Here is a 72,089-nt window from a genome sequence, read left to right on the forward strand (position 1 = left end):
CTAAAGTTAGGGGTGTCCTTTGCCAAGGGAAAGGGGACAGGCATAAAGTCATGCTATAAATGAGCTTTATTAAAAGTGACGGGAAGATTTGAGGTCTGTGATTTGGCGCCTCTGCTTCATAACTTGAACAAGTTTTCTCAGAAACGGTAGTCCCTCTTCCCAGAGTTATAAGAAAGCACACTTCACTGTTTTTAAGACAAATGCTTCCTTCTTTAGTTTATGAAGAGTATTATCAGCAGGGATACCATGAGCCCCATGTGATCACAAAGATAATTCTGCGATTTTTATTGTAGAGAAGGAGCCAGAAGCCCTTTCAGGAATCTGGTCCACAGGTTATGGAGATGTTACTGGATCTCAGCAGAACCAAGCTCTTTATTTTAAAAACTCTCTTGGCCAAATGTGCAAACTCAAGTTCAAAACAGTTGATGCCACAAAAACACCTGTTGGCCACGGGTCATCAGTGTTGATTACAACTGCTTCCACAGGACAGTAGGACAGAGGGCTTGTTCTTGCTCCTCGTAGCTAGGAAAGAGCTACAGTGAATGTTGCAGCCACTGCATCACGGGACTTTCATGCACCATGACTCCCCTGACCAGTATTTGACACTGATGGGGAAGGACCCAAGTGAGGAAAGGGGATCTAGTTCACCTTTTATTTAGAGCAGACAGCCTGCTGTGAGCATTATAATACCATCCAGAACATTAAGAAGCAGGAAGAACAATCCGCTTAATTTGATCAAAACCAAAACAAACAGAAGTGTTACTTTGTCTCGGCTTTGTTAAAGAGCATATACATTTCTAGGTAAAAGCCATGAAAAAAGCGGGGAGGGCATCGTGGGGGAGGGTTCAGTAAATTACCAAAACTGGTAAAGCCGAGATAACTGGACTCAAGTCTCACTAAATTGTAATTTTTTTTCATTCTGCTCTCTCCCTTTGCTTCTCCCCTCCTGCTATAGAACATCAGTGAAACACATTTGTTGCTGTTGTTACAATGAAGAGCATTCAGTGATTCTCAAAGAAAAGCAGGCATATCTTGGTTTTTTTCTCAGGCTTTATTCTTTTTCCTTGAAAGATTTAAAAAAGAAAAAAAAAAAGCAACAAGAAGAGACTGTTAGGTGCTGCCAGGTTCCCCATCATGCGATGCTGATGTAACAGGCTGGAGGCGCCCTGACTGGCTGCCTGCGAACTGGTCATGCTCTCTTCACACATGGAGCGGCAGTCAGCTTACAACTAAATCACCTCTGAGCCCAAGCTGTCCCCACAAAGGCCACCAAAGAGGCAGCATTCAAAGGCTGACAAAGCATCCCTAAAGTATGAAAGAAGGAGACCCAGAGGCTTGCAGGAGGGAGAGGTTTTCACCATTAATCCCCACTCCACTGGGCACTGTGCAAACACCAGAGGGAGCATGACTGATGGAGTAGCATCTGAAGTTCACACTTGGAAAAAGCTGCAAGTTCAATATCAGGAGTGAGGGAAGGTGCCAAGATATAAAATAACCAAATAAATGAGGGGGGTAGAATAAGAAGGGGGTGCAGTGTTGTGTGGTAACACCCAGAACTGATGCTGGTTGTGGCATCTTAAGCTTCTAGTGAACGCTATTAATTATTTATGAGCAGAAATTTTGTGAATTGTGTACACTTTGCATGTCATTTTCTTTTCTTTTCTTTTTTGTCTTTTTTTTTTTTTTTTTTTTTGCCATTTCTTGGGCCACTCCTGTGGCACATGGAGGTTCCCAGGCTAAGGGTCGAATCGGAGCTGTAGCCACTGGCCTACACTAGAGCCACAGCAATGTGGGATCTAAGCCGTGTCTGCAACCTACACCACAGCTCACGGCAACGCCGGATCCTTAGCAAGGCCAGGGATTGAACCAGAGTCCTCATGGATGCTAGTTGGGTTCGTTAACCACTGAGCCAGGATGGGATCTCCGAAATTGTTTGCTTTCATTGAGACCAATTTAAATCACTTTAAAAGCCTGTGGTTATTATTGAAATCCAAAAAAAAAATAACAACCATCTTAATGGTGTTATTACTGAGACAAAGGATTGAATCTTGATAGTGATCAACTCTGTTTCAGAGAGTTGTACCAACAGTACCGCAGTCAGCTGAAAGGGTTAAAATTGAATTTTCAGTGCATTTGAGGAATGGAGGGTGGGGGAAGGGGTGACAGGATTTTAATCGTATCACACAATCAAATAGAGTCACCAAGTATAGCCTTTCCTCTAGTTTGTGTATGAAACTGAGATGGAGAGACACTTTGCAAAACATATTTTATAATCCAGAGTAGTCTTGCCTCTTTGTTTTTTAGAAGTTACTACTCATTTAAAAAAAGTTTATTCAGGAGTTCCCTTCATGGTGCAGCAGAAACAGACCCAACTAGGAACCATGAGGTTGCAGGTTCAATCCCTGGCCTTGCTCAGTGGGTTAAGGGTTCAGCACTGCCGTGAGCTGTGGTGTAGGTGGCAGACCCGGCTCGGATCCAGCGTGGCTGTGGCTGTGGCTGGCAGCCATAGTTTCAATTCGACCCCTAGCCTGGGAACCTCCATATGCTGCGGGTACAGCCCTACAAAGCAAAAAAAAAAAAAAAAAAAAAAAAGTTTATTCAAAAAAATGTGAAGTAATTCATCACTAATCACATGATTGAAAGTCTTTTTTTTTAAAGTTTAATAATCATTGGTAAAATGTGTATTCTATGCTTTGCTAGTGAGACGTAAATTGGAATACACACTCTTATATGAAGAAAAACTGGCATCAACAGCCTTAAAATTTTTCAAATCATTTGATCCAGTAAATATCTTTCTAGAAATTAACACTAAGATAATAAAAAAATCTACTAGAAGATTAGTATGTAAGAATATCCCTCACAGCATTGCTGTGACAAAGCACTGGAAACACTCTAGATTTCTAATATTGTGTGAATGGTTACAGTATTGACTATATTATTCATTTTAACTCCAGAGTCAGTTATTACTCATGTTTCAGAGGACATTCACCACCACCCTCCCTCAAGAGATTGTCATTCTGCCCCAACTCCATGCTGAGTAGGCTGGACTCAGCTTTGTGATCTGGCTTCATCATCTATGCCATCTCCCAGGTTCCTGCCTCGTTGCTTTCCTTTCCAGTTTTCTACAGTGACTCAGATCTGCATCTCTCTCCTCAAAACATCACACTTCAGGGAGTTTCCTTGTGGCACAGTGGGTTAAGGATCCCATGCTGTCACCGCAGCAGCTTGGGTCACCACTGTGGTGTGGGTTCCACTCCTGGCCCAGGAGTTTCCACATGCCACACACCCATAGCCAGAAAGAAAGGAAGGAAGGAAGGAAGGAAGCAAGGAAGGAAGAGAAGGAGGGAGGGAGGGAGGGAGGGAGGAAGGAAGGAAGGAAGGAAGAAAGAAGGAAAGAAAGAAAGAAAGAAAGAAAGAAAGAAAGAAAGAAAGAAAGAAAGAAAGGAAGAAGGAAGAAGGAAGGAAGGAAGGAAGGAAGGAAGGAAGGAAGAAAGAAAGAAGAAAAGAAAAGAAAAGAAAAGAAAAGAAAAGAAAAGAAAAAAGAAAAGAAAGTGAAAAAAATTTCACACTGCAAAATCTGGTTCCCATCTTTAATCCCTCAACTGTCCTCCCTTCCTCCACACTCTTCAGGGAGCAAGGTTGCACATTTCTCCCTCAAGAATCTGAAAGTTATTGGTATCTAGGGACTCAGTTAAGTAAGAGCATGTGCTTAGGAATTCATGCAATAATTTAGCTAAGCCAGAGCCAGACATACAACAGGATGTCACTTCCTTGGGAAATCTGTCTGTCTGGGCCAGAACCCTCATCAAGGAGATGAGGAAGGAGGCTGGGTCCAGAGCAATGGGAAATAACTGCTTGGAGCTATTTGATCAAGGTCTAGGTCTTGTGGTTCTACCGAAGATAGGGACAAAAGATTAGGGAGAAGCAGGCACCAGTTAGTAACATACATCATCCTCATATCTGGAGAGTGTCTCTGAAGGCAATGCAAGATCTGCTTCCTTGGGCTGGCTTTTTTGGTTGGTCAGAAAGTTCCCCATCTGCACCCGCACCTGCAGCTAGCACTCCACTTTCAGGAATGTTTCCATCAGATCCCAACTAGTTTCTCTCTCCTTAACAATTTCTGTAAAGGAAACCCATCTCAGGGTTCTTCAAACATTTTTACATACACACTTTCTAAAGAAATTTATAAATCTATGTGCTCTCCCACACCTTTTTATGTGCACATGGAAAACCACTCATCCTAAATTTAACTAATGGCAAAGAATATAAATCCTGATTATTCCAATTTTGACACTTTAAAATAAATCTGTTAAAAGCTCTTTGAAAAGTATCTAAAGTGTGATGGGTCCAAATATGTCGACTAGGCTAGGATGCACTCTTTTCCCCAGAATTCCCCTCCTAATGTGTTTCTGTTAGGAGTGAGGCACAGGAAAATATTTTGCAGGAAATTTGGGCAACAGTGGCAAAGTGGAAGCTACTTTGTGGCTCATGCATCCTTGTTTCCCTGCTGATTCGCATTGTTGCCAGGTATCATCACCCTGATGGGCAACTGTTTCCCATGCTCCTTCAGCTCCTCTAGCTCCTGGGACAAGCCTGTGTTCAGCTCTGTGGTCAAGGCACCACCCTCTCTTACAGGCCACCCTCGTCCAGCATGAAGTTTTGAGGACTGACTCAGATCCCAGTCTGTTCTTGCTCGAGCTCACGCTGAAGGGGTCCTGCTCATACTTGCTCTTCCCAACTTTTCCTCTATTTCCCCTTCCCAACTGTCTGCCTTGTTGACTTTAAGCTCTGTGCCAGATACAAAGGCTACCACTTCACAGGAACTGTTTACCCGGTTCCCCAAATTGTATCAAATCAAATCCTTGTGGAAAATCTCTTATTCTACAAAAATAGATAAATCCATATAAAGAGATAGGTTAGTAGATGGACAGACCCCCCCAAGAGGTTCTGATTGAACCCTAATGCACAAAACACCATAGTAATTTGATTCCCCATCATTATTCATTAAAAGAAAACACATGATCCATCTCTTCCTGGATGGTCAGAAAGTTTCATGCATTTTATTTCTTGAATTCACATTTGCATTCCATTTTAACTCAAATGTTGTAATTTTACATTTTACCCAAATATTGATCCTTGATCAGACTTCTCTTCAACTAAAATAAATGCATAAATTATTTTTTTTAATTCCCTGTGGCATAATGCTTAAAGTACTAAAACAGGTCTTATAGATTTTATTTCATTATTAACAGAAATTGATCAATATTACACAAGTACATTATTATTTATTAAATATTTATTTTGGTTAGCAATTGCTGCTGGCACCCCAAAACTCAGTGATTAAGTCAATTTATTTTTCTAGCTCATGTGTCTGTAGCTGGGTGTCTACTTTATTCTAAGTTGGTATTGGTTGGGACAGATTATCTGGAATAATTCTCCTAAGTGTTCCTCTCATGCCCTCCATGGGCAAGTTCCCTGGCCAGGCCACTTCTTTCCCATGGCCATAACGTAAACATAAAAAAGAAAGTTGAAACATGTAGATCTGTTGAAACCTAGTCTCAGAACTAAAATACCATCTCTTCCACTAGTCCTATTGGCTAAAGCAAGTCACAAGGTCAAACCAGAGGCAAGGGATTGGGAAATATACTCTACGCCTTTTGTGGGGGTAACTGCAAGATTTCAAGGCAAAGAGAAGAAAGAATAAAGATTTGGGGCCAATAATGTAGTTTACCATGGCATCTGTTAAGGATATGGAAGGTACTTTTTTTCCTGTTAATTTATATATTGTTGATACATCATATGTTTGGATAAAACAAAATGAGCATTTATTTTGTACTTTTTTTTTTTTTTTTGGCTTTTTTGGTGCTGCATCTGCAGCACAGGGAAGTTCCCGGGCTAGGGGTCCAGTCAGAGCTGCAGGTGCCCGCCTACACCACCGCCACAGCAACACCAGTTTCCCCATCCGCTGACTGAGGCCAGGGCTAAAATAGCATCCTCATAGATACTAGTCAGGTTCGTTAACCACTGAGCTATATTGGTGACTGCTGAACATTTTTTTGTGAATTTATATTGCATACTGAGAAACATTATTTACATAAATAGTAGGGGAACAATTTCAAAATAGAAATATCATCTATTCCTTGAATCCCTTGAATTCAATGAAATCCCACATAAAAAATTATAAAAAATTCATCATAAAAAATTATTTTAATAATCTATCAGTATATCTCAACTTAGAAATTAGAAAGAATTATAAACCAACTGACTTGCAAAAAAAAAAATTGTCCAATCATTAAGGATATACACTTTCTTGACACTGTCATATTTTTAAGTGTCCCTTTATTTGATATCCAGTAAATTTTTACATGGGGGAGTCATGACCCACAGAAAGATCCTGGATGGAGGAGAAGAATGCTTTTCTTTATAAAGTGGGAGAAACATGATTATGACTGGGACAGAGGAAGAGAATTTGATGCTTTTATTTCATGTGCTTCCTTAGGTAGTTAAATTTTGGGCAGAGTGCATCAGGGAATGCCTTAGCATTATTTGCGCATGTAAGCATACTGTCTTCAAGGCTTAAAGTTGTTATGGTCATAGAATTCTAGAAGTAGAATACATATGAGGAATTTCCATTCCATCAAGCTCTTCCATCTATATTTAGACAAACAAAAATAATGCTAATGCACGTGCGCACACACACACACACACACACACACACGCCAATTCTTGAACTTTTTGGACAAGGCCCCAACTTCTTATTACAAATCACAGAGGAATTCTTTTCACAATTACCTGCATACCAAAGAGCTTCTTCATTTGCAACAAAAGACGGATTTTCAAGCTTTTCCTTGGCCAAATAAAACCACTATTTAAATATAAATTCAAATCATTTCTGGAGTTCTCTTGTGGTGCAGTAGGTTAAGGATCTGGCATTGTCACTGCAGTGGCTTGGGTTACTGCTGTGGCTCAGGTTCAGATCCCCGGCTCAGGAACTTAAACATGCCATAGGCACAGCCAAACTTCACCCCCAGAACAAATTAAAAAAAAAAAAAATGCTTCAAAGAGAAATGCAGCAAAGGGAAAATGCTTGTAGTGTATTTAATAGTAAAAGAGACACAGATGACTGATTAAATCTGCCTGAAAACTCTCCATCAGAAACCAAGTGTGTCAAAAATTTCCTGTTGCTAAAGAGAGCATTTCTTTCAGACAAAGTGATGTCATAGCAACAAGAAGCACCAGGAAATGATGAAAATAATCCGGGTCACTGATAACATGAACATACTGTTTACAGTGGTCCTGAGTAAATTCCTTCATTATAAATTGCCAGTTTACTCAATAAAAACACTAAAATTTAAATATATATATATATATATATTAGTGCATTTGATTGATTTTTGTGTAAGGCATTTGGTAATCACAACCACACACACAAAAGAAAGCTTTTTGTTTTCTTTTTCCTCTAAGCTCCAAAGGAAAATGTGAGAGAAGTAGTCTTTTCTTCCCAGGAAAATGTAACTTGTAGTCATATCGCTTCTAGCTACTCATTGCTGCATTAACACATGAAAGAAAGAAATATTTTCTTTATGATCATTTAAATAGAGGAATGAGAATCCCTTAAGAGAGATGTTGAAAATGGCAAGAAGCCATGCTAAGAGGAGTCGTCTGTTTTAAAGGCTCAGAAAGAAACTGAAAAACAGTTGTGAGAAAGTAAGAATGATTCATATAGCCTTGAACTTGGCCTTTAGGGAGAGCAGATATATTCTACCCTGTGTTTATAGCATCTAATCCCTATCCCCTCCACAAGAAAGCCTGTAATGAAAGCCAATTACCTCACAACATGCTGCTAGAAAGAATGATCCATCTATTTTCCATTGTTTACTGAGTTACAAGGGGTTACCATGGTTCAGGCAGCCTCATGACAGGCAATGCTAAACATGCAGTGTGAATGGAGATTACATAAAGGCACCAGGGATGGAGTGGTATGAGATCAAAAGGTTCCCTGTATTACAGCAACAAAACAGTCTGCCTAAATGGTGAGTATAGCAAGAGAGTGAAAAAAGCTCAAGATGACATAACTAAGTCACGTTGTGTGTAAAATTTTATAAGCTACCTAAAACAATTAAGAAATAGCTGATGTCACTGAAGCAAAAAATGGACATTTTAGATAGTAAGAAGGGCATAAATAAAACAACCTCCAAAATGTTGCCCCTGATCTTTAGACTTGATTTAAGCATGCCAGTATTTTTTTAAGACAGACTGAAGAAAAAAACAACAGTTGTGGCTTTAATAACTTTCACTTTCTTTTGCTTCATTTTGTTTTGGTTTTCAGCTTGGAAGTTTTCCTTGAATTAACTTTTTCACATTTTATTTTACTTTTCAACATTTTATTTTATGTGTATATATCTGTATATGTATACAGACATAGGTATGCATGTTGGTGTGTGTGAGTGCTAGTTTTTTACCTAAACTGTTTGTTAGTTGCGAACATCATACCTTTTACCTCCTAAATATCACAGCATTTATTCCAAGAACAAAGGCATTTTCTTACATAACCACATACAATTATCAAATTTATGAGGTTTTACGTAATGCAATATTATAAAATATACAGCTTATTTTCATTATTCACCAATTATCCATGTAATATTCGTTATGGAAATTTTTGTCCCAGTCCAGGACTTTGCATTCCATTTACTTGCCGAGTCTCTTTAGTCTCCTTTAATCTGAAATGATTCCTCAATCTTTCTTTTTCTTACATGACATTGACCTTTTTGAAGATTACTATCCAGTTGTCTTGTAGAATGTCCCTCATTGTGTATTTGTCTGATGTTTCCTTATGTGTATGTTTATTTTATGTCATTCAGGCAGAAGTATATATCATTAGTTGATCACAATAGGAAGCTCACTTATTTATCAGTGACATGTGACTATGAGTACTTGGTTGAGATAGCATCTGCCAGGTTTCTGGACTATGAAGCTACTATTTTAACTTTGATAATCAATTTGTAATCTGTAGCAATACGATGATGCAATATATTGTTCCTCTTCAAACTTTCATCCAAGTTTCAGCATCCATTGTTGTACTTGCTTGGAATAATTATTATGTGATGGTTAAAAAATCACTTCAATATCTTTTGAAAAAGTTATATTAGTAGAAAATATAAAAGGTTTGGATGCTGTCATTTCTCATTTTTGAGTGAAAATTCTTTCCTCTCATGACAGTACCTTACTATGTGTGTGTAGGTGCATGTGGGTGAATTGACTGAACTTAGTTAAATATATAATGAACTCTAAAAAGGAAAAGATAGGAGGTCCCATTGTGGCACAGAGGGTTAAGGATCTTGGGTGCCTCTGCGGTGGCTCAGGCCACTGCTGAGGTGCTGGTTTGATCCCTGGCCCAGTGAAGTGGGTTAAGGATCCAGCGTTGCGACAGCTGTGGTATAAGCCACAGCTGCAACTCGGATTTGATTCCTGGCCTTGGACCTTCCATATGCCACGCGTTTAGCCCCAAAAGAAAAAAAAAAAAGACAAAAAAAGATTTCAAGCAACATATTGAAAGCAATGATTCATTTAGCATATAAAAAATCAATTGAAAAAAAAAACTCTTATACTTGAAAAGTTAATAGAAAAAGGATAAACTCTTACATGATTTCTATATCTTGGTCAGGAGAAAAAGGAAATCAAAATATAAAACAGAAGTTTTAGTTTAATGAAGCAGGTCAAGACTACATCAGGAAGCCTTGGTTGTATTTTCAACTCATCAGCAACCAAGTGAGTGTTTCCTCATAAAAAGGCATGTAGCCTCAGAAGAATGTTGATTCTGAGATCTAGAACAGGAAAGTGGCAAGAGGTTACTGAATAAATGTATTTTGAAATACTGACAGTCTTGGAAAAAATCTACTGTCTAACTCAATTGTGAAACAACTGAAATTGTTTTAGTAGAAGAATTTGTTATCTGTTGCCCTGTGAACATAATGAATTATACATCAACGTGGAAAGTGCTGGAAACTGCAAATTTGACTAGTATAATGGAAATAGTACTAAACTTGGAGTCAGAAGGTGTGGGTTGAGTTTCAGCTTCTTTACTTACTTGGGCATATCCCTTGAGCAGCTTCCTTAATCTTTCTGAGTCAACTCTGTGCATAAATAATGTGTAGGTGGGCTAAAATCCTTTTTTAACATTAAAGACCTAAAGAATTATTATTTTGAAAGTTGTACAGTATTATTTAAGAACTTTAATTTCCTTAATGATCAACTTATAGATATTAAAATATATTGAACTGATAAAGCTTTAAAATTTTAAGTTCATTCTATATGCCTTCTGTGTCTTAGGTTGAACTTCAGTGTCAAATAACATCTGTCTAACAGCTCACCATATTGCCACTGGTACTTTCCCCTGTACCTAAAACAGCAACTAAGATGTAGGAGGAATTCCATAAATATTTCATGAAGAATAATTAACCAAGACTAGGAGTCATCCTGTTGTCAGAATTGGAAAGAATTTGAACTGCTAAATTGATAGAAAGAACAATTACTGATTTCTGCACAATATACAATCAAGCAATGTAAACCTGCTGCTTTGCAAGAAAAAAAAAAGAAATCTTTGCCTTAACCCCATGTCTGCCACTGGCTCAGAAGCACAAGACATTCACCAACTAGAAATCATGGCAGGTACCTCTCTCCAGCCTGAGGGCAGCAACCTGAGAATCAGTTTCCCTCATCCTTAGTCATCACATCTCACTCTATAAAAATTAGACTAAAACCTCCAGAAAATAAATAGGCAAAAAATGAGGAGAAATGTTTGTAGAACTCTGGGAGATATAATCCTCAGAGATAAAATTTTCTGTAAGAATGAAGGTAGCGTGAGCCCCAACACTACTGCCTGTGGAAGAGTGTGGGTTTTGCCACAATCTGTTGTTTTAGCATCTCAGACAACCAAAGAATAGAGATAAAGCGAGGTATCAGCTCAAGTCAAGCAGAGCCCCATTTACTATGTGTCTGGTGTATATTTAACATTAGCCTAGGAGATAAACAGCAATGTGCTGTCCAACCTGATATCTAAGATCATATTGACCAAAACTCAGTGTTTCACTGTTGGTGACTTAAAAATATCCCATCAGAGATACTATGTTGTGTATGTGCAAGATACTGTAAGCTTCAGCTTCCAGAGCCGTTCATTGTAATACAGGAAAGTTCATGTGCTGAGGTGGTCAACTCACTTGCTACCAAGAAGCAAGAAGGAAAGGCCCTAGAGTAGTCAGTGCCAAATTCTAATCAGGAAGCTGTTACTCTTTCTATTTAGCATACTGGATTTCAGAATTTGTTTGTTTTTTAATCTAGCCAGTGTTGTTTTTTTTAAATTGAAGTATAGTCGATTTACAAGGTTGTGTTAGTTCAGGTTATAACTAAGTGCTTCAGTTATATACATATATGTATATATATATTCCTTGATTTTTTTTTTAGGAAGTTCCCAGACTAGAGGTCCAATTGGAGCTGCAGGGGCTGGCCTGCACTAGAGCCACAGCAATGCAGGATCCTTAAACCACTGAGTGAGGCCAAGGATCCAACAAACATCTTCATGGATACTAGTTGGGTTCATTACCTGCTGAGCCACAATGGGAAGTCTTGTGTGTGTGTATATATACATATGTGTGTGTGTGTGTGGTGTGTTCTTATTCAGATGTTCTTTCTTCTGTAACAAACATAGCCATTAAAACTATGATAATGAATAGAGCGACTTTCTTATTTTCAAAGGATTTGAATATCCATGTATATTAAAACCAGTGCTAATAACCCTTGCAAAACAAGTAACAGATTATAAGAAACTACATATATTTCAGCTAAAGAGTCCAGATAGATTTTAAGGGAATTCATGATGAATGAATTTTCAGGTGAATAGAAACTGCCTTAGGCTGCAGCTATGGTGCTTTGATACTACTCAGCAGTAATTTGCAGGCTTAACAGGAAAGAAGACAAATGAAGACAAGAGCAAAATGTTCCATGTCACTCCAGTCCTTGTTCCCAGCACAATTCTATTGCTGTCTGAGTGATCTGAGAATAAATGCTTCCAAGACACACACATTAAAAGGGATACTGTAAGTTGTATCCAGCAAGAACCTCAGTATTAATCTGCAAAATAATAAAATCTGCCTGACAGACTAATCAGAACATAGGGTTCTCTTCTATGTTGTGCAGCCATTTCCATGTTTTTGCAATTACGTGGTTTTAGACAAAGCAATCATGTTAGCAACTTTTCGTGATTCTTCCCAAATATTGAAGGCTTAAGTGGACATCTTTGTAATGTAGTTGTATTTCTGACACTTTTATTTTGTGACTTGAATAAAGTCCATTGTAATGAAAGTGATCCTGTTAAAACTATTTTAATATTAAATCAGTTTTAATTCTGCACAATGTGGTTCAAAGGCAATCAGTGTTCCCAGTAAACTGTACTTACATGCACACACACACACACACACACCCATCACACTAACACACATGCTAGAATGAGCTCCATAGGGGAAGGAATCTTTGCCTTTGCTTTGATTTGCTCTATACCTGGAATTAGAACAGTGTCTAGAACATTATAGAAACCCGATATATATTTGTAGAGAGATTTGGGCAATACAAAACACAATGGTTATGGTTTTATTTGTGTATAAAGAGAATGTTTCCCAGAGCAACATTTAAAAATATGAGATTCTGTTTTCCTTAACTTCATCTTCCATCTTCTATATTTCCAAGCCCCTATCAAATCTACTTTGTTCATACTGGGCATTTAATAATGCCAAAAATCATATCAGTATTTATAACACTTACATAATTCTTACAATGTCCAGAAACTGAGCTCTGTACTTTCCATTTTCATGTAATACCTGCAACAATGTTATAAATCAGGTGATCTTAATAGATGAGATAAATTGAATTACAGAGAGGTAAATACCTTGACTACACTTGAAATGTGTGGAGGAGCTGGGACCAGACTGAAAATACTTCAGACTAGAGTCCCTGGCCTCATTAATTTATCATATCACCTCCCAGTGACCTCCTCAGTCACTAAGCCCTCCTCACTACCACAATGTAAGAGGACACGCTACCCTTCATTTCTTATGTCTCAAAATTCCCACTTCCCTTCTCAGTTGCCTTTCCCCAACCAGCCAATGCCAATGCTGGAATCCATCTTCTCTGTCTCAACTGGAATGAGGATGCTCTCAGTCATGTGGAGGGTTGACTAATCAACTCATTTCCCTTTAGTGTAATTAAGTTTCCATCAATGAGTTGCCTAAGCCAAACATTTCCATCATAAACCTTTAATCTCTGCGGTTTAATGATAATAGCAGATGTTTTTATCTATTCATTAAGGGATTTGGACATCAGCAAGAAACTGAGAAAAACATCCCCCAATTAGATACAATTTCATTCATTTGATACAGTTTATTATAAAGCTTACTTACCTATGTGTCAAGCACTGTGTTAGGTGATGGGAATACAAAGTTAAGTAAAGCAGAGCCCTGTCTTCTCAGAACTAAAGGAAGAAAGGGAACAGAGAAAAGAAGGCATGGTGGTGGCATTGATGATTTTAAATAAGATACAGTGAGGTCCCCATGGGAAAAAAAGATTAATTCTGCCTGAAAAGTTTAGGTAAATTTTCACAATGCCAATTTTTGTTTTTTTTTAAATTAGAGAAAGAAATGGGGTTTAAATAGGAGAAAGAAAGAATGTGAGCAAAGGTAAAGGAATGGGTAATCCCAGAATGGACCTAGAGTGCATTGTGCTAAGTGAAACAAGTCAGACCGAGAAAGACAAACACTGTATGATTTTACCTATATGTGGAAACTAAAAAACAGCAATAGAAAAACAAACAAACAAACAAACATTAACTAGCATAACTCAACAGAAACAGAGTTATAGATACTGAGAACAAACAGGTGGTTGCCAGATGGGAGGCAGATGGGGGTATGGATGAAATAGTTGAGGGAGATTAAGATGTACAACCTTCCAATTAAAAAATGAGTCATAGAAATGAAATGTATAACATAAGGAATATAGTCAATTATATTGTAATATCTGTGTATGGTGACACGTGGTAACTAGACTTTTCATCACGAACATTTCGTAATGTATAGAAATATCCAATCACTATGTTATGCACCAGGATCTAACATAATGTTGAATTATTAAAAATATATATATATGTAGGCACTGGGAGTAAATGCATCAAAATTCTAATGGTCATTAAGGTCATTAGTCTCTGTGTGGAGTTTATTGGTGATTGTTATTTTTTATTTTATCCTTTTATTCATTTCTAATTGTCTGAAAAGAATATGTATCACTTTTAAAACTAGAAAGTAAATGATAAATGTCAGCAAAAATGAAAAATACATAAATAAATCCTAACCTTATAATAAAATTAGGAAATTGAAATATATGCTACCTCTAAAGCTAGTAAAAGAATAGAAATCAATCCAATAAAGTGTGCCACTTTAAAAAGTGTGAAAAAAAATCAATATATGAGATTTCTACTTCTGTGTCTTTATCAGATCTCAATATTGTCAATTTTTGAAAAAACAATTCTAATAGGTGTATAGTAGTAATTTTTTTGCTTTTATTTAAAATTTTTTTAATTTTAAATTGAAATTTCTTTAATGACTAATGTTGTGTATCTTCTTACATAGTTATTTGCCATTCACATTTCTTCATTGGTGAAGCATTGAATGTTTTAAGATTTTATTTATTTATTTATTTGTCTTTTTGTCTTTTTAGGGCCGCACCTGCAGCATATGGAGGTTCCCAGGCTAGGGATCGAATCCGAGTTTCAGCCGCTGGCCTACACCACAGCCATAGCAACACTGGATCCAAGCTGCATCTGTGACCCATGCCACAGCTCACCATGGCAACACTGAATCCTTAACCCACTGAGCAAGGCCAGGGACCAAACCTCAGTCCTCATGGATGCTAGTCAGGCCCATTAACCACTGAGCCACGATGGGAACTCCTCTATGACATTTTAAAAAATTAGATTTTTTCTTACTGCTGGGCTTCAAGTTACATATTTCGAATACAAGTGATTTATTAAGTATGCATATTGAAAATCTTTTAAAATGGGTAATTACATGAGTATTTAGAAACTGATAGTCTATTTTTTTTCTTTTTTTTTTAGCTGTACCCATGGCCAGAGGTCAACAAATCTGAGCTGCAGCTGAAACTGCCAGATTCTTAACCCAAGGCATGGGGCTGGCATAAAATCTGTGCCACCACTAGAAAAAATGCCAGATCATTAACCTACTGCTCCACAGCAGGAACTCCATAACAATTTATTTTAATTAGAATATGAGGTGGTATGGGAGGTAGGGTCTGCACTGAGGCAGGAACAAAGGCCATAGAAACCAACAGAACCACTTGGCCCCTGGTCCTGTATGAAAAGCAGTCCTCCAGGGCTTCAAGCTAATGGTCAGGGACATTCACAGCCATCTTCCTAAGTCACCAGTTTGGGGACATATAACCTTCAAAAGGGAATATACTATGTATAGTATAGAATGTGAAGGACCTGAATTTTTACATTAGAAGAGAAAGGAATTTTAGATTGATTTATTTAAAAGCAAAGACAAGACTGTAGAAAGAAATTTATTTTATTAAAAGGTAAGGGAGTTCCTGTCGTGGCGCAGTGGTTAACGAATCGGACTAGGAACCATGAGGTTGCGGGCTCGGTCCCTGCCCTTGCTCAGTGGGTTAAGGATCTGGCGTTGCCATGAGCTGTGGTGTATGTAGGTTGCAGACGCGGCTCGGATGCCGCGTTGCTGTGGCTCTGGCATAGGCCGGTGGCTACGGCTCCGATTAGACCCCTAGCCTGGGAACCTCCATATGCCGCGGGAGCGGCCCAAAGAAATAGCAAAAAGACAAAAAATAAATAAATAAATAAATAAAATAAAATAAAATAAACAAAAGGTAAGGATGAGGAGGAGTTCCTGTCATGGCTCAGTGGTAACGAACCTGACTAGTATCCATGAGGATGTGGGTTCCATCTCTGGCCTTGCTCAATGGGTTAAGGATCCAGCATTGCTGTGAGCATGGTGTAGGTTACAGATGCAGCGAGCCAGATCCCACCTTGCTGTGGCTGTGGTGTAGGCTGGCAGCTACAGCTCTGATTTGATCCTTAACATGGGAACTTCCATATGCCACAGGTGCAGCACTAAACAGCAAAAAAAAAAAAGGTAAGGATGATGAATCACCCTAAAGTTTAATGAGAATCTTGTGAAACAAGAACTTCAGATATGTTTTGAAAAACTAATTCTAAAATAGATATGATCCTTATATTGTTCTTTCAATGTTCATGGAATGGTTGCCTATATTATGTATGCTTCCGCACATAATTTCTCCAAGGGGAAGTAACCCAAATAGGGGATGCTTGAGCTTGAGGAAATCCTTTCTCCACTAAAAGAATAGATAGCTCATCAGTAATTGAATTCCTGGAGTTCCTGTCATGGCTCAGTGGTTAATGAATCCGACTAGGAACCATGAGGTTGCAGGTTCGATCCCTGGCCTTGCTCAGTGGGTTGGGGATATGGCGTTGCAGTGAACTGTGGTGTAGGTCACAGACAAGGCTTGGATCCCGGATCCCACGTTACTGTAGCTCTGGCATAGGCCAGTGGCTACAGCTCCGATTGGACCCCCTAGCCTGGGAACCTCCACATGCCACAGGTGCAGCCCTGAAAATGACGTAAAGACAAAATAAATAAATAAATAATTTTAAAAAGAATAAAAAGTAACCCTAAAGTTCTCAATTCAGAGATGGTTAGAATAGCAAAATGCTTAATGACCTAGAGGAACTCTTGGGTGGTCTGTATTAGCTTCAACACACAATAATAGTCTGAAGCTGTTGCTCTGTCTCCCCACACACACACTCCCACCAGCCCTGTCCTCTTCAAGAAATCTCAACTCTCTCGTGATGTAACCATCTACCAGTTTCTCCAGTCAAAAATTTAGGAATCATCCTTTATTTCTCTCTGTACTCTATCCCTTACATCCACACCATCGACAAATCCTCCTGCTTCGACTTTTTAAAAAAAATCTATCACAAAGTAGGCTTCTTCTCTCCACTGACATCACCTCAGCCCATCTACAATTCCCTCTCTCCTGGGATGCTTCACACCTTCCACCTGTCTCCAAGCTTTCACAATGAGTCATGCTCCATAATAGAGCCAAAGCAATCAATTTTAAAGCCTGTATCACTATCTCCCCTTACAAAAACTGCCTAATATTGTATTTAATATATTTAAAAATATATAAAGAAAAATAGGGCAAACATCAACATGGTCACTGATTGCATTAGGAAATAAAACTTCACCAGCACATTTAAACCCCCTTCTATATTTCTCCCAATCAACTTACCTACTCTTTAACCTCTAATATTCCTGTATTTGATGTTTATTTCACCAACACTCCTCTTTGGTGGGGGTGGGGTGTCTATTACATATATCTCTAAGCAATGTATATGTATTTATGCATTTTAAGGTTTGGTAAAATATTTCATTTATCCATTTTCTATTGATGTATGTATAAGTGATTTTCAGTTTGCTATTATTACTACAAATCATGTTGCCATAGATATTTTTATACTTTTGCTCTATATTTTTGAGAGTTTACTCTTAGGTACACTTCTAGGACTAAATTGCTAAACAACAGAGCATTTCATCTTCAACTTTATGTTGTAGAACTGACCCAATGTAGTTATTTACAGTGATCCAGCTCTTTTGGAAGATACAACTAGCTCCATTTTTAAAAAATATTGATGCAATAGTTTAATATATATTCAATATATTCATATATGTTCAATTTTTCATATTTGTCCTGAAAATATTCTTTATAGCTTTGGGGGAGAGGGATTCAGAATCCAATCAAAGGTCATACATTGCATTTACTTGTCATACCTCCTTAGACTCCTTGTATCTACAACGGCTCTTCTTCCTTTTTTAGAATTGTTTTTCACGACATACACATTTTTTAGATGATTTCCTACCTTTACTGTAATGTTTGCCTTTACCATTGAGCTTCCCATTCATAATTTTCTTGTTTATAGCTATGTCCTTTTCTTTTCTGTCTAGTGAAGTTCCTTAAGCATTTTGTTGTAAAGCTGGTTTGATGGTTCTGAGTTCTCTCAGCTTTTTCTTGTCTGTAAGGCTTTTTTTTTGGCGGGGGAGGGGGGCTGCACCCACGGTATATGAAGCTTCCCAGGCTAGGGGTCTAATCAGAGCTATGCCTGCTGGCCTGTGCCACAGCCACAGCAACACAGGATCTGAGCCGCATCTGCAACCTCCACCACAGCTCAGGGCAATGCCAGATCCTTAACCCACTGAGCAAAGTCATGGGTCGAATCTGCATCCTCCTGGATTAAAACTAGCTCCATTTTTTAGAGGCTCCACTAGCCTTCTTCCTAAACAGCTTTGTTATATTAACAATGAAAGCAAGATTTTATTTAGAAATCAGGTTCAGAAATGGTCACATTACCTGTACTTTTACCCCAATTAAATTCCAGCTTTCTCCTTTTGGCATAAAGCACATTGCATAAAAAAGTCGCTCATGGAAGTTGTAACAGTATTTGAGAGGTGGGATTCAGCTCACATTTCAAGAATCTAGAGTAACAGAATTCTTTCAGGAGTGTGAACACATGAGGGGATGGTGTCCTGGGACTAGGCACCACCAGGACAGATGCTGAATTCACTAAGCAGATTCTTCTCCTGCATTCATGATGGGAGATACCTGTTCAATTTAGCCAGCCCATCCATAATATGTGAGAGTGTAGCTATTATAAATGGAAAAAATTCATTGGAATGGATACTTCCTAGTATATATAAGCAGGTATGTTTTGCCCCTAAATCTCTCTACCCACCTAACTCAATGGTTCTTATCAAAGACTCTCTCCCATTCACCTAACCTTTCACTCCCCTCCCCCCCCAGTCAATGTGTGGTGAAGCATTGTAAAAAAACAAACAAACAAAAAAAAAAAACTGGTTTCAAAGTAGCAATTTAAAAACATCTAAATAGGATGCTTATGAATTTGCAAAAGCACTATCTAATAAACAGATGCAAATCAAGACAAGTTTTACTGTGGGCATAATAAAATTTATTACATTTTTGAACATGATCTGAAATAAACCACAATAAATAATTGTAACATGTTCTGATTTTAGAATGGAAAATTTATTAACTATATACTGATAACATTGCTAAATGTTACTCAAACTTTAAGATTATTTATTTCTATTTTAAGGTAAAAGCAAACAGCATACAAAAGGTAACATTAAATTTTTTAAACTGTAGGAGTTCCTGTTGTGACTTGGTGGGTTAAGAACCCGACTACTATCCATGAGGATAAGGGTTCAATCCCTGGCCTCACTCAGTGGGTTAAAGATCTGGCATTGCTAAAAGCCATGGTGTAGATGCCGCTCAGATCCCTTGTTGCTGCGGCTGTGGCAAGAGCTGCTGGCTGCAGCTCCAATTCAACACCTATCCTGGGAACCTTCATATACCATGGGTGTGGGCCTAAAAAAAAAAAGACGAAAAAAAAATTAAACTGTAGAATCATGTGGGAAGGACTCTAAATGTTCACTGCCTCAAATCCCCAGCAGAAGCAAGAATATCCTCCACAATTATCTCACAAACCCAGACTTGTTTCCTTCCCATTCTGGGACTCACTGAATCAGCTCATGTCACCTTTGGTTGCACTATTTTAAAATGTTCCTTACATGCGCAAACCTATTTTCTTAAAACTTCTGTCCATACATATAAGAATATATAAATGCATGATGTAATAATTTGACAATACCAACTTTAAATATAAAGGCAGGTAGGACAAGTTCTAAACAATGTGATTATTATTTTATAAGAATAAATTTTTGCTGTGTTTCACTTTTAAAACTTGCTAATTTATTTTTGAACCTAATTTTTTTTTAAAGTTTACCTAACGAATATTGATAGTTGCTTAGATGTAATGTTTTTATTTCGTAATATTCACATTCTCTGTCCTCTGGAAATTAGGCTTCTTTGGTTTCATTAAGATGAGAACTTATAGCTATAATCATTTTTTTGCGCATAAAGTTAGATGAGTCCCATGGATAATGAGTTGCACTCTCCTCTTTGGCTGGCCTCAGTAAGGCTGCTGACTGTGTGTCTTCTACAGCAAGCCAGAGTATGGGGGTGTAAAATCTCTTCCCCCAGACCTCTCTACCTCCTTCTCTTCTCTTCTACTTTAATTCTCCCACTTAGGCTGGAAGCAAAAAACATCTTGAGAGAAGCTCAAGAGAAGCAAGCAACCATGGGAGAACTCTAAAAATCGTTCCATGAAATAAAAGCTCATTTTCATCCTCTCCTGGAATAGCATGGCAAAGAAAATGCCACCTCTGCACCCTAGCTTATTTCTTTGAGAAATATTCCTATCTGTGAATTCACTTCAGCAAGTATTTACTAAGTACCAGACACTGGGTTAGGACCTAGGCCTTGTGCTAGTATTGCAGTTGCATTAAGTGCAACTTATGATACTCTCTTCCTTGACACTTAGTGATACTAAAGAGGACTCCCCTTCAACTCACAGAATGAAGACAGCAAGTGAGAACATGTCCCATGATGTTTCATAGACTCCAAGACAACCCTAATGCAACCTTGGTGTTTTCCCAAGGGTATAGATAGTGCATGAACAGTGTTAACGTCATGGTACTTAAATAGTTTGAACCTCAATTTCCACATGAAGTTTCCACAAGAATGAATTAAAAGACTGAACACTCCCATATTAAAAATAATTCATCATACTTAGGGAAAAGTAATTTGTTTTATTGTATAAATGACAATTTCAACAAGAGTATAAATTAGATATAATTATATAAACCGGAAGATTAGATATTTACATCCAAAAATCATTCGCGTAATGGGAAATTTAAATATATTCAATATAATGAAAAATTTAGAATGTTAAAAATTTCTATATTTGGGCATTATAAAAAACCAAAGACAGTAATTCTTCTCACATTCAGTAACTCACAGAGATTTGCATAACAATTCCCACAAAGTGATCTCAGAAATAGAGCAATGTCAAATTTTCTGAGTATAAACTGTGAACTACTATGGATTGCGTTTTATGTAATGTTTGAGGCAGTCTGTATAAGAAATAACATCAAGATACATAATTGCACAAATCTGAAAGGCCTTACATGTCTCATCACAAGTTACACTGGTATCATAACTCACAAAGAAGTAACTGTAGTATTTTATAAACTGTTTACTGTCTAGGATTGCAAATTGTTTAGCTAATCCATACAAATTTTTTGGCTGCAAATCTTCAATGTCATAGGTCTGGGTCAGGTTATACTCCAGCTTCCAATTGGATTCTCCCTTTAGATTAGCATCAGTCAGGTTCAAGTAGTACTGCAGCATATTCTATAGTTAAAACAAGTAATAAAGTCTGGATTATTTTTGGCATGTAAAGTACCACAGAGCAAGAAGATCTTTATAGAATTTATGTGACATTCTTAATTTAAAGTATAATCATTCTTTTAAAAGAATTGCTCTTAAAGCAAAAAAAAAAAGCATCAATAGAAAAATCTATATTGTTTTTTTCACTTAAAAATAATGAAAGAGTATAACAGAAAATAGTCTAAACTGTGAAGGGAGATGTACAAATGAAAAGCCTTCAATTCACACACCTCAGAAGTAACCACTGCTAATAGTTCTGTATAAATCAGTCATATGTTGGCAGTGGCCCACAGTGCTAGCTGTCAAATTTTCAGGTGTCTTGTGAGTGAGTTGATAACTCTTTGGCAGCTTGAAACTGGCCATGATGGGAATATTTATATCATGGAAATTGGAAGACACTACAAATAAAAGCACTTCCCCCCAATAGTGAACAGTTGTTAAACATTTACCAGCACTCTAGTGTATGTGTGCTATTCTAGACTTTATGTACAAAACAAATATAAATATTTAGAATATATTTCTGTATCTACATTGTTGGCTTTTTCAAAAAATGAAATCAAACTATACAAACTGTTTTGCACTTTAAAAATTACATGGTACTATATCAGTGTGTATATACATATATCAGTGTGTAGATGTATATACACATATACATTTACTTATATATGCACATGTGTGCCCATGTATGTGTGTGTATCAGAGATTCAGATCCAAAAATAAACAATTTGAGAGGATGGAAGAAAATATTCCATGCAAATGGGAATTAAAAGAAAGCTGGAATAGCAATACTCATATCAGACAAAATAGACCTTAAAATGAAGACTATTTTAAGAGACAGGAAGGACATTACATAATGATCAAAAGATCAATCCAAGAAGAAGATTTGACAATTTTAAATATTTATGCACTCAGCATAGGATCACCACAATATATGAGGCAACTACTAACAACCTTAAAAGGAGAAATCAACAATAACACAACCATAATGGGGGACTTTAACACCCCACTAACAGCAATGGACAGATCAACCAGACAAAAAATCAATAAGGAAACACAGGCCCTGAATGAAGCATTAGACCAGATGGACTTAATACATATTTACAGGACATTTCATCCAAAAGCAACAGAATACACATTCTTCTCAAGTGCACACAGAACATTCTCTAAGATTGATCCTGGTCTACAAATCAAGCCTCGGTAACTTTAAGAAAATTGAAATCATATCAAGCATCTTTTCCGACCACAACGCTATACAACTGGAAATCAACAACAAGAAAAAAACTTCAAAAAACACAAACACTTGGAGACTAAATAGCATGCTACAAAACAACCAATGGATCACTGAGGAAATCAAAGAGGAAATTAAAAAATACCTGGAAGCAAATGACAACAAAGATAAAACACTCCAAAACCTATGGGATGCAGTAAAAGCAGTTCTATGAGGGAAGATTATAGCAATACAAGCCTACCTCAGGAGACAAGAAAAAGCTCAAATAAACAAGTGAACTTTACATCTAAAGCAGCTAGAGAGAGAATAACAGACAAGACCTAAAGTTAGCAGAAGGAAAGAAATCAGAAAGATCAGAGCAGAAATCAATGAAATAGAAACAAAGAATACCACAGAAAAGATCAATGAAACGAAAAACTGGTTCTTTGAAAAGGTCAAAAAATTGATAAACCTTTAGCCAGACTTATCAAGAAAAAAAAAAAGAGAGGACTCAATAAAATTAGAAATGAAGGAGAAGTTACAACGGACATCACAGAAATACAAAGGATCATAGGAGACTACTACATGCAACTACATGTCAATAAAATGGAAAACCTAGACGAAATGGATGAATTCTTAGAAAAGTACAATCTTCCAAGACTAAACCAAGATGAAATAGAAAAGATGAACAGACCTATCACAAGTGCTGAAACTGAAACTGTGACCAAAAATAAGCAACTAATAGTTGCAAGGAAAATTCCTTTGGGCTATTTTATCAGTCAGTTGTCTTATTTCCCATTTAATCTAATGTTTATGGATTAAACTAGATTTCTCCTGCCTTGCCTTTTTTGTAAAAACATGCTCTAGGAAATAACAGAGCTATCTCCTATTAAATTCATCTAAGAGAAAAACATACTTATATCAATAGAGTCTTTAACTGGGAAATTCTTTTCACACTCTGTTTGTTAAAAGGGGCAGTACCCATAAGCTAAATGTCCAGCCCTTTGATGCTGAACTGATATAAAGCACAGAGTCATGTACCAGCTCCAGAGAACTTTGGTCTCAAAGGTCCAGTTCAATTTATTTTCTTTACAAAAACCTTTTGCCAACATTTATTGAGTGCTTACTATGAGCCAAGCATTTTTTAAAGTGCTTTACAAACGTTTGTTCATGTAATCCTCTCAGCAACTCAGCAAGGTCAGTAATATTTTAATCCTTGTTTTACAAATGAATAGACCAGGACATGGAGAAGTTAGGTTAAGATCATTCTTTAGAGAGTATGGTTTCAGAGCCTATTTTCTTCTTCAAAGCTATGTTATGGCAAATAGTAATTATAACAAATATGACATAGTGAAACATTTTCTATGCCTACAAGTCCACAAACAAAGCACTGTCCAATGAGACCCTTATCTAAATAAATGTGAAGTCCTTAGGAGGACCCAAGGAGCTTCCCAAAGGCTAACCTCATAATGCCCTACTTAGAAAGTGCTGCATTCCCAATACAAAAAGAAGAAAGACATCCTGAGATTTCAACACGAAGTACAACTCACGATAGCTCTGCTGAAAATATTCAACTAAACTAATAAAACCACAAAGATATGTATGTATAACTATGGGGTCAATTCTAAAATCGCGCCAACTTACCACTAATTTATAATCACGAGGATCATACTGAAATAGTCTGATGCCAGGATTGTTGGTCAGTTTTTCTAAAACATTCTTCACTGGGGTAACAGCAGGTGCCACAAACAAAGAATTTATTGGATTTCCTAGATACAACATATGCACATAAACATATTTTTAATAATTGAGCTTATATTAAAAATAGGAGCAAGTTCTAGATTAAGAGGTTAACAGTTCATAACAGCCAAATCATGTGGGATCCTGATGGATCCTGATTTGAAACAACAGTAAAGAGACACTTTTGAGAAGACAGGGAAAGTTTTATTACAGAGAGATTAAAAGAATTATTTATTGATTTTGTTAGATAAGTTAATGGTATTATGATTATATAAGTTATCTATATATTTTAGCAAAGAATACAGAAGCATATACAGATGAAATACATTCAATGTTTGAGATTTACTTTTAAATATTTCAGAAAAAAAGAATAAAAATGGATAGGTAAAATAAATGTGGCAGAATCTTATAGATAGGGAGATGAATCTAAGTGATGGTATATAGGGGTTTGCTTTATCATTCTCTCTGCCTTCATATATATTCAAAATGTTTCATAATAAAATAGCCAACTTATGATAAGTATACACATGTAAAAAATACAAAGCTAGGTTTCTGTACCCTATCTATAATAATATTCCCATAATCATAAAATAAGAATTTGATTAAAGTGTCACTGTGTTTCATACATATCTATTACAGAACTAAATTTCTTTCTGAGTTAAAAAAAAGACATCAAATGCTGAAAAAGCCCACTTCTTATAGATGAAAAAGGTAAAGCATTTCAAAATTGTTCCCCAGTTATTGAAAAGAAATAACATATTGATTTATCTCCTGGCTGACTAGTAAGAAATCAAGACTCTTATCTTGTTAACTCAGTTCTCTGACTTCATGCAGAAGTGATATTTAAAAATAATCATTGTCTTATTTAAAGCTAGAGCTTTTTCTATTTTTTTCTTTTAATGCTCAGTAGATGATAATGTCAAAAAGCAGTTAAAAGAGCTTAATATATTTTATTTTAAACTAACAGTAAATTGTGCTTTGCCCTTTAAATTCTGAGAGATAAAACTAGTCATAGCGAAAGAAACTTGAGTCTTGCTGGTAAATAAAAAGCAATGGTTCTCTAAACTTGAGAATCTAAAAGAACTTTGAGTGAGCTGAGGATTTCAGAGGCTTTTGTACTGACAGCAATGAAATGATGATGGCCTGGTGGAACTAATAGGAAGAAACCCAGTTGCAGGACTAAATGTGATTTGGACAGTCGCCATACACTCATAGAGGGTAACTGAGAAAAGGCTGGCAGGTAGATCTAATAAAACTTTTAATTTACTGATCAGTAGAAATTAATGGATATTCATTGCTTTGCTCTAGCATTTTAGATTGGAGTGATGCAAATAGAACACTATAATACCTTTTTTGTCTGAAAGCACCATGATGCTATCTCTGTGAGTGTGTCCATAAAATTGTCCTGCAATGATGTCACTATATTTTCTAAAAATATCTATCAGTTTTTCATTATAGTATTCTCTCATTGCCGTGGTGCTCTTTGAATAAGGCAGATACCCCACTGGAACATGAGCTATGATGTACACCTGGAGGAAGAGACACAAAGAGGACTGATGAGAATCTGCACATTTCACATTTATTATAACCACTGACATTTAGATACTCAAGATAGAAAGCATGTTAATTACATTTTAGAAAGTGAATACCATATTTCCTATTTATTATCGAAAAAAGATGAAAATTATGAAACTATTAATGGCCCTATATTTGTACTTGTCTCAAACTACATGGTTTGTGATATAAGGTAACTGTGACCTTGCTCAAAAAAAATTTTAATATCGACAGATGTCAATCAATCCTCAAAGCATTACAAACAAAACAAAATAAAATGATCAACAACAGAGGCAAATCTTAGTGTTTCATGTAAGAAATCTTTAAATTTTATTAATATTATATTAATATTATATTATATATTAATTATTATATAATATATAAATAATATATAATTATATATATTAATATTAATACTTTTATTAATACCTGACCCCCCAACTCTAATAAATACACAAGTTTGACCCTCTGTTTATCCCCTGATAATGTTGGTCTATGATATCTACCTTCTCCTTCTTTTGCTGAGAGATGTTCAGTGTATTTTCTAGCCATTCAAACTGATTCGCTGGGTCAGTCTTATTTAGGGTCACGACATTTGGGCTGTAGTACAAATTTGTGTTGAGACTGATGATCCTAAGGTTCAGATTAGTCGAAACTTTCTGTGAATAAAAGCCACCTATAAAAACAAATGTTTAAATACATTCTAGAAAAATAGACAGGCAGATACATAGATACTGTGAAAGCAAATTCTTAATTATGGTTACAAGCCATTTAGGAAGGTTACACTTATTGCCCATTGTTTAGTTTGTACTTACCTAGGCTGTCAAACGATAAGAATCAGATTTAACAAACACTTATGAAAATCTATGCAGGAGTTCCCATTGTGGCTCAGAGAGTTATGAATCCAACTAGTATCAATGAGGATATGGGTTCAATCCCTGGCCTCATGCAGTGGGTTAAAGATCTGGCATTGCCGTGACCTGTGGTATAGGTTGCAGATCTGGTGTTGCTGTGGCATAAGCCAGCAGCTGAAGCTCTGATTTGACTCCTAGCCTGAAAACTTCCGTTTACTGCAGGTATGGCCATAAAAAGAAAGAAAAGAAAGAAACAAACTCTACTATGTGCCAGGTCCAATGCTGCCAGTGCCACATATTGAAGTAACAGCATTTGTATCCAACTTCACATGAAAAGATAACTAAATGTCTTGGCACTAGGCAATAAGTACTGAATTTTATAAAAGATTAATACATCAACTCCTACTTTTGTATGTTTGGGGATAGTGTGAAATCTAAAATCCAAAGAATGGGAATACACAAGAATCTTGCCAGAGAATACTGAGGAAGAAATGGCAGGGCCTCCAGAAAAACTGGGCACAGAGGCTCTTCAGAACTAGTACGCCCAAGCAAACATTAAAGATCTAAGTCTAAACATGAACTGAATTAAAAATAGAGACAAAATGGGGATAAGCAAATCTTTCACTTACCTTTCCTTAAAGTACTTATAGCTTCCTCATCCAGCCATGGTTTCCAGAGGTTTGCTACTGCATTGTACACCTCACTGGTGACTATAGGCAGTTGATCCTGGCCACAAACAATATAATCCACCATTGAAACTCTAAAGATATATGGATTAATTAATTTAAATATTACTTGAGTGATTATTACTATGTTAGGCATCTGGAGATGCAAGAATACTAGAGAGATTTTTCAAGGAATTTATAACTTAGTTGGGAAGGACAAAATGTAACCAGTCATCTCTAAGCCAGTGTGCTAGGTACCACCACAAGGTTCTGGGAGTGGAGAAGCAAGAACAGTCAAGTCTGGCCCAAGAGTCAGTAGGGAGAGTGAAAACAGCATTCGAACCAAACTTTGAAAATGATTTCATCAAGTTGAAAGAAAGTGAATCCAAGCAAAACCAATGGCACAGATACCAGCATGGTGCCATATACAGAAGAAAGCATTTGTTTTGGCCTGGCTGGATAGAAAGGATGTGGACGTGTGCTCATTAAAGACACACTGAAGACAGGTTTAAACCTGAACATGAAAGGCCTGGAAGTGGAGAAAATGTCATGATTTTAGAATTAAAGTCCTCTGAGCACTAGCATAAAGCTTCTTAACTTCTTGAATGAAGACTTGCAACCATATGTCTTTATGTCAGCCTACATTTTATCAACATTTTGATTTTTTAATAGCATATGTATAATAGATTATAAAGTATCTTTTTATCACCCTATTTTATTATATTATAATAAAGCATCTTTATGGTAAGCTCTAGGGGAGAAAAAAATTTTTTTTGAGAAAGTAGATACTGAATTAAAACACAGAAATCATTTGTGAAATTGGGTAATCATTTGTACTTTTTTCCCAAAAAAGTATACTAAAAAATTGAATCCATTTTCTTCACTCTGCTCACTTCTTCTGTACATTGGTGACACAGATCTATTTCTTAAAGACACTGAAGAAGAATGTCATCATTAATTAAAACACTGATTTCCTTTCAAGATGACACCCAAGTCACATTAGTTCCTAATACATATGCCTAATAATGCATGATGAAAACATAAATACATTCAGGGCAAGAAATAAACAAATGACTTCTTTTAACTGAAACTAATTATCCAAAGTATATTTTCAATTTGTGGCAGAGATCAGAATCATCTGTCTGAAAACTACACAGTGGCTTAAGCTAATCTAAATTCTGATTAAAAATTGGTAATCAGCATCCTCGAAAACTTGAAATCTTAGCCATTTGTTTACTTTGGGATGGATGCCAAGATACTGGCATATATAGAATCTTTTATAGAAACATTACTCTAGACTTTCTTCTCTATTTTAAAGGTGGGAAATATGAGCACTAGTGAAATTAGGTGATTAATCCAAGGGCAGCTGGGCTGAATCTCAAGTCTTTCTTCCATCACTCTTAGATCCAATTATTTTTGTACCATGCTATAATCTCAATCCTTTTTGGCTGTGACATGATCGCTGCTGAGAAATTGCTGAGAAATAATGGGAACTGACCACAACCCCAGTTTGGTGGCCTCACCAGAGCAGGAGTACAAGAGGTCTCCAGCCCAGAACACTTTCTTGAGCAGCAATGGGAAGAAATTCCTGGGCTATCCACACAAATATCTCCTTCTGATGTAACAGGTAGGGTCTTGTGTCTGTATTTGTATGTTTATGCAGCTTTGTTTAGGTACATGTTTATGGTGTTTTAATGGAGACATGACACACCCAATTTATTTGTTACTATACGTTCACCAGAATTCAATCTCAGATATGAGTCTCTAGGAGAATTTGTTGTGGGACTTTCAAATTACAGTTGACATTTGTAGTAACTGAGGTGGAAGGATGGCAGGAGAATAAGAGAAAGAAGATTTTCAGATATAAGAGCATAAGCTAGAAAGAGAAAAAATTAACTGTTTAAGGAATACAGGCTGCCCAATTCATCCTAGCTGTACCTATAATAGGATATATTTTAGAAGTTATAGTGCATCTATATCTTTGGCTTTGAAAAAATAGCAGAGATAAAAATAAAATGAAACAAACAAACAAAAACAACGGGAGTTCCTATTGTGGCAAAGTAGAAACGAATCTGACTAGGAACCATGAGGTCGTGGGTTCGATGCCTGGCCTCTCTCACTGGGTTAAGGATTTGGTGCTGCTGTGAGCTATGGTGGAGGTTGCAGACTCAGGTGGATCCCACGTTTCTGTGGCTGTAGGGTAAGCTGGCAGCTGTAGCTCTGACTCAACCTCTAGCCTGGGAACCTCCATATGCCGTGGGTGTGGCCCTAAGAAAGCAAAAAAAAAAAAGAAAGAAAGAAAGAAAGAAAGAAATCCTAAATGGTGTTGGGAAACACAGATCCCATGTCATTGCTTAATGCTACAATAACCACCTCTCCACTTACTGAGGGCTTATCATGTGCAAGTAGCAAACTATGCCCTTTCCTTATAGTATCACTAACTTTCCCTAAGGCTTTTCAAGTTTACAAATGATCAGGGTTGGTTACGTGAATTACTGTCCAAGTTGCTCAAGCTATTAGAAGCAGGGTAGGACAGGTTTTTTTAGTTCTAGTAAATGTGACTCTAAACCCCACATGTTTTTCCATTATGCCAGTCTGCCTGGCACCTAAAGCATATGAAAACATTGTGCTCAACTTCCACATTGTGCACAACTTCCACATTGTGTGTAACTTCCAGCTCCTGGAGACTGTCGGTTCCCGAAACCTCTGCCCTGTGTGGGCTGACATCTCAGTTGTAACAAAAACTGACCACCAGTTGAGAGGCTGACTCACAAAGACTCCCATACTGTTCATCTCAAGACTAGAGGCCCAGGGCCAAGAAGTCAGTTGAAACTTGAGCTTGTCCTAGAATACAACTTTTCAAAGTCACTGTATTCAGGTTAGATTAACCAATATAATCAAAACCCTCATGGAGTTCCCGCTATGGTAAAATGGGATCATATGGTACAATCAGCATCATCTCTGCAGGCCCTGGTCACAGGTTCAATCCCTGGCCTGCCCCAGCAATGGGTTAAGGATCCCGTGTAGCTACAGCTGTGGCTCAGATCTGATCCCTGGCCCGGGAACTCCATGTGCCTCAGGATGGCCAAAAAAAAGGGGAAAAAAAAAAAACCCTCATTAAGCATCCTTTTGATGTGAGATGGAAAAGATATTCTAAACAAAAAGAAAAACATAGGCAACGACAAGCATGAAAGTAAATACCATGTTCAGGAAACATTAATAGGTCAGTCTGGCAAGAGCAAAGGATGTGTGTGAGAGGAAATTTGTTTAGCTGAACCCAAAAGACCCAGGATGTGGGCTCTGCCACTAAATAAGTGACCATGAGCACTTGAACTAGCAACTTCATATTTCTGGGCTTCAGTTTTCTCATTTGTAAAATGATGAGTTGATCTAGATTAGGGAATCAGAAAACTTTTTCTATAAAAGATCAAATAAACACTTCAGGCTTTGGGGCCATACAGTCACTGTGGCAACCATCCTATTCTGCCATTACAGTGCAAAAGCAGCCACAGGCAAAGCAGAAAGAATAGCCACAGCTGTGTCCCAATAAAACTTTATTTACAAAAACAAGTGTCAGGGCACATTTGGACTACAGGCCATGGTTTGCCAAGCCCTGCACAAAACAATAGTCTCTAAGATTTCCTGAATACGTACAAATCTAAGATTCTACACTACGATAGCAGATTCCTGAAACCAGGGCTGGTATCCAACTGTTTGTAATACACAGTCTGCTTAATAAACAGCTGTTCTAGTAGGGTGAAGCCTGGGTTCTCTCAAGCCTTAAATATTCTGAACGCAATCTCTACCTTGAATTACATCTTGAACATTGGTTCTTATGATAATTTGCTATGCTTTTGTTTTTAATCACAATCTAGCTTAGATCAGAGTATGGGTAGCATAGTATACCCAATAGAAATTCTGACAAATTGTAAACACTTGTTAACATTAACCTTTTTTACTAACCTGAACATGGAAATTCAAATGAACAAAATTATTCAAAAGAAAGGAGAAACTGAGGAAGAATATAAAGGAAATCCAGAATTAATAAACCACAAACTGGATAACTGGCTTCCGAAAACTCACTAGGGACCTAACTTTGTATCAACTATTAACAGTCACTTTCAAGTCCCCAAAGCACATGTCTTTCCTTCCTCAATGGTCAGCAGTAAGAGCATACTCTGCCTCCGTGAGGCCCCTCCCTGACCCTGTTATCAGCTAGTTATAAGCATAATTTTAAGTCTACTGATGGGCAAAATCTTTTAAGCATTTCTGTAAGTTGTGGTCAAATTTACCTGTGGCCAGTAGTCATGATTACCCAGTGCAGGGAAAACCTGGAGATCTGGAAAGAGCCTCTGGACAGTGGTTGTCATATTAGCAATCACATTTATGACTCTGTCTGTTGAGAGTTCATGCACTGGAACATGAGGTGGGCTATCCCTAAAAAGGAGACAGAATCAGAGAGAACAAGATCAGTTTCTATAAAAAGTCACTTGAGGACTTACCACTATGGCACAGTGGGTTAAGCATCCTGCATTGCCACAGCTGTGGCTCGGATTTGATCCCATGTCCAGGAACTTCTTGGATGGAACTAGAAGATGATGTTTACAAAATTGCTATCACAGATCAACTCCCATTGTTGCCTTTTGGATTTGGATTATTTAATCAAGACCTATTATCACATTAATAAACACTTCAAGAGACTGGCACAAATATGCTGTTTATGGATTCACCTCTTATGGATTCACCTCAAATTTCTCAGGCCTGTGTTCTAAAAAAAAGAAACAAACCAAAAAAACCACTGAGACTGTTAAAGTTTTTCTTGCCCCTAAGAAAGGTGATTAATTTGACCTAGTGTTTTTTCAATCCAAACGATTCTTAAAATGTAATTAATGTTCTTATGACATTCAGCATTCTAATGAAGCTTAGGACACTGTAGATACATACTGAGTAATTAATGGTATTTATATAGTCACTTACCCTGTCCATATCATGAAAGATGCTTCTTGTCCTGACTTTTTAATAAAATCAAATGCTGACAAAATGAGGTGATAAGGAGAATCACACAGAACATCTCCAAAAGGGCCAGGATTGGAGGCGTTTGCCCCTTTGGATGAAGCACACACTTTTGTGTGGTCATCTGTGATGTGGTAAGTAGGGTCTAAGTGCAAGTCAGTCACATGCCAAAACTGTCCTGTTGAGGGGGAAAGAAATGGTGTTAAATCTACTTCTCTTTTGAACTTCCCATACAAATATTTACAATAAGACTAGAGATAGTTGCTCCACCCTGTGACAGAAGAAAGCCCTACTAATTTAAATATGCATATGCCCTGAGGTTATATGCAATCTTGCCCTCTCAGAAATAAGGATTCTAAGGACAGTAGCAAGACTTTACCAGAACTATTTACCCCTATCAGAACTGATGAGGTCAGTGGCAGCATGACTAGTTGACAAAGACTATATAAAAAACTATATAAAAAAACATTGTGTAGCCCTATTTATGGAGACATCCTTCTGGGAAGTCAATAATAATCCCATATTGTTTCTTAAAAGCATGTCTCCTTTGCAGAATTTAAGGTTTTAGAATTGATTTATATTCTTCTTGTAGAAAAATGTATAAGCTAAGTCTTAAATAAGCATTATTAATAATAGCAACTAATATTTCTTGAAACAATTACATTCACTAGAGTCTACAAAAGCAGAGATTTTCCCTGTTTAATTTTATACCTCTAGCATTGAAAATTGTGTAGCACATAATAGGCAATCAATAAATATTTGTTGACTGAATGTATCAGATACTATAATAATGAAATCATAAGACAGCCTTATGAGGAAATTATTATAATTGTTATTCTAATTTCAGAGGTGAAAAAACTGAGGATTTTTTTTTTTTTAAATCCTTTAAAATTAAGCAATTCGTTTCAAGTCATGGAGGGTATAGTTGATAAAACCAGGAGAGTGTTGGAGTTCCCTTCGTGGCTCAGTGGTTAATAAATCCAACTAGGAACCATAAGGTTGCGGGTTTGATCCCTGGCCTTGCTCAGTGGGTTGGGGATTCGGCGTTGCCATGAGCTGTGGTGTAGGTTGCAGATGCGGCTCAGATCCCGAGTTCCTGTGGCTCTGGTGTAGGCCGGCGGCTACAGCTCCAATTAGACCCCTAGCCTGGAAACCTCCATATGCTGTGGGAGGGGCCCTAGAAATGGCAAAAAAAAAAAAAAAAAAAAAAAGAAACAAAACAGAAGACTGTATAAACAGGGCAGGCAGTTCTAGAGTCTGTGCTGTAGACAAGTGCAGGTTTGTGAGATGATCACCAAATGCCATGTCTGACTTATGCAGAAGGACAGACTTAAAAATAAGGCCATATCTTGAAGGTTCTTGCATTTCTTCCAAGGAAATGTGGGATTTTACATCTAAGGCAATGGGAAGTCGTATTAAAAATTATAAGCGAGGAGTCCCTGTCATGGTTCAGTGGAAAAAATCCATGAGGACGCAGGTTTGATCCCTGGCCTCACTTGGGTTAAGGGTTAAGGATCTGGTGTTGCCAAGAGCTATGGTGTACATCACAGATGCGGCTTGGATCCTGTGTTGCTGTGGCTGTGGCCTAGACAGTGGCTACAGCTCCAATTCCACCCCTAGCCTGGGAACCTCCATATGCCATAGGTGCAGCCCTAAAAAGCCTAAATAATAATAATTATAAGCAAGAGGATGAAATGGTGATATCTTAACCAAAAAAAGATCAGTCTCACAGCATTATCAACATTCCCTGGAGGGGCAAAAGTCAGGCGACAAGCAGTTAAGAGTTTCTTACAATAAATACACCAAAGATCATGAAAAAGGAAAAAAAGAAAAAAAAAAGAAAAATGGACAAAGAAACATGATGTGGTTTGTTAAGGCTCCACAGTGAATAGACTGCAGAACCAGTAACCACATCTCACCCCTAATTTCTTGTAAAACCTTGTCTCTCAACCCTAATGGAAACAGAATCTTTAATCCAGCTTTCAGCAAAAACTAGCAATAGCCAGAGGTTCTTAAAAGCCATTTAATAGAGGAACATCTTCTATCATATTAAGGGAAGCATTTGCTAAAGGAGGTACTTCCTTTGGGTTTTCAGGGAGAAGCCTGGGACCCATCTGATAGCACCCTGCTTGGAAATCATTTTGAGAAAGATTCTCCCATTGATGGAAACACTAATAATCACAGCACTATCTCTCTTTGTTATTTACTACGTGCCAGGCATCGTGACAAGCAATTTAACACACTATGTCATTTCATTCTCAAACTACTCTTTGAAGTTGGAATCATTGTTCTCATTTTAGAGTTGAGAAATTATTGCTGGATCAATTAGAAAATTTTCTCTAGTGTCTCTAGAGTATATATAGCTTAATAAATGGCAGAGTCAAAATCCAAACCTCCATGTTGAAGGGCTCTCAAGTTTGCTTATATTTAATTTGCATATTTCATCAACAATTTTTCTGCCTTCTCATATGCAGCCAATACACTGCTTTAATATTGAGATTTTTTTCACACTGAATTTTACACTCACTCATATTATGACTAATTTACAATCAGAAACACATCAGAAGTAACACAGTAGCATCAGAAGCACAAAGCAAACAAGTAGAATGCAAAGTTTCAGCTACACAAGTAATAAAAGTTAAGTATGAATAAAACCCATAGATAATAAAGAAGAAATCTGAAAGCAATTAATTTAAAGTGGAAAAGGCATATTATATTTGGGACATTGTTTCTTCACAGTGTTTCTATAATTTTATAACACATTTAAGATCACAGCTAAAAGGTGGTAAACAAAAGGTCCAGAACAAAGTAGACATAAAATAGCATTTATGGTCAATTACTTGGTATTCAGTCCCTGTTTGGAAACAGTGGTCAAGAGTAACTTATTTTATTCCATAATGTAGAAAATACTCCAACATTTTTTTCCAGCTTGGACATACTTTACCCAGCATATAAAGTGGATTGGCAGATAGCTTCAGAATCACCCTGGAGGCTGCCCTTACTTGGGATATAAATATACAATGCATCTCAGTTTATGTAAATACGTATATTATTACTCATAGAATGTTAAGGTATGTAGTAAACTATACAGAAAACGTATAGTGTTAAGCTTAAGAATGGGGGCTTCAGAGTTCCTGTTGTGATGCAGGGAAAACGAATCTGACTAATATCCATGAGGATGTTAGTTCAATCCCAGCCTCCCTCAGTGGGTTGGGGATCCAGTATTGCCATGAGCTGTGGTGTAGGTCGCAGACGTGGCTTGGATCCTGCATTGCTGTGGCTGTGGCGTAGGCTGGCAGCTGCAGCTCTGATTCAACCCCTAGCCTGGGAACTTCCATATGTGATGGGTGTGGCCCTTAAAAAGACAAAAAAAAAAAAAAAAAAAAAAAAAAAAAAAGTCAGACTGCCTGGCTTGGAATCCAAGCTCTAATTCCTAATCTAGGCGTGTGATCTTGGCCTGTTTCATCTATAAAATCGGAGTATTACTGTTCAGTGAATGAGGGTTAAGTGACTTAGTAGAAGTAAGGGCCTGGCATCTGGCAAGTACAACATTAGTTATACTAATGTTATTAATCTGTAATGTCAAGCTTGCCTTTGAGATTGAATTTCCCCATTTCCAGGTAATAGGTAAAATGTATTCAGTACTTACTATAGTTTTAATGACTGTTTCTTATACTTTACATTATTAACTGATCATTATTTCCATTTGAAAGATGAAGAACTACAGTACACAGAGATCAAGTCCAAGTCACTTATTTCACATGCAGCAGAGCCAAGATTAGCAATTCAGGAAATCTGACTCCAGAGTCCACATAGTTCTTAGCCACTGCACACAGTGTCTCTCTGTGTTTGCTCACATTCAAATGTCCTTCCAGAAAAAATAAAGTCCTTCCGTATCACTTGCCTCATGTAAAATAGATAACAACTAGACCTATATGAGATACTGTGACAAGTAAGAGACATAAAATTTTTACTATATTAAATTTTTGTAAAAGAAAAGTGGAAGCACATGAAGGACGCTTTCCTCTGATGTCACCTAGTACCTAGACATATATATTTCCAACATCTAGACTGTGTCTGACCTACAGTAGTTCCTAAATAAACATTCATTATTTAGGTATGGGTAGATTCAGGATTTCCTCAAGATCACATGGTGACTCGGTAACGAAAGATGAACTGGAACCAGTCTCTCCAGACTTGCAGTCTAGAGCTCTTTCCACTACATTGCATGCTAGACAGATAAGTGAGGGGTAATTATTTAGATGCACTGAGGGTGTTCTTTAAGCAGAAGCCAAGAATGGAGTTCTGACAGGTTCTTAACTTCAGATCTATGAATAATGAACCTCTGGAGGCTTCACCTCCCACCTCTAATAAAATTTATACAAAATGCTATGTGTCTATTTGTCTGTCTGTCTATCCAAGGCCATAAACCTGGCCTGTGGCAGAGTCCACACACCAATCCAGATTCTCTAGTTCACAGTCCAAAGTTCTTTTTACTACACAATGACTTTCTTGTTCTGCTGATAATCTTTAAAAAGGTTTCCAAAAATGTATATGTGTGTGTTGTCAACATATCTAGATAAATGTTCAAAAAAATCTTATAATATATGTTAAAAGGTATAATTTATCCCAAAGACTCTATTAAACCATAATTCAGATATCTGGGCATATGGTTCTTGTTTAAAATAGCTGTTTTTATTTGTTTATAATGTCTGTTCCTACCAATACTCCAGCAGGTCCTGACCTACTAAATCTAAAAAACTGTGGCCAAACTCCCCCAGGGGAAGTCTCCCTATGATCTATAGGACTTGATAGAAAGACAGCTGAGACTGGAAATTTGTGCGTGTGCACTTGCACGCACACAATCGCGCGCACACACACACGCACGTGTGCCACAGTGTTGTAAAGAAGTCCAAGCATTTGAGGTGGGAATCAGGGGGAGAAGAAGTAAGGTCACGCCAAGTGGAAAGCATATACACTAATACATCCAACATGGAACTGGTGGATCTACATTTCACGTGGTCTTTGAATTGCAGTTACCCCTCGTCCTTCCTCTTCCCCAGGTGACTCCACTCTCCATCACCCAGCTTCCCTACCAGAACAGGGCAGTGTGGAAGTTCCCTAGACCCCAGAAGGTTGTCATCAAGGCTTTCAGCTATCAGATCTTTAAAATCAAAAGGAGAATTTGCCATTGGTTGGCCTCATGCAATCTGGGACATTTTATCTCAAAATCCTAAACAGCCCCATAATTAAAGAAGAACGGCTTTAATTAAAGCAGAAAGCGGCATATGTAAGTACTGGGGACAAATTCTTGTTATGACTGACAGTTGGGAAACCAGATTAACACTTCTTGCTTTCAACCGCCAGACAGCTGAGTCATGAGGACTTGGCTCTTGCACAAAAAGGAGGCAGTTTTCTCCCAGAGCATTTCCAAAGTCGTGTGATATGAGCGATAGAGAGGAGAGGTTTTAGCACTAAGCCCTGTGCCCTTTCCGAGACAGCTGTGGCCAACCACCAAAAAAAAAAAACTCCATCTACCTCACTTCCCCCCTCTAGATAACAGAGCCCTTATACTTAGAGGGAGTTGAGGGAGGTTGGGGTACCTTAACCTTTGACACTGATGGCTCCTGTAGCATCATAAAATCTCTCATCCAATTGCCTATTCTGGACCAGTGGTTCTCAAACCGTAGTACCCATCAGAATCACCTGGAGGATTTGTTAAACCAATTGTGGGGGCCCAAGTCTAGGAGTCTGGGATTTGGTAGGTCTTGGGTGAGGCTGAAAACTTGCATCTTTAACAACTTTAGGTGACGGTGGTGCTCCTGGTCCTGGACCTCACTTAGAGAACCACTTCTACAACAGGCACTGGATTACGTGTTGGAAATGAATAAAATTGGCCCTGCCCGCGGGGAGCCCAGTGGTGTCCAGGTAAAGTGAAATGAAGGCCCTGTGAATTCTAACGTAGACTAAGGAGTGGGGAGCACCGCGACTGTGAAGGTGCCTCTGGTTGAGGAGTGGGAAGAAAAGGCACCTAACTTGGCCAGCAGGACAGAAGAGAGTCCCACTGAAATTTACACTGCTGAGAAGCCAAAACCGCGCAACTCTCCCTACACGCTGGGCAGATTCCGGGCTTTTGGGAATGTGGGGCATCAAACCCCCAGGTTCATTTTCCCTAAAGACACCCAGTTTTCCCCTTCCTTTCCCCTGGGAGCAAAACACACCCGGAGACACAAACTGAAAACAACTTATGGGAGGAGGATCCGGCCGCCGCTCCCCTTGCAGCGCCCCCCACTGTCACGAGTCCTTCCCCCAGCCAGCTCCGACCTCCCTGCGGAGCCGCGTTGACTCTCTGGTCCCTTGGTCGCCCTCGCCCTCCCGGCGCCCCGCAGCAGAGTCACAGCCCCACGCGCCGAGCCCGGGCCAGGCGCTCCACTGGCTCCACGACACGTCCCGGCTTTGCGCAGGCGCCTTGGCCGGCGCTCCTGGGCAGCTCCCAGGAAAGAAAGCGTACGGACGACTCACCCACCACGGGAGGGGGACTCTGGCCGCCAGTGGGAGCCAGGGGCAGCGCGAGGCCCCGACGGCTGTGCCAGGTGGCCAGCAGGCAGCAGACAAGAGCGCCCAGCAGCGCCATCGCGGGTCGCGGTCGCTCCGGCTGTTCCGCGCCTCCACTTGGACCGTCCGCCCCGGGCTGGGGAGGAGGTAGAGGACTTATATGAGTGTAGACGCCCAGCGGTCACGTGCGAGGAGAGATTCCGCAAGGAGTCGGTTGTCTTGATCCTCAGCGGCTGTTGAGCGAATATCTGTATTTTTGTTTATCAGCGTCAGGAACTGGCCTGGGAGGGAATGTGCTTGTGGCAATCCCGCGCAGATCATCTTCTCTAAATGCCGCCTGCCCTAAGCACACGGGGTTCCTCTGCAGCAGTGATGCAGAGAACTTCGAACTGTCTTAATCCGGAGGAGATCGGCAGAGGTCCCATTACAGTAGATCGAAGAGTGTGGTGCCCTTACCAGCAGTGTCAGCGCTACCTGGGAAATCTAGTTAGACGTGAAAATTCCCAGGCCCGTCCCAGACCCGTCCCAGACCCAGAACTCTGAGGGTGAAGCCCAGTCGTTTGTATTTGTGCAAGTACTCTATATGATGCTAAAGTGAAGGTGATGTTTGAGAATCACTGCTCAAAAACACTAGGTTTTAGGTTTTTTACTTGTTTGGGGTTTTTCCTTTGTTTTTGCAACTGAGTTAGAGCAATGTCTCAGAACTCTATACTATGCATTCCAGAGATGCACTAAAATCACATGTAGAACGGATTGATTTTACTCTCCAAGGAACTTTTAAGGAGAGTCTGACAAAGTAGCCAAGATCCCCAAATTTCTTTGCGTTCCCTGTTCCTTCTATTACCATTTATGAGGATGATGATCTCTTTAAGATAAAGAAGCATATAGTTTAAATTTATAGGGCTTGGAATTCCTTTGAAGAAGAAAAAACCCTCCAGAATTACTAACCTCATAAAGGATGTTTTAAAGTGTACTTGTTTCCCAACAGAGAAACCTAACTTTGTATCCTGTGTAATTTAGTGGGAAAGTGTCTCATGAAAGGGGCTTTGAAATTGGAATCAGGGCACCTCTGTTTTCTGTTTAATGTCCTTCCAGGGCTGTTTAAGTCCTGCCTCAGCTTTAGGATGATGCAATTGCCTTTGGAGAACCAAAGTGCTTTCCAATTATGTAAAAACAAAAACAAAAACAAACTTTGGAGTTTCTCTAGACTGTGGAGGAAATGGAGCAGAAAAAAAAAAGGCAGGGAGAAATGGATGTGAGAGAACAAGTTTAAGGACAGCAAAATAACTTGCATGTTTCTAGGACAAACATTTTGGAAGGAAAAAGATTTTTTTTTTTTTGAAATCGAACAAATAGCAATTTTCACTCTTTTTCTAATTTCCAATAAACTTTCCTGGAAGAAAATTGGTTGTGAAGTAATAATTGATTGTGAACATCAGTAAGTAACCATAAAATTTGGCATACACATTTTGAAACTCAAGAGATGCTTAAATTTTTAAAAGACAATGTATTGAGTTAATAGATAGAAACACAATCTTCCCTTCTGCTCCCTTTGCATTCTTTGGTTTTCCTTTATACCCTCTCTCCCTAAGAAGCACAAAACTGCATGCCCTAACATCTCTGGATGAACACCTCACATCTGGTCATGTGTTTGTAGATCCCCAGGTGTCAAATGTAGGTATAATTTGCTGTGAGGCTATGTCTGGGTGAGAGACAACACTGGTAACAAGCTGGAAACCAGTCCTTACTCAAGGTCAGGAATCCATGACTGGATGTCATAAGACAACATTTAGCATGGTTAGCATATTTGAGATCTTGAATTTCAGAAGCGAGGGCCAGTTGGCCGAATTGACTTTGGGCTTGGTAATTTTTCCTTTTTAACTGTGTTAATAAACAAAAAGAGCAAACCAGGAAAGTTAGTACATTGGCATATTACTGTATGGGTTGAAGGAAAATGATTTGCAACAAATCGTAAACATTTAGGAAACAGAAAAATGCATTTGATCCATCCACTATTGTAACCCTTGATTCTTAACCCAGTGTAACTTTGCATCCCAGTAGGCCGTCCCAAAACCTTTCCATCCTTTACTCAGTGAGACAGTTGTTATGGAAATGAATGTCAGGAGGTTATTTGACCTAATTATAATGGGCCAAAGCTGAATCCCTATCTTTGCCCCTCTGTCTTTAAGAATAGAGAGGCCAGAAGCCATGATTCTCTTAGAGCACAGGCTGAAATCACCAAGAGAAAGCAGCCTTCCTCCAGAAGCAGAGACAAGGCTTCCAGAGCAAGTGAAGGATCGCCCTCTCTTTGCTGTTTCATGCATTTGTACACAAAGGTAGACTCTAGTTTTAGTGATGGTTTTTCTGCGCCAATCTTATCTTGACATTCACAATAATTGTACATTCTGTGTTAAATTCTATAGCTGCACTTTAGATTTCTCTACTCTTTATTATAGTAGTTAAAGTTATACAGTAGTCAGGTAATAGTATCATTATGGTGAATTGTGTAAGTTGAAGGAAGTTTCCTCATACTTATATCTGTAAGGTAACTGGACCTTGAACTAACTTACAGAAACTTACTGAAAATAGGCAATTAATTAAAAATAAATATTGCATGTTTATCCTGAAAAACATTTACCCTTCCCCTGCCACCCCCTCACCCCTTACAGAGGCTAACAGAGGAAAGTTTTCCTAAGGAATGATTCAGGAAAAATAAAATCTTATGTTTTTGTTTCAATGGAACACTTAGGTAAAATATTAATTTTTGAGAGGAAGAAAGGGGAAAATTGCAAGGTTTGCAGTTCTCAGTATTACTCACTAGTTAAGAGAACTTGGACATACGAGTTTAATCTTTAATTTCTTCATCAAAAAAGTAAAAAAAAAAAATCTGCCTTACCTGCTTCACATTGTGCATTTGAGACAATGTATAAAAAGCGTATTGTAAACAATGAAATACAAAATATTATTTATTTGTACTTTACAGATGGGAAACTTAGCCACTTACAAACAGATATTTACTTTCATTTGATCGAGGAATTCCATCCCCACCCCTAGGCCTTCCACCCTCCCCACTCACAAAGGATTTCAGATGCCTTTAGGCACACGCTGCACACTCCCTTATATCCACTTTAGCACTATTATTGGCTTAGTTCAATTCAGTGTACCTAACTGGAGACATATCTTGATAGTCCAGGTTAAAATTCACTCCCATTTCCTAATACCTCTCCATAGGAAACTTGAGTTAATAACATTTAGATTATATGAGTTTTTGATTATATTTACCTTTCAAAAAGACATTTTCATGTATATCAGCTTGCTTCTTCAGATTGCCTGTTTTATTTGTGCAGGCCAGCCCACCATAACAAAGCTCCTTTGGATCCTGGCCAAATGAATTTCATCCTCACAAATTCTCTAGATGTCTGAACCAAAACTATGGCATTTCCACATTTCCCTAGGCTTCTGCTTGTTTTTTAAGTTAATGTTTTATTTAAAATGCTAAATTTCCCTGCCTCACTTTATGCCATAAAAGGCTATTTTTATTTAAAACTCTGTATACAATTCCCAGCCAGATTAGTGATATTAAAAAAGAAAAACAAAATTTCTCATGGGTCTAAGATTTTTATTCCAACGTGGTTTGCATTCCAGTGGAAAGTATAGAATGTATCCACTTCTATATTTAAAAAAAAAAAACTGAAAAGTTTAATGTGAATTATAAAATGTGTTAAATCTGCAGATCAAAATTGGTTTTGATTGCACGTAGTAACCAGTTTTTAAAACAAGGTTTTAAATCACATTTTCCACCTCCACACCAAGGATAACCTTCTAATTAGTGATCAGCTATGCTGTAATAGCCGTGTAGCACTGAGGCTTGAGTAAACAGAAAGATTGTAGAGCTTCTCCGTCCCCAGATCAGGAAGCTTCCTAGGCCTTCTCATAGTGGCGAACAGCAACCACATCACCAAAAGTAAGAGTCTGAAAGATTCAAAAGATAACCAAGTCTTTTCACACAGGAACGTCAGTAGCTGAATATACATAATTTTAAGTATTACACAAAAGAATGGCATTTACAAACATTAAATGCTGGGTAAGTAAGCTCTTCATCTTTAAGAAAGAGAAGAAATTCTCATATTTGAGGGTTTGTTTTGTTTTGTTTTGTTGCTGAGCCTGTGGCATCAGAAAGTTCCTGGGTGATGGCTTGAACCTGCACTACAGCACCAACCCAAGCCACAGCAGTGAAAATGCCTGATCCTTAATCCACTGAGCCACCAGGGAACTCCAATATTTGTTGAGTGAATAATGTGAATACATAGCTCATGTCTCTAAAGGAAAATGAAGTGAAAACTGAAATTAACTATCTAGATTCAGGTTGAAAGAATTCTATTTGCCTTAAATTATCAGGGTAATTAGGGAAGATTAGCTCTCTGCTTTAAAAGTATATGAAATTTATAGTAGCTTTTCATAGTAGTTATCTTTTCTTTTTGTTTTTGGCCAAGCCCACATCATGTGGAATTTCCAAGGACCAGGGATCAAACCCGCACTACAGCAGAGACCTAAGCCACAGCAGCGAAGATGCCAGATCCTTAACCCCAATGAGACACAAGAGAACTGTCATAATATTTAATTCATGACCTAGATACATTTCTAGGGTATTTAGAAAATCCAAATTATTTAGACAAATGGTATTTGGAATGATTTGTTCAACCATCAGCAAGGAAAAGTGAACGTACAAATATTTTCATTGCTTTGGTTGTCATGCTTCAGCGTGTGTGACCCTTGGTGGTAAGGTGGCTCTAATGTAGCAACATGGGCTCTTATGTCAAATCCAATTTGAAGAACTGCTATAAATCCTGGTTACAAAATTTAGTGTTTTGTTAGTGCTCATCATTTTTATGTAGTCCTGTGACTGGTGTGCCCTTGTCATCCATTATTTTCATTTCCTTTTTTGAACTCAGTCTTGCCTGATTAGTCTTACATGCCCACACTGACCTATCTACTCTTGTGTATTCAGGAAAAAAAGAATTATAAAAGCATAAAGGAGAACTTCAGATTGAATCTTTTATAAATAAATCTTTTAGTTTTTTGATGATGACTGCTGAAGGAAAATGTGGGCAAATATTCACTAACATGAAAGGAAAACTGTCCCTCTGTCCCCCACTCCCACTTCCACCCAAGAAAAGAAGTGTGAATATGTAAACCCCTATCTCAATCCAGAACAGCTGCTAGTCAAATGAAGGAGAAGGAAAACTAGTCAATCAATCGTCTTAAATAACCAAAACAAAAACCCTTCCTCCTATTACCTTAGTAATATCTAAAACAACCACCTAAAAAAAAAAAAAAAAACAACTCCAAAATGATGAATTGATTGCTTCAATGTCATCAAATTTCCATTACTCAGCTCAAAAAAACAGGGGGGGTATGGGGTGCTTGATTAAAACATAACATTTTTATGATGTTATTCCATCATTAGAGAAATTATTTTAAATTATTTTTCATTTTATGATTTTTACAAGACTATCCAGTATTGAACAGACTGTCTTCAGGTCATGTTATGAATTAAAAAGAAAGACTGAAAGGAAGTAATATCAAAATGAGGGGATATTATAAAGGATTTTTATATTTTTGTTATACTTTATAGTTATATTTGAAACCATCTGCACTGAACTTGTATAACCTTATAAAAACCAAAATATAAAATGTTTAAAGATTTGTTATTTATTTTAGAAGCTATGAAGTAATTTTTCTGAGATTCACCAAACTTGATAGCATAATATCATCTTTATCTATTTTCATAATGATTGATTTTATATTTAGATTGCATTTGAGGATTAGACATTCACAGGAACCCAACAAAAACTGTTTTCTTTGATGCAGTTTTAGCTAAATCAGTGGCAACTTTCAAAAACTATATGTAAGTAGCATTTTTCTCTTTTTCTTTAATAAGAGAAGCAGAGTGGATGAAACATTAGCTAAGATATTTTTATTTCTCTTGTTTTACACATGATTAAAGAACCTTGCTAATGACTTAATGTTATTAAAGTAGGAGAGATGGGACAAAAGGAGGGAGGGACAGGGAAGGAGATGGGAAATGTTGAGGGTTGAGGAAGGGGACAATGAAAGGGTTGAGGAAGGGGACAAGAAAGAAGAAAGAGGAAATTGCTCTTACTTACCATGACCATCTTGCCATCTTTAATCTCTCTTACAAAATTTGTTTCTTTGCCATCCCACTTCTGTACATGAACAAGTTTGTCTCCATCCAGGCTAACAACAGACTGACACCAAGAGCAAAAGCAGAATATAGCAATAGATATTGATAAGATTCCTGATATGGAAATCAAATTATTTCTAAGAGAGTAATATAATTGAAGAGTGATCAAGTAATTATCACATTTTTACTATTTCCTGTTGCTTCCAGAGTCATTCTCATGAAAACTCTAGCAATTCATAATTTGATTGCAATGTGTACATCCAGATGCAAAGATTTACATACCACAAATAAAGACTCTGAACTAGTGCTGACTAACCATCCTACTCCTATAAACAAAGCCTTAAAATGAGGCAAGCTATTGATTTAGTCAATCTGAAGCAAAAGATTGCATTTAACAAAACACAATCTTTCTTTCAAATGAACACTATCCAATACTTTCTGAAATACAGGCTTGATATAAAATGAGAAAAACCTATGGTAAATAAGATTTGATCAAGAGCAGGTAGCCACTGTTCAGAATGTAAGCTATGAACACTAGCAGGCAAAATTAACCCAGGGTCCTTCTCTCTGAAGTGAAATACCGAGAACACTTTTCACTTTCCATCATCTAGGAAAAAAGAAACTTTGGGACTCTCTCCTTTATTCTCTTCTCTCCATCCCCATCCCAGAAAAGGAGTGGCTCCTTACCTTACAGTTTCTGTCATCTGCTGTGGTTTCATCAAATTCTTCTCCCAAATGGAAACTAATCTCTGTGTTCTTGAATGTGCTCTGAGTCCTGATCACTACCTTGTCCCCCTCCTGACTGATGATCACCGTTGGTTTAGTCACATTTCCCACCTGCCTAGTGGCAAAGCCCACACCTAAAGTAGCAAAGGAAGCAATACAGTCAGCTCCAACCTCCAAAATAGTTCCCCAAAGCAGGAATCTACTTTCCTATTCTGGAATTCACGTCCTAAAGCGTAAGTTTCATTAGAGTATGCTTAGCTCATTAATCATGCAAGACAACTCCTGAACTGTAACAATAAGTGGATGCTTATCGGGATGCATAAATAGTAAGTGGATGCTGGAGAAAATCGAAAAAGACATCAGAGCTTCATGTCCTCCACGGATTTCGAAATGCTCTGTTATTTGGCCCTAGGCAAGGAAGCAGGCAAATGCCATATTTAAAAATCCATCCCGTGGAAAATGCACAGACTAGCACCCGATTATGTCAATGTGATATGTTTTTGTCTCTGGCTAATCTGTTGGGCGGGAAAAGGAATCTTCAAGTGTCTGAAGCCTCAGGTTAAGAAGAGAACAGCACATCTTATTTTTTACCTACCTAGAGCCTTCATGTACTCATCAAAGTTCTGACTGTCCGTCAGCTTCCAGGTAGCACAGAAAGCCTCCACCATCCTTGCCCTAATCCCTTTAGCTTCAGAATCAGGTTAAAGAGGCAGAGGCGAGAATCTTCAGATCTTATGGCCACTGCAATTCAGAAGACCCTTTTGCACCTCGCAGCAGCTCTAGCCTTCTTATTTAGAAAGGAGGCGGGCAGAAAGCCAAGGATTTGAATTGCAAACAGTCCGTCTTTACAGGAGGCTGTTGCCAGTGGAGGGGGTGGGAAGGGGGCGCTCAGCGAGGTTCCAATCCTCTTTGTGATTGGCTCAGGCCACTGGGTTAGCAGAGTAGGTCGAGTTCCTCCCAACCCCACACTGCAGCCCTTCTGCTGAGAAATCTCTGCTATGATTCAATGGAGCTGGAGGCAGGGAGCGGAAAATGAGAGAGGGTCTTTCAGGTTCAGCTCGAAAACTTGGCAAAAGCCATTTCGAACTGTGAAGAAAGGAAAAAAATGCACAATAGGACATTCAGATTGATTTCCGTTGATGGCAAAGCTGGTTACAAATGAGGACCCCCCTTAAGGAAAAGCACTGAAATGCCAGACTTTTCAGACAAAGGAGGCTGAATAGTGTCTTTTTTCCCTCATATTTATAGGGAGAGCAAAACACGAGCTAGAATATGCCAAACTAGGGGAAGAGGAGGAGGAGGAGGTGCAAATGCCTCCTAGAGATTGTACTGCTAGAAGGCTATGCCAGCTGAGTGTTAATGGCACTTTAATTTTGGCCTCTTCCCAACACAAACTAAGTGAAGTTAAAGATTCCATTGTCCTTTTCTAAGAATTTAAGAACCAGAATGAAATGGAAATGGTATCTAAGGGTGAGTATGGTTAGGATTCACTAATGAGCTACAAAAATAAAGCAAAGCATGTTCTCTTTTCCTTCTCCTTCAACAGATTATAGAATCCATGTGGGAAAATGGGACAGAAGTTCATTTGGTAAGATTTTTAAATGAGCTGCCCTATAGAACCTTTTAATGCCCTGAGGCTGCATCTTCATAGATACAATCTGATTACAAGTTGCCAGTTAGCATGGGGGGAAGGCAGGAATGGAAGCTACATTGGAAATCAGAAGAGCTTTGAATCGGGTTTGTCCTGGTTTAGGGCATCTCAAAAATGGCAAGATAGCTCCAAGGTTCTAAGTAAAGTATTTAGAGGACTCACACTCTCCTTTACTCAGAGCATATTCCTGCTTTACTAGTGTAGACCACCAGTGAAAAGCAAGTTCCTCCATTTTCATGAGGAGAGATCAGGGGAATCTGACTTTGCAACCCTTGCTCTCCTCCCTCTTTCCTCCATTTCCACCTCAATCCACTGCTTTCCAGCTTCTGTCCTTACCAAATAAAGACAAGAGACAGGGCTCAGAGTGCATCTTACTCCAACTGTAGGCTCTATGATTCTACTGTGGGGTCTTAAATGTAACTCAAGTATTCATTTAACATAAACTCCCCACATCTGGTCTTCCTCCAGTTTTCACCTTTTTTTGTGAACGGCACCATCATCCACCCAACTGCAAAAGCCAGAACAATTGGAATCCTTTCTAACCCTTTACCCTTGAAGTCAATGTCAAGGCCTATCTATTTTACTTCCTGAATATTTTCTAATTTGTCATTCTCTATCTATCCCCACAACTACCATCTTAATTCAAGCAACCGCTGTCTGTTACCAGTCCTATGACAATAGCCTCTTAACTGTTCTCCCAGTAGTTATATCTGATCTGCTGACCATTCACTACACTACAGTCAAGTATGCATTTAAAATACAAATTTGCATCTTCCTAGTGACAAATGTTGCTGAGCACTTTTTCATGCACTCCTCTGTGGTTAATGTATCTTCTTTGATGAAGTTACTTTTCAAATCTTTTGTCCATTTTCAATTGGATTATTTGGTCTTTACTAAATTATAACACTTGGTAATGATTTTGTAACAATAAAAATTAATAATGATCTTTTATATGTTCGAGATAAAAATCATTAGTTGAATGTGTTCTTCAGAATTTTTTTCTGTTCAAACAGAAATTTGATTTACACAAACCATCCTCTATGTAGAAGTTCTCAGGACAATTTATATCAAAATATTCTTAGATATTCCACTTAATAAAACCGATTTAAACTAGTAGAATGTTTAATTGTTGCTCTAAAATACAATAAACTATTTCTTTTTCATAGTCCAAGAATGGAAAATCATTGTGGCAGGGCCCCTGTATTAGACATCTTCATCTTAGCTCCTTATTGATCATGGTGCTAAAATATTCATCCATATTCATTTATTTCTTCTACTTTTTAGAAAAGGAAAGTAGCTAATGATATATTTCTTCTAATTACATTTCTGTAATTCTGATTCTTTTATACCTTAAATGAAACATAAAATCCCAGCAACTTAGAAATGGGTTTTTGCTTTTGTTTTTGTTTTTGTTTGCTTTTTAGGGCCGCACGTGGAAGTTCCCAGGCTAGGGGTTGAGTCACCACAGCCACAGCAATGCGGTATCCGAGCCAAGTCTGCAACCTACACCACAGCTCATGGCAAGGCGAGGCCAGGGATCGAACCCACATTCTCATGGATAGATACAAGTCAGATTTGTTTCCACTGTGCCAAAATAGGAAGTCCCAAGAGATAGGTTTTTTTGGAATTTATATATTAATTTACTAATAAGCCAAAGAGAATATTGTTAAACAGATGTCTGTGATAGAAATTTTAGAAGCTACTTGACTATTTCGTAATTCTCTAAACTGACACATTTAATTTAATTTTGTTTTTTTGTTGTTTTTCGGGTTTTTTTGTTTGGTTGGTGGTTTTTTTTTTTGTTTGTTTTTGTTTTTGTTTTTGTTTTTTTTGTCTTTTTAGGGCCCCACCAGAGGCATATGGAAGTTCCCAGGCTAGGCATCCAATCGGAGCTACAGCTGCTGGCCTACGGTACAGCCGGGGCAATGCCGGATCCAAGTCTCGTCTGCGACCTACACCACAGCTCACAGCAATGCAGGATCCTTAACCACTGAGCAAGGACAGGGATGGAACTCGCAACCGCATGGTTCTTAGTAGGATTCATTTCCACTGCACCACTACAGGAACTCCTAATTTTACTATTTTAATTGTTCAGGATATAATAGATTTATACCTAAAATTGGTTGCTTTCAATTTATAGGTTATTTTCTCTGTTTATTGAGGACTTCAATAGAAGAGAAAGTGAAAGAATAGAGAAAAGACTGTCTTGTGATAAAGATTCAGGTAATAGGTTTTTTTTTTTTTTCAATTTTCCTAAACCCAGGAGAAATTTAAGATTTTGCTATGGCTTTTGTAATATAAACTCATCCACAGGCTTAAAAAAAGGAAAGAATATGACAGCTTAACCCCTCTCTCAGGCCTATTACTTTTATATATTGACTAATGGCAGTAAGGACCCTTAAAAAAATCCATGATAAAGAATATTTTTAATAATGAAATAAAACAAATAAAGAAAGGCAAGTTGCTTTGGGAGATCTTGGCAAAATCTGGAGGTGGGGCTGACTCTCCTGGCACCTGCTTTATGAAACTTTTTTGATCTTAAGAAAACAGAAGGTTTGAATAAAATTTTAACACCATTCTTGAGCCAAGTAAGCCAACCAAGATCACAATATTATTTCCTATAAAATAGCTAAGGATCTGCACCAAAAGAAATTAAATAACTTTCAAAATAATTGCTCGAGGTTCTTTTTGTTACCAAACAACACAAAATAGTAATACAGTATCTCTGTAGTTGGAAATGAAGTGTAATTACACCATGAATGCACTCTTGACCCACCATCTCTCCCATGATAGGTAATATCTTTAGACAACACCTTCTCCTGAAACAGTGGTTCAGTGCTTCCATAGCGAATTTCTCAGCTGTCTGTCATGTGCAAGCTTGTATCACACTCCCTCCCCCCAAAGCAATCAACCAGCTAAACTAAGCTTCAGGAGTGATAAAGATTCCAAACTTCAAGCAGGAGTTAACTCCATAATTCCATGGAATTGTGGAATTCCATAGGAGGAGGTGTGTGGAAAAACACCTGTGAATTATCTCTCCCTCTGTCTTGTGAAATTTTTATTACACTTCTATTATTACACTTTTTAAAACATAAACCAGGAGCTCTCGTTGTGGCTCAGTAATTAACGAATCCAACAAGGAACCATGGGGTTGCGGGTTCGATCCCTAGTCTCAATCAGTGGGTTAAGGATACGGTGTTGCCATGAGCTGTGGTGTAGGTTGTAGATGAGGCTCAGATCTGGTGTTGCTGTGTCTGTGACTACAGCTCCGATTAGACCCCTAGCCTGGGAAACTCCATATGCCACAGTTGCGGCCCTAGAAAAGACAAAAAGACAAAAAATAAATAAATAAATAAATAAAATTAAAAAATAAAGGAAATTGCTTAAAAAACAACAACAACAAACAAACAAATGTAAACCAGACCAGAGAGGAGCTATACCTCCAGGTGTGACACAATCTTGAAAAGAAGTGTTGTATTTTTCTACTGGAGGATGAAATGCTAATAAAGGCAAGCTATTGAGGTTTGGACTGTCTTTCCACGGTTCTCATCATTCTTTTTGACTTTTTGCTGTTGTTTCTCCTTTTATGTCCTATTATCTCAGTATTCCACTCTTCATATTTTCTTGAACATAAACAAATTAGGAATTCTTCTACCTGCTTCTAGATCTGACGAAGTGATTTGGGAGAGAAATTTGTTCAAGGTTCGTTATGAAAGAGTTATGGACCATCCCTCCTCAGGCTATTTATATGCCACAACCATCCAAGAAAACCCTCCTTTTCAGCCCCATAGTTAGTTTACTCTTGCCTTTTAGAGGTTAGCTCAAATATTATTCACTCAAAGAAGACTGGATCAAATAGCAATCATGTCACCCCATAGTTTTGTTTATATATCATATCATAAATTTAATTAAATAATTGTATAATAAATTGTTTAATATCATCCTCTCCTATTAGAACATGAATACCCTGAAGCATCTATTTTAGCATCTAAGTTTTTTTATTTTCCATTGTGCTCTGTCCTCATTATCACGGTGTCAACTTCACAGTGTCTATTCAACAAATGTTAAAGGTATGAACAAATATAGAGAATAGACATCAAGAATCAGAGAACTTCAAAAAAGTAAGAACATAAACTATTGTACAAATGGTCTTTTCCAAGTCTCTATCCAAACTTGTCCTTTCTTTGCAACCTATATAATTCCCAGAGGAGTTCTGAACCTCTTCCTCCTTCCTGTCTTGTGAATTTGGAAGGGAATTAAGGTCATTGTTTTTAGGATTCCTTTCTTTGAAGTAAAAACATATAGAATAGTCTGAGAGACCATCCAAATGTGTGATGGCTTTACTAAATGCAAAGGTAGGAGAGGTTTGTGTTTATGCCATACATGGAAACCTGCTACCAATGAGCATGCATGGAAATGGTCCTTTCAGTGGATCTTCTGATCTTTTCAATGTGGGTTATTGGCTTGTAAATAAAAAATTTAAAAGGTTTTTTGTTGTTGTTCCCATAATCCTTAAAGAGCTCTATTGCTAACTCTGCTCATAAAATGCCAAAGCAAGCTTTGAGTAATGATTATCAGATAGGTAGCTATAAAAGGAAGGTATTAATCTGGGATAAGTTGAAGATTAAAGAAACTACTCTAGCTATTTTTAACAGAAACAGGATGAAATACAGGGAATTATATGCTTACAAAATTCTTACAAGGGTTGGAGGACTAGGTTTTAGGCTGAGCAGAGCTCTCAGTAATTTCTCCAGAACATACCATTGCCTTAAACCAACTGGCCTGCTAAGGAAAGACTTATTTATATTAAAATCAGAAGGCTGGAGAACTAGGAAGCTGCTTTCGCACCTGCCGGCTCCAGAAATTGCTAGCCTCAACTCTCATCCAGCAAGGGTACTGTCACCCAGAAACAGTGATTCCAGAGGCATGCCACGTGGGCCAGGTCTCAAGAACAAAATGAATATCTTGGACACATTCTCTCTTACCACGTAGCTGAGTTTTGAAATCAAGTCTTACTCAAGCATATATGATAAGCAGGACCTAAATCAAATGCAGGTATAAAGGATCTTGGGAAATGTTTTGCTCTCTGCTGCCTCTGCAGAGCAGAGAAGACTACAGAAGGCAATGGGAGCAAAAATTGGGAGTCATTCTACCACATCCCATCCACAATACAGAGATAACTAGAAGTGTTTCTAAAAAGTTTCTTAAGCGTGGAGAGTAAAGATAGAGATCTTATATGTCTTTTAATATCTTAGAGTAGTGAAATGCATAACCATTAGAATCACCTGAGGAGACTTATAATAGAGTCCAAAGATATCCAGAGGGATTTTGATACAGGTGATCTGGGGTGAAGCTGAGCTTTGTACTGAAAAACAAATTTTTAGTTTGAAATTCTATGTGTTAGTGCATTCGGTGCCTTATGATTTATAAAATAAATAGTATATTCTAATCTCTTAAAATCACATTAATTAATTTGGATTCTGATACTCCTTCAATGCAAAATGCAAGGTGACACCCAGAGAACAGTGATGCCACTAGTTTCTTGACCCTCCAATTTCAGAAGTGGTGTGTAGGAGTTCCCATCGTGGCTCAGAGGAAATGAATCTGACTAGCATCCATGAGGATGCAGGTTTGATCCCTGGCTTCACTTAGTGGGTTAAGGATCCAGTGTTGCCTTGAGCTGTGGTGTAGGTCTCAGACACGGCGTTGCTGTGGCTGTAGGCCTGCAGCTACAGCTCTGATTGGGCCCCTAGCCTGGGAACCTACATGTGCTACTGGTGTGGACCTAAAAAAAAAGAAAAAGAAATAGTGTGTAACATATCAAGGATGGCTCCACATTTAAAATTATGTGTATTACACATGAAACTTATGCCATGCTGAAGGTCAATTATATCTTAATGAAACTGGAAAGAAAAAAAACTTAAAAAATAACATGTCACGTGACACTCAATAAGGAAGAAACATGATCCAACTATCCTAAGAATGAAATATATTAAACCAATGCTAACATGTAAAATTCTGTGTTGTAATGGAGACTATAATAAGTCATAATACGAATTTCCAGGATTCATAAAATTAAGGAGCTCTCTATTAATTTATATGGAAATATCTCTGTAGACATTGAGAAGTCTTCTCCCAAGAGAGCATCTGGTCTACCTGGGCCTTCTCATGAATATTTTCATATTCACTTCCCAGAAGAAACAGAATTCCTAAATAATGTGTTCTATATAAATTTTAAGTCTTTACAACACACAATTTTCAAGACAAGTTTTTGGAAAAGCTCTTGATATATTTGATCAGTAGCATCATTATAAATTATTCATGGGCCATTGAGATGGTATTTTTCATCCAATAGCTAATTGGAAAGCATAGTAGTATAAGCATATCTTTGAAAGCTAGTGATATAAAATAAAAATAAAATGAAATGGGTATTAATTTTTTTTCATTTCCAAAGCAACTTGTTAAGCTGAAATTCTCAGCTGAGAACATTATTATGATTGTGTTATTTTTGTTATTGTTGTTAGGCACTTAGGAATAGGTTGACAATGGTTAGTACCCATCAGTTTGTTGAAGAGTGAGTCTCCACTTGAGATGTTCAGAAAATGCCAAAGTAACATAAATTTTCTGCTCTTCATGTTAATTTAATATCTATTTAGAAATATTTAAAATCCTGAAAATAACATTTGTAGATAAAAATAAATATAAAGGAGTTCCCGTCGTGGCTCAGTGGTTAATGAATCTGACTAGGAACCACGAGGTTGTGGGTTCGATCCCTGGTCTTGCTCAGTGGGTTAAGGATCCGGCGCTGCCGTGAGCTGTGGTGTAGGTTGCAGACGTGGCTCAGATCCCATGTTGCTGTGGCTCTGGCATAGGTTGGTGGCTACAGCTCTGATTAGACCCCTAGCCTAGGAACCTCCATATGCTGCAGGAGCGGCCTAAGAAATGGCAAAAAGACATGAAAGAAAGAAAGAAAGGAAAGAAAGAAAGAAAGAAAGAAAGAAAGAAAGAAAGAAAGAAAGAAAGAAAGAAAGAAAGAAAGAAAGAAAGAAAGAAAGAAAGCATTCTGTAGAGAAATTATAGTAAATTGAGGTGTTCCTGGAACTCAAATACATTTACTGATACCATAATTTACTTTGTATGTTATTTTGTATGTTTCTGCATCCAAGCCATATCTGCCACCTACGCCACAGCTTGAGGCAACACTGGATCCTTAACTCACTGAAGGAGGCCGAGGATCAAACTTTCATCCTCATGGACACTATGTCATTTTCTTAACTCACTGAGCCACAATGCAAACTACAAGATTTCATTTTTTATGACTAACATTCCATTGCATATGTGTGTATTGTGCGTATGTGTGTCACATCTTCTTTATACATTCATCTGTCAGTGAACACTGAGATTGTTTCCATAACTTGGCTATTGTAAATAATGCTGTAATAAACACTGGTGTGTATATATCTTTTCAAATTAGTATTTTTGTTTTCTTTGGGTAAGTAACCAGAAGTGAAATTGCTGGGTTGTATAACCATTCTATTTTCAATTTTTTGAGGAACATCATACCATTTTTCATAGTAGTTGTACTAACTTACAATCCCACCAACAGTTGGTTCCCTTTCTCCACATCCTTACCAACACTTTAATTTATTGTTTTTTTTGTGGTAGCCATTATGACAGGTGTGAGTGAGTAGCTCACTGTGATTTGATTTGCATTTCCCTGATAATTAATGATTTTTGAGCAGCTTTTCATGTGTCTGTTGGTTATTCACATGTCTTCTTGGGAAAATGTCTAGGTCCTCAGACTATTTTTATTATTTTATTTTATTTTATTTTATCGTTTTTTAGGACTGCACTCGTGGCATATGGAAGTTCCCAGGCTAGGGTTTGAACCAGAGCTAAAGTTCCTGGCCTACGCCACAACCACAGTGATGTGAGATCTAGCTCTGTCTTCAACCTACATCACAGCTTATGGCAATGCTAGATCCTTGACCCACAGAGTGAGGCAGGGGATTGAACCTGCACCTCATGGATAATAGTTGGACTCATTACCACTGAGCCCCAATGGGAACTTCCTGATCATGCAATTTTTATTCTTCAGTATGTTAATGTGGTGTATTACAGTTGGTTGATACATGGGTATTGAACCACCATTGCCTCCTTGGAATAAGGCAATGACTTTCAATTCATAAGAGATACACACACACACACACACACACACACGCGCGCGCGCGCACACACACATCCTTTACTGAGGGAGAGCATCCTTAGTGTGGAAAGAGGATATTTTCAAAATTGCCATTGTTTTGGTTTAACAAATTAAAGGAAAGCATGCAGTTTTTATCAAAGAGGGAATGGATGATAAAATGGTGAACTAATGTTTCAGTTCAAGATCTGGGGATACTCCAGGAAAGGATAGTCTTTCTGTCTCTTGACTATCTTTTCAAAGTGTTAACAGGTCAGAATTAAGTTAAAATTTATAAATTTTTGGAGTTCCTGCTGTGGTGCAGAGAGTTAAGAATCTGACTGCAGTAGCTCAGGTCACTAAGAAGTGCAGGTTATAATTTTTTTCAGAAAAGATTGAGTCATTAATATATGCAATTTTTCCATTTAGAGACCATAAGATTTTAGCTCCAATTATTCCTTCAGTATTGTGTTTATCTCTTGCATATAAAGTTTGTGTTCTCGATCCTTGAGTCTCTTTAAGATACCCTTTAGTGGCAAAAGTAATTAAACAAAAACGAAACGAAGCAAAACTCCATAACTCAGGGATTATCAGTTTTAATCTTAAATCTGTTCAAATCCAGCATTTAGATAAATTAATATAAATCTTTGGCTGCCCTATATTAAAAGCCTATTACGAGAAGATTTTCTTTTTTGGCTTTGCAAGATTACTGTCTGAGTTCACAACACAGGGTTTCTTCCACTGGCTATATATTTATCCTTAAATTATCCTACCTCCATTTTCTCATTTCTTTCATTTTGTAATTTTCAACATATCCATTTTGGTTGGTATAATATAACAATATGTAACATAATAATATAACAATAAAGTGACTTTATTTAATGTAAATAATATTAACAATATAATGTTATAACAAATTAAGATATTTGCTCTTTTCACAAATGAGCCACTCATAAGAACAAAAAATGGCTGTTCAATTGACCAATTTAATAGTTAATGTATATTACTCCTTAGCCATATTTTCATAGTCAGAAATGAAATGAGTTATAGCTAAAAGCCAGAAATGGCTATAAATGAAATGTTAAAAAATGTCAATTAATCCAAAAGAAGGTAGAAACAGAGGGAAAAAAAAGGAAAAAAGAAAAGATAGGATTAAATAACTAGAAAACAAAGAGCAAGATTACATAACTTTTTTAAAGTCAAAAGTATATGCTGTCTTCAAGAAATTTTATTTTAAATAGAAATTTGCATACATTAAAAGTGAAAAATGATAGAAAAAATATCATGCAAGCACTAATCATAAGAAAGCTGAATGGTGTTGTTTTTATAAGACAAAGTAGACCAGAACAAGGAAACTTATAAGGAATAAAGAGGGACATTTTATAAGTTTGAAAGAGTAAATTACTCAAGTACTCTTTCTTGCAAAAAAACATAAGTAATGAAAATGTTAGTAATCAATTCTATATTGATTAGTTTGTTGGGTACTTGGGTGTGTACATTTGTCAAAACTATCAAACTGTACACTTTAAATGAACATATTTGTTGTATGCAAATTTATCTTAATAAAGTTAAAAAAGAAAAAGAAAAAAATGACATTTACCAAATACAACAGAAGTGGGCTAGAGTTGTATTGAATCACAATGATTCAGAACGTATGCTCTTTGGCTTGAATAAGAGGAGCTAAGTAGAGCCTCTACTCCTTACCATGTATAAAATCAACTAAATTAACTTTTCTGCACTTCAGTTCTTCTTCAAAATGGTCACTGTCATAACTGAATGGTTGTTGTAAGGATTAAATGAGTTAATACAAATAAAATGCTTAGAATAGTGTCACAATAAGTACTCAGTAGATGTTTGGCTGCTGTCAAGATTCTGTATCCTCTGCTTAACCCTGATTAACAGTAGAAGCTTCTAACAATTTATCACATTACTTCAACACATCAAAAGGAGAAAAATAAGAGCAGAAGAAGAAGAAAGAAAAACTAGCTCTTTATTACAAATCAGTTTTCATCCCTGGAATTAATGAGAATTACTTTGCCTGTCTAGATTTTTAGCTTGAGCAATGACAAATGTCTTTCTGTATTTGATTTGCATAGTTGGCACACACCCTGTGGGGAAGGATGGCAGCCAAATACAATTTAGAGTTGCTGCCAGGAACTCTTGTTACTTGATTTGGAAACTCTCAGGAGGAACCTCTGAGCTCTGTCCTGTCACACTTTACACATAGGGTGTAGTTAGTATATTTGAATAAATTAATGAATGGGAAGGCATGGGATTCATTCTGAGTTTGTGACACTAGTGGCCCTGCTTTATAGCTTTACAAAAGAACATCCAAGAAGAGAACAAAATATGATGGCGGTCCCAAAGGAGACCGTTTCTTTAATAAACTTTTTAAAGCACTGTGTAACTCTACGGTTTCCACTATAAGATTTAGGAGCAGCCTTGATAATTGCTCTCCTAATGAGCAATGATCTGTAAATGTTTTTTATTTTGTACCCCATGAATAAAAATGTTTATCCACCTCATATTTGTAGATTTATTCATAACTCATGTGCATACATTGCCATAATAACATAGCATGTATATTATAACACATAAAATATAAATGAGAATGAGATGAAGACAAAAATAAATAATATTTTTGTATATTATCTTGCTAATTATACATGGCTTCATATTACAGCTAGCTACTAGTTTGAGGCCAAATATACACTTAGGGTTGAGTGGTTGAGTATTACTTTCAGTAATAATGGACATAAATTCATATTTAAAGGGCTCTTATAATTTTGAACTTCCTTGGCCAAATTTATTTTTGTTAAAGCTATTTTTATGCTCCAAATGTATACCCTAGAATGCAGCTGACAAAAAGCTTGCACTAGAAGTAGAATACATATTAGCACTCTTTTTTTGTTGTTAGGTTGTATGTTCTTAGCCTTATTTTAAATCCTCAGTTTTTGAAATACATTTCCCCAATCTTTTTGTCTCATTTTAAATAAAACTAGATAATGTAATTTATGAATTTGCTTAATTGGGTCCATATACAAAACTGTACAGCATAGTAAACTGAAATGGGATGAATAATTACTGTCTGTTATGTCCTCTTTTCTCAGGACACTGCATGCATGACAAGTGACTGATGTGTGCCAGAGTAAAGGACAAATGTCAATCCATATACATATCCTGCTAAAGAATAATTTGTATCTAATTTTATATAAAATTAAATGAGTGGGGGCATTAGTATTTTCTTCTGGTCCCTTTATAGAGCATCTTGCTGACTCACTGGGATGCATGTAGCCTTTTTGGGCAGCCTGTCAGGAAAGAAGGCCCTTCAGCCACATGAGGAGAGAAACCTCAAGGATAGTGGGTATGAATTCACAGTCCAGACCTACATATAATAAAGTATATTTTTGTTCTTCTGTAACTGAGCTTGGTTACTAACTTAGGTCTCATTTTTGCCGAAGAACAGAAAATTTTATATGGTCACTTTTTTGAAACTTAGTAAAAGTTGCGATACTGAGACATTTTAGGTTTTCACTAAGTCAGTTCAAGGGTTTCCTCCTCCTTCTCCATGAGGTTTCATCTAAGACATGAAGACAGGGGATGAGACGAAAGGGCAAGAGGCCAGGGCCAGAAAGAGGTTGCTGTGGTAGCATCAGAGCATCAGATCCTCAAGCATTTTCTTTGGACACTGGCGGAGTTCACCCCAGGGCATCAGATGCTGAGGTTTCTTGTCCCACAGGAGAGAAAGGGCAGTGTCAAGGAAGATGACAAGATTTTGTCTGGAGCAAATCATTGAATCATAATTCCACTTAATACTTTGAGGAAACCCCAGGAGAAGTTTAGTAGGGGTAAATCAGCACTTCTCGTTTGGAAATGTTAAGTTTAAGATGTCCATTATAGAAGTTCCCATTGTGGCTCAGTGGTAACAAATGCACCCAATCCATGAGAATGCAGGTTTGATTCCTGGCCTCGCTCAATGGGTTAAGGATCCGGCATTGCTGTGAGCTGTGGTGTAGGTGGAAGATGCTGCTCAGATCCCAAGTTGCTGCAGCAACTTCCATATGCAGTGGGTGTGGCCCCTAAAAAATTAAAAAAAAAATGTCCATTATGTATTCAGGCAGATATCAAGCAGACTTTTGAATATGGCCCCCTGGAACTCAGAGGAAAACTTTATGGTAAAGATACATATTTTGGAGTCACTGGAAGCATATGGTTGATCTTTAAAAACATGGGGCTGAATTGGATCATTAACGTCAGGTTCCAAGGAGTGAACATGTGCAGTGCAGAGAAAGGATTCAAAGACTGAGCCTTACCACCTCTCCATTGATAAACAGGAAGAGTAGAAGTGTCCAGACACAGAATCTAAGAAAAAGTGGCCATTAGGTGGGAAGCAAACATGGGTAATGTTATGGATCAGAAGCCAAAAGAAGAAGCACTTCAAGGGAAGTGACTGTCACATGAGGATGAGATACTGGCAGAGATGAAGCCAGAGCTGATCTTCAGATTGGGTAACACGAAGACCATTGGTGCCTCTGACAGGAGTGATGAGAATGGGTTCCAGAGCAACCAAGAAAGGAATTGGATGTAATCAGTACAAACAGGCCTTTGGAAAAGTTTTTCGTAAGAGGAACTCATAAATTGGGGAAGTGGCTGGAAGGTTATGTGAAGTCATGGAAAGTCCTTGTTTGTTTGTTTAAAGGGGAATATTATAGCATGTTGGGAGTGAGAGTTGTGCAGTCGATAAGGGAATGACTGTAGGAACAGAGCACTTAGGTGGGCAAGACAATGCAGGATCCAGGACATAATTTAAAGTTTGGGGTTAGATGCAACTAGAATGCAGACCATATCTCTACAGATGCCTGCATATTGGTGAACAAGCTCATGGAGAGAGGAAGTCTTTTCTAATTACTTTTATTATTTCATTGAGATTAGATACAACTTTATTAGTAGAATAAAGAGGAAATAGTGTTTGAGGAGCAGAAATGTATGAGAGAGATGCATCAGAGAATAGGGGAAGGAATTTACCCAGGAAATGTGTTTAAAGGTGTAGAAAGGAGTTCTCATCGTGGCTCAGAGGTAATGAACCTGATTAACATCCATGAGGATGCGACTTCAATCCCTGACCTTGCTCAGTGCGTTAAGGATCTGGTGTTGCTGTGAGCTGTGGTGTAGTTTGCAGATATGGCTCAGATCCAGTGTTGCTATGCTGTGGCATAGGTCAGCAGCTATGGCTCCAATTTGACTCCTAGCCTGGGAACTTCAATATGTCATGGGTGCAGCCCTAAAAAGACAACAATAGCGGGCTGCCCCAAGGGGGTAGCATTGTTGCTGGGGGACTGGCAGATTAGAGAGGGAAAGAGGAGAAAAGCAAACGGCCATTTCTTCACAGCCCCAGAGGGTGCCTGCTTCCCTGCTGAAGCATTCCAGGATCTCGAGGCAATCTTGCAGGCCGTATTTAAACTGGCGCAATACAACTTCAGGCATATATAACGTTAACAGAAAAGGTCTGAAAAACACTAGGCAATAGAAGTGTGAAGCATATTAAGCAAGATGAATGTCTCGGGAGGCAGTTGTGGAAGCCCTGGTTCTGCAGGGATCTTTGGGCAAAACTAAAGAAGTATGATAAAGAAGCACAAGGTTTACAAGTAAAAGTAAACAAACAGTAAAAGGAATGAATTTTAGATGCACAGAGACTGGAAGAATTCTTCACCAAAAATCAACAGCTGAGAGAGCAACAAAAAGTCCTTCATGAAACCATTAAAGTTTTAGAAGATGGATTAAGAGCAGGATTATGCGATCGCTGTGCAGTAACTGAAGAACATATGCAGAAGAAACAGCAAGAGTTTGAAAATATCTGGCAGCAGAATCTTAAACTTATCCCAGAGCTTATGAATGAAAAGAATACTCTATAAAGAAAATAAAAGACTTTCTGAACAGCTGCAGCAGAAAATTGAGAATGATCAGCCACATCAAGTAACTGATCTTGAATCTGAGGAAGACATTATTCCAGATTCACCAATAACAGCTTTTTCATTTCCTGGTGCTAACCAGCTACAAAGAAAGGAGAACCTTCATGTCTTATATGTGGAACAAACACAGACCAATGTGGAGCACTCTGGGTGTGCAAATGACTTGAGAAAAGTTCTGGTCTTCCACTCATCCACAACATAAACCTAACAAAGGTGAAATTCTAGTGGCCGACACTTGTGATCAGAGTCAGGCTCCAGTAGCTAAAACACATGGAACAAGCAGTTGTCCTGGTGATAATTTAGCTACAGTTGTTGCTGAAACACTTGGACTTAGTGTTCAAGAAGAATCTGAATCTCGAGGCTCCAGGAGCCCTCTTGGTGATAAGCTCTACCACTGTCTGGAAGGAGATCACAAGAAACAACCTTTTGAGAACCTATTTCACGAAGAAATAGTGAAAATAGTTGAAGATTTTCAGATTCGATTTCAAAGGCTCCTCCTCAAGAAGAACTGACTACTCGGGGGTCATCTCCTGTATTTGGAGCTGCCTCTAGTATGAAAAGTAGTTTAGGTTTGAATACAAGTTTGCCGCCTTCTCTTTTAGAGAGTGGGAAGAAAAACCACCTGAAAACAATGCCTTGGAGAAACCTAGATCAAAATCTGAAGATAGTACCCTTTCACACATCATAATCTTGGGTCTGAAGTGAACAAGATCACTAACCTGTCATCTAACAAGCCAATGCTTATAAGTAAAAATGTAAGTGAACCTGTAAGTGAACAGAATGATATTGATCACATTAAAGATACTGTTACCGATAAACACGTTGTACCCCTGACATCATTAGGAGGCAGAACCAAGAGGAAGAAAATTGAGGAAGAAAATGAAGATGAAGTAAGCTGCCCCCAAGCCTCTTTTGATAAAGAAAATGCTTTCCTTTTTCCACTGGGTAATCAGTCTTCCATGAACGGAGATTATGTGATGGATAAACCTCTGGATCTGTCTGATCGATTTTCAGCTATTCACCGTCAAGAGAAAAGCCAAGGAAGTGAGACCTCTAAAATCATATTTAGGCAAGAGACTCTCTTTGAGGCTCTGAAGCCTGTTCCAAAAGGCTCTTCATCAAACCGTAAGGCCTTGAGTGGGAGCTGTGGGTTAGCCAAAGATTTTCCTATTTACAGGAGTCTCTTCTCCAGTCCCTGCAAAAATCTCCAGATAAAACACTGGTACACGTAAAAGAAGAAAATCCAGTCTTTAAAATCCCTCTATAGAACATGTGCTTCGAAGGATGCTATGCACATACAGAAGAGGGGTGTTAGGGGAAACAACCCTGTGGAAGAATTGGAGACAACAAGGAAGAGAGTCACTTCACTTCCAGGCTCAGTGGGAGGACAAGGGTCACCATTGTTCAGGGGAAGACAGAATTCAGAGCAAGGTGTGAAGGAAAAATCTAGATATGAGGATGAAGTATATAAGGATTTGCTGATGATGGACTGTGAATTCCTGCAGGCTGCTACGATGGAGTTTTAGGGGGCTGGCGGGGAGCTACGCTAGAGCCTGAAATGGTATGAGCTACGAAAGATGACACGGAGAGTAAGGCTATTCGTAATGATGGACTCCTGGAGGAATTTAGTGTCGGCCCTCTTTGCAGCCTTCATGGAAATGGTATCATTTACTATCCATGGTGGTAAAAAGTGGGAGGGGTGGGGAGCAGTGGTGGTCTCAGCAGAGGCACTGAGCACTCTTCAGTCTGCCTCAGAGCCTGCTATAGGCAAAGTCAAAGTTCGACACCGTAAAACTTTGTACAAAATGACATTGTAAACCAAAGTGCAACAGGATAATGTATTTTGTACTGTTTAATGATTTTTTACCCTGGAAATGCTCTTTTATCCCATTACTCTTTCAAACCAGACTTCAAGGCACCTATTGTCACCACTGAAGAACAGGGGGTGAGAAAGGCAAACAAAAAAGTTTTGGGAGCTAACACTGTTGAGTTGAAAAAGCCTGACCTTTTGAATTACTTGAAGGTCATGGAGGGGGGATATAATTTCAGGAGAGAAATCCGTAAGAAGTTTGGACATGTCTGAGAACTACAGTGTAGTGAAGGCGTTGCCTTAGAAATAGCGATATTTCTTCCATTGAAGCAGGGGGGATGGCAGGCACATGGGCACTGAAGCAGGAAAACTAGTGGATTTGATGAGAGAAGATGAGGAAACACTTGTCTGGTTTTCTTCTAGGAAATACAATACATTCATCAGCTGAAAACAAAACTTTCCTGAATTGAGATTATCTAGAATTGACAGAGATTAGGTGGAAACCACTTTATGGAATTTATGGAGTTCCATAAATAAAGTTATATTTCTTTTTTTAAAACAAAACAAAACATTATTTATTTATTTTTAAATTGTGGTAAAATATGCATCAGCTATTTTAACACTTTTAAAATGTATAATTCCATGTCATTAAGCACATTCACATTTTTGGGCAAAATCAACACCATCTATCTCCAGAATTGTTTCCATCTTGCAAAACTGAAACTCTGTGCCCATTAAGCATTAACCCCCCATTCCCTCCTCCCCGTAGCCCCTGGCAAACATAATTCTACTTTCTGACTCTATGAATTTGGCTACTCTAAGGACCTCATGTGATTGGAATGAAACAGTATCTGTTCTTTGGTGTCTGGTTTACTTAAACTAGCATAATGTCTTCAAAGTTCATCCATGTTGTAGTGCATGTTAGGGACAGTGTCAGTTTTTAATTTTTTTTTTTTTTAAGGAAAATAACAAAGGGCTTGAAAGAGAGGAGCAGTTTTCCAAAATACTAGTTCTCTACCTTCTGACTTGGCTCAGTGAGTTCAGAATGCTTGGGAAAAAGGTTGACTGCTGTGTGATGATGGCCTCAAGAAACTAATCTCAAGTCTCCCAGGTGTCTGAGCTAATTCGGTAGGGACTAAATCAGTATAGCTGATATTGTTTTTGGTGGAAAATCAGAGCTGCTAGTACACAGAGCTTGAAGCAAGGGGCAAGACAAGGTAGAAATGGAAATGTCATCGTGAAGGGAGTGATTAGCATTGTTTACCTGTGAGTAACATAATCGTTCCATTTAAAGTTATATTTCTTATACAACTGAGGTTTGTGGGCTAAAGTGCTACCCTACATGCAGAAGCCTATCTCTAACAAAGGCATGCACTGCAGAACAAACTGGCATGTGGGGATAAGGCCAACTCCAAAGTCAATACTGATATTAGACAAACTGCTGGACAGTGACGAGACTGAGGGTGAGAAAATTACTGCATTTTCTAGGTAGATGCAGGGGAACCTATATATGGAAAGAAACAAGGGTCAACAGAGCCTTATACATTGCCACAGAGATTCAGTTCTCTGAATCCCTGGAGAACACATAGGAAGGAGTGAGAGTTTTATTTACAGCCCATTCCTTAGGTTCTGAATTTCTTTTCAAATTGTCTACAAAAGCACAGCAAGACAGAGAGCTCCATTACCTTGCAGAGCTGTCATTAAGCAGTAGCCTGGGGTACATGCCAGGCAACAGATCATGCTTTGGGAGAGGAGTTTGGACTCCATGGTAAAGTCAGAAAGAACCACTTAGTCCCTAGGACAGAGAGTTTCAGACAGCTGCTAGGCATTAAATCTGGAATAAGTATTTTTCTTTTTTTTTGTCTTCATGAAAACAGCATTTTGTTTTTAGCTGAGACTCCTAAAAAGAAACTATAGCTAAAACCAGAGATTATGCAGGTTTAGGCAGATTCAACAAATCAGAGAGGGGCCCCAGAACCTACACAGCCTAAGCTCAGCCAACATTTTCCTGAACTGGACAACTCATGGCAAAAATCAAGGCAGTCCCTATATGGAAGAAGTGGATATAACTAGAGCTTTGTCGTCTGAAAACTATGCCATAAAGCTAGGTTTGTTAGGAGGGAGAGAAAATATTCACAGCTATTGTTCTGGCATAATTATGAATACTATCCCCTTTCAGAGTTCCCGTCATGGCTCAGTGGTTAACGAATCCCACTAGGAATTATGAGGTTGCGGGTTTGATCAGTGGGTTAAGGATCTAGCGTTGCCTTGAACTGTGGTGTAGGTCACAGATGTGGCTCGGATCCCTCATTGCTGTGGCTGTGGCATAAGCCAGTGGCTACAGCTCCAATAGACCTCTAGACTGGAAACCTCCATATGCCTCCGGTGTGGCCCTGGAAAAGACTAAAAAAAAAAAAATACTATCCTTTTCACTTTCAAAGGTGTCTGAAACAATGGGTACAAACCACTTTGTCGATAAGCAAAGCCAACTATTTTTTATATTTTTTTTAAATTTATATTTTATATGTTTTATGACAAAGCCAACTCTTCACCTATTATGGAAGAGGGTTTCTTTGTTTTTTTTTTTTGTTTTTCGCTTTTTTACGGCCCCACTTGTGGCATATGGAGGTTCCTAGGCTAGGGGTCGAAATCGGAGCTACAGCTGCCAGCTTACACTACAGCCACAGCAACACAGGATCAAAGTCACGTTTGCGACCTACACCACACATCTAGCAATACCGGATTCTTAACCCACTGAGCAAGTTTAGGGATGGAACCCGAGTCTTCATGGATACAAGTCAGGTTTGTTAACCACTGAACCATGAAGGAAACTCCAGCCAGAGCTTATTCTTAAAGGGTAGCTTCAACCTGCATCATGGCCAGCGTTCCCAGAGAAGGGCAAGAGAGGATGTGAGAGGTTTACACCACTACTTGAACTCTTTAGAATGATGAGCAATTCTATTCAAGAGAGTTGCATGTGAAACCTACTCTTTAGACTTAACCCTGGAGAAGGGGGAGGAAAAGAACAGCCTGCAGGCATTGCATGATGAGGAAGTGATGATTCTTGTGAAATAACTTCAGTTCTCACCCTTTTGGAGACTGCAGACCAGGACAAACACACCTCTATGAGAAGTCAGTTTTCTTTCACAGAACACAAAGACTTACTAGAATAAAAAAAATTTTTTTTTTTTCCTTTTAGGACCGCATCTGAGGCATATGGAGGTTCCCAGGCTAAGGGTCGAATCCAAGCTGCCTCAGCAATGCCAGATCCAAGCCATGTCTGTGACCTACACCGCAGCTTGCAGCAATGATGGTTTCCTAACCTACTGAGCGAGGCCAGGGATCAAACTTGCATCCTCATGGATACTAGTTGTGTTCTTAACCTGCTGAGCCACAATGGGAGCTCCTAATATTTTGAAATACAAATCCTTGATCCTTTATGCTCCTTGGCCTTTCCAGCAATCAAATTAGTAAATTACTTTGCTAGACATTTAAGCCTCCTGGAGGAGGTGTGCCCACAGAGAAAAGCAGGAGAGGGGCATAGGGGTGGAAGCTGGGGAGGGCAGTGGATTTTCAGCTACAGATGTCAAAGTATGTGGGACGCAGAGACAACAATGGATCTGGAGGAAAGTCTGATGAAATACAAGTCAGTCCTCCAGCTCAGTTTCCATAAGGTCTGCAGGAAATAAAGATTACCTGGGCAGGGGCAAAAGGATGGGGGAAAAGAAAGGAGGAAGTGGAGCAGGAAGCCAGAGAGCTTGGGAGCTAGTGAGTCCCGCCAAAGCCCAGGGTCCTCCACCACCTTCCTTCCACTTCCTAAGTCCCAAAGTGGAATATGGGACAGAAATCCTGTACTATGCATTTGGAAGGACCTGAGAGACAAGAGTCTGTGCCTTAGTTCTCGGGTGGAGTGGGAAGAGGAAGCAAACTTGTTGCATTCCCTTCTTACTCAGCAGCACAGCTGAGCATTAAATAAAGGTGGCCCATTGCATTATCTAACCCATGTCTAACCCAGAATTTTCCTGAGCCAAATGTGTGAAAAGAGGTGTGAAAATAGCTAAGTGTGAAGTGAAACCAGAAAGGCCTTGTAGACAGGATGTGGTAGTAACCTGAGTGGAAACTTTAAAGGAATGTGACTTCTCAGCAAGGGTCTAGCAAGCAGGCAGGGACGATGAAAATCAAGGGCAGGATGCAGCCCCACCGACCTTTCTTGCCTATAACCCCCCATCAGCACTTAGGACCAACAGCAAGGGTGAGGGTGGAGGTAATTATAACATTAGCAAACATAAAGGGCTTTCTACAGACCAGGTGCTATTCCATGTAGCTTACATATACTGACACATTTAATTCTCACAACTCTATGAGGTAGGTACTACTCTAAAACCCATTTTACAAATGAGAAAACATCACAGAGAGGTTAAGAATAAAGATCCTGAATCAATTTTGATTATGTAGACCTGACACATGAGTTTCATGATACCTTCTAGACTAGAATGAGCAAAGAAAAAGTATACATATATTTATGTCTATACTTGTGTATGCATTTATTAAAGCTGAATTTTCACACAAAGATTTAAACTCACTAAAAAGATGCCTAATGTGCCTGTTTCATTATGAGACATATGTGCAACAGATAATCGAGGATCAAAGTAACAGCATATTTAGCGCAAAAACACAGAAAAATGGGAAAAACTCCATCACATAAACCTAGTCTTTCAACTTTTCTTATTATCATATTTGTCAGCTGCCTCCTGACTTCATTTTTCTCTCTTCACAGGCCTTCCCCAAAAGCAAATCATCTCAATGCTGTTTTTATCAACGCCTGAAATTTTTTCATGACATTCAGGTTTATACCAAATTTCTTGCCCTCTCTGTTCGTGCTGCATTTTACCCTACTGGATCCCAGAGTAAGAGTAAAAATGGAGGCCCACATGTGGTTAAATATATGTCCTATCTCCCTACAGTCATAATCCAAAGGTATATGTAGCAGGAAGATATGATAAGGATGAAAATTAGCAAAATACTGAGGACAAATGAAGTTAGTTATTACTGCACATGTCTTATTTCACTGTTAATGAGCTACCAATAGATGGATGACATAACAAAAAGCATAATTTATAAATTATACAATTATTCAAAACTTTTTTAATGTTCACTTAAGTAAAATAATTACATCATAATCAAGATTTTTCACTTATTTTGTGTCCTATTGGCAGCAATTATTCTAAAGGATTAGAAGACAGTATATAATTACATTCAAAGTGTACAAAACTTGAAATAGTTTTGTTAAAGTAAATTAAAATTAGTGCAAAAAGTTGAAAGCATTTTCTATGTTTTCAAAGCATTTTTCTTCTGAAATATCCAATATCATCTACAAATTTATAAAGAAAATACAGGCGTTCCCGTTCATGGCACAGCAGAAGAGTCTGACTAGGAACCATAAGGTTTTGGGTTCAATCCTGGGCCTCCTCAGTGGGTTAAGGATCCAGTGTTGCCGTGAGCTGTGGTGTAGGTCACAGACGCAGCTGGATCTGGCATTGCTGTGGCTCCGGCGTAGGCCGGCGGCTAAGGCTGCGATAAAACCTCTAGCCTGGGAATCTCCATGTGCCACAGGTGCGGCCCTAAGAAGACAAAAAGACAAAAAGAAAAAAAAAAAGAAAAAGAAAATATAATTTAAAGTTAGTAAATATTAAACAACTTATTAATATTAATAAATATTAAACATTTTATTTAATTTTAAAATTTACATAATTCTTATTATATACATTAATAAATCTGAAACTACCCAGAATTCTAGCATTCAATTTTCATCTAATTGAACTGGTATCACAATTTAAAATTAAAGGTAATATAAATTGCTTAATATTCTAAAATATTCTTCTGTCACCATGTGTCACTGTGGCAAATGCTGTTACAGTTTATGGTTAATACTGGAAACAAATTGCAACATGAAAAGGCACAAGAATCAGAATGTCTGGTATTATGGAAAATTATATTTCGTGATGCAAGAATCTACAGCATTCTTACTGCTTTTGAGAAGGAATGTGACAAGTTAACTTTGTCTTTTATCTTAGCTGAATCATTCTCCTCAAATCTTTCCTGCACTGGAAGCATTGCTTAACAGTAACAAGGAGACAGCCCACAAATACTCATGGCAGTTAAGCATAATTAGCTGCCTTAAATTTCAAGATTATAGTCTATAGGAAAGAATATAGATTCTTTTTTCTTTTTTTTCTTTTTGTCTTTTTTAGGGCCACACTCCCAGCATATGGAGGTTCCTGTGCCGGGCCACACCACAGCTCATGGCAACGCCAGATCCCCAACCCACCGAGCGAGGCCAGGGATCGAACCTGTAACCTCATGGTTCCTAGTTGGATTCGTTTCCCCCACGCCATGATGAGAACTCCAAGGAAAGAATATATAGTCTTTATATATACGCTATATAGATACATATATATACACACACATATGGAAGCTGTATGGTGTTAGTCATGAGAGCTAATGTTTAAGGTTACAAGCCATGTTACTCCATGAGAGCTAATATTTAGGATTGTGAGTCGTTGCCATTCCACCTAGGAACACCAGATCTCAGAAATAGAGATGCACTTCCTTTCCCTCATTAACATGGAACTGTTTACATATACACAGATGTAGAGAGAAAATTCATCATCATTTAGCTCCCACGGTTATCACCATGGTTATATGTTCTTTAATAAATGTGTGCAGTAAAATATTTTTAAAATTTAGCAAAATAAGGTATTTGCCTCTTTTTGATGATTCGCTTCTTTGATAAGTGTAAGTATCAAGTTCTTCTTCAGTTCAACTCCATTGATTTTAGATGGGCTGAACCTTTCTGTTCCTTGCCATGGTGGAGAGAACACGTGTCAGTTGCGGCCAATCCAAATACCCTCTTTTTGTGGCTAAAGTGTTTGGTACTAGAACATGTCTCAAGTCAGATTGATCAAAGTATTCCAGAAAGTGTTTTCTGGAACTTCAGGGAAGCAATCCATCCCTTTCCTCTGTGGAATGTTTAAGCCGGGAGTCAAGAGTCTGGGATTGCTGGAGGTCATCTTGTCTGTCATATGTCTGGTTCTAGTGTGGAAAACCAAAGTCAGGCAGAGGTAGAGGAAGTGAGTCACAGCCCTGTTGACTAGCATGAGATGCTGGCCACAGCTGTGAACAAACCAAACACACACAGAGGGCTAAAATAGCAGTCAGATCCCAATGGCATTATTGAAAGCTCTGGAGCTCCTTCTCAAGAGGTTGGCTATATCTCTGGACTTACAGTTACCTAAGTCAATAAATTATTTTTGCTTAAATTCAGATTGAGCATCCACATCTTGCAATCAAAGAACACAGATGAATACTTTAAGTTTATGATAACCTGATTAAGATGATGCAGTATGGATTCATATGAGAGATAGGGCTTGATACTACCTAGATGGGACTAATAGCAGGTGGAGGAAAAGGATTGTGTGCTCTATCCTCAGGGCTAACATGAGTGGTGCAAATGGCCCATCATGAAAACTACACACTACAGACCCTCTCCCAGGCAATTTGCAGCAGTGAGTGACCTGTGAAGCAAAGGTTGATTGCTTCACAATATTAAATAATAGATATTTGAGAGTTGCATTAGAGCTTCGAAAATAATGAAACTCCATGGCATGAGTGACATGGCATGACACAAAGAAGAAAATTATCATTTCAGAACCCTCATCTCAATGACTGGCATCTTCTTATTGGTTCACACCTTCGAGAACTCAAAATCCTGAACTGGTGTGACAAGTTGCAGTTTTCTAATTATTTTAAGAGAAATTGAATACTTGAGAAAACCCATTTTAATTTACTAATCTCTGGGCACATTAGCACATATAATAGTAAAATACAGATAACATAGAGTTTTACTCTTTTTTGAAATGTGCTTAATTACAAACAGCGAAGTTAGAACAAATCATTAAGTTTTAAAAATCTGGATAATCATTGCCCAAGTAATCATGCAATCCCAACAATAAAGGTTAAATTAGTTCCATTTAGCTACTAAAGAACCACCAAAAAGAAAAATACTAATCTGATTACATTAAAATATTTTGTAACAGTATATTTAAAACCAAGATTTAAATCTTTTTACTATTTTAAAGGAAATAAAGACTAACATAGGAAAAAGGAGTTACATATAAGAGCATTATGAAATCCAGCTTTTTAAAAGTTATTCTGTCATTCTTACCTAATATTAAAAACTAATGATCAATCTTAGACTTGGTAAGTCTTATTTACTGGACATCTTTAATTTTTTTTTTTTACGGGCACACTCGTGGTCTATGCAAGTTCCCACGCAGAGATTGAATCCCAGCTGCAGCTGGGACCTGCACAATAGCTGCAGCAATGCCAGAATCTTAGCCCATTGTGCCAGGCCAAGGATCAAACATGGGCCTCTGCTGCTGTAGTCAAATTCTTAACCTACTTCACTGCAGTGGGACTGCCCATATCTTTTATTTTTAA

At 38.0% G+C, this 72,089-nt stretch overlaps 2 protein-coding genes and 1 pseudogene across 4 annotated transcripts; 1 reads left to right on the forward strand and 2 right to left on the reverse strand.

The window, feature by feature from the left end:
• SMPDL3A (sphingomyelin phosphodiesterase acid like 3A) lies at window positions 19,095-39,638 on the reverse strand. 3 transcript variants are annotated; one of them, XM_003480256.4, is made up of 8 exons: window positions 39,015-39,638; window positions 32,457-32,670; window positions 31,772-31,916; window positions 27,444-27,540; window positions 26,467-26,636; window positions 25,755-25,935; window positions 24,311-24,435; window positions 19,095-21,423 (listed from the first exon to the last, which is right to left on the reverse strand). In XM_003480256.4, the coding sequence occupies exons 1-8, from the start codon at window positions 39,124-39,126 to the stop codon at window positions 21,109-21,111; spliced, it is 1,359 nt and encodes a 452-aa protein (XP_003480304.1). In that variant the 5' UTR covers window positions 39,127-39,638; the 3' UTR covers window positions 19,095-21,108. The 3 variants fall into 3 exon arrangements, with proteins under 3 accessions (XP_003480304.1, XP_020944413.1, XP_020944417.1); XM_021088754.1 differs by having other exon boundaries at window positions 39,019-39,124; XM_021088758.1 differs by lacking the exon at window positions 32,457-32,670 and having other exon boundaries at window positions 39,015-39,356.
• FABP7 (fatty acid binding protein 7) lies at window positions 42,652-46,726 on the reverse strand. Its single transcript, NM_001025229.1, is given in 4 exon segments — window positions 42,652-43,019; window positions 45,215-45,316; window positions 45,940-46,112; window positions 46,574-46,726. Coding segments are annotated over 4 exon segments (399 nt in total). The 5' UTR covers window positions 46,647-46,726; the 3' UTR covers window positions 42,652-42,968.
• On the forward strand, window positions 61,362-63,162 carry LOC100738404 (annotated as a pseudogene).

Source organism: Sus scrofa, chromosome 1 (assembly GCF_000003025.6).
Source record: "Sus scrofa isolate TJ Tabasco breed Duroc chromosome 1, Sscrofa11.1, whole genome shotgun sequence".
Classification (NCBI taxonomy): domain Eukaryota; kingdom Metazoa; phylum Chordata; class Mammalia; order Artiodactyla; family Suidae; genus Sus; species Sus scrofa.

What these genes read in the sequence shown, in the direction of transcription:
- SMPDL3A (XM_003480256.4), bottom strand. Translation starts at nt 39,126, where the DNA reads ATGGCGCTGCTGGGCGCTCTTGTCTGCTGCCTGCTGGCCACCTGGCAC. An exon ending in GAGTCCCCCTCCCGTGGTGG is followed by an intron (nt 32,671 to 39,014) that starts GTGAGTCGTCCG and finishes CCCCCTCAACAG; the next exon opens with GACAGTTTTGGCATGTGACT. An exon ending in CTCGTGATTATAAATTAGTG is followed by an intron (nt 21,424 to 24,310) that starts GTAAGTTGGCGC and finishes TTTTAACTATAG; the next exon opens with AATATGCTGCAGTACTACTT.